General features: G+C 33.4%; 1 protein-coding gene across 2 annotated transcripts; it reads left to right on the forward strand.

Moving 5' to 3' along the window:
- The first annotated feature begins 10,886 nt into the window (after positions 1-10,886).
- On the forward strand, positions 10,887-41,643 carry LOC127848505 (uncharacterized). Of its 2 annotated transcripts, XM_052381006.1 has the most exons (19): positions 10,887-10,997; positions 11,207-11,257; positions 12,316-12,398; positions 12,558-12,629; positions 13,089-13,206; positions 13,709-13,756; positions 14,135-14,185; positions 18,370-18,449; positions 19,007-19,078; positions 19,505-19,619; positions 19,893-19,984; positions 20,423-20,497; positions 20,917-20,986; positions 22,003-22,110; positions 22,840-23,040; positions 23,219-23,355; positions 37,982-38,078; positions 40,360-40,521; positions 40,710-41,643. In XM_052381006.1, the coding sequence occupies exons 1-19, from the start codon at positions 10,955-10,957 to the stop codon at positions 40,961-40,963; spliced, it is 1,929 nt and encodes a 642-aa protein (XP_052236966.1). In that variant the 5' UTR covers positions 10,887-10,954; the 3' UTR covers positions 40,964-41,643. The 2 variants fall into 2 exon arrangements, with proteins under 2 accessions (XP_052236966.1, XP_052236967.1); XM_052381007.1 differs by lacking the exon at positions 22,840-23,040.
- The last annotated feature ends 30,446 nt before the right edge of the window (positions 41,644-72,089 follow it).

Here is a 72,089-nt window from a genome sequence, read left to right on the forward strand (position 1 = left end):
GGGTAAGTAATCTGGTTATAGAAGGTGTATTTCGTTTGGTGCATACAGCGGATTCACTGGACAATGAATAAATTGGTAATATCGCAGGTAATATTTGCGTAATAACACACTCGCAATAAACACTTGAGGTGTGATACATTGTAAGTTTAGCTTAATTTGCTGTCAATATTTATTTCTATAAGACAGGTAATGTAGGCAAACACAAGCTTTCACATTCAATTAACGGTCGTCGGTATTTCCCGGAAATTTAGATACAATAAGATTCTATAATGTAATCGAAAGTGCCAAACAGTGGCACATCAAAGTTCGTGTTGGTACTTTATTCAGAGAACGGCTATAGATGATCGGAATTGTTTACATATTGCGTTTAGTTTGTGCAATGTTTTGTAACGTGTTTAAGTCCTAGTGCATGCGTATATATTTACATCATATAAGTTTCATTCGTTCATAAAGATTTTCCTACTAGCGCCATGTGAATATATTTATTTCGGAAATATAAACCATCGATATTTAGCTTAACCGGATTACAGACTCACCAAATCGTTCATGTGTGAGAAGTAACCTATGTATGTGTATATAATCATATATAAATGGACACGCTTATAACAAAATGTGACGTAATGCCCTAAATGTCGTCACATAATGTCTACATTCATCAGGCGATTTTAATAATTGATAAATCAGGTTATTTTTGCAGAGTCGGCTTGTAACGTGTATGTATTGTTTATTAAGCACAGAGGTCAATGCCGCATATTTGGGGTCAGATATCAATTTTGAGCATACTAAAGCTTGTACGAGAGGTAACCTCTGCATTAATCGGACATTTTTTAAACTCACTCGCCAGAGTCATAGTGCTGAGGTGACAATGTTCGTGTAATCGTGTATCCATTTTTCACATGTTAACGTTATACTCATTTTTTTAAATGACAATATTGACAGCAAGCTCTGTATGTTGCAGATAGGTATATATTGGTAAGATGAAATTAAAGGTGAACGCATAAGCACTGACTTTTTATTATTATAATTCGGGAAACGATAATACCGATATTTGAACTATTTATGAAATACAGTTGTGTGTCACGGTACTGACCTTAAGCGGGATTGGTGATTTTATGTGTGAGCGGCCCGGTCAGCTCACTCGGTAAAGCATTCGCCTTGTTAGCGGGAGGTCCCGAGCTCAATCCGGCAAAAAGTAAAAAACGCATTAGAAAGTGTCATATATCATGGCGATACCTATATTCATGCACACAATTCGAATGTATGGTACATTGCATATATATGTTTTATTTAAATCCGTATACGTATAAGAACAACCAGTATCCCCTAGTGCGTGGGCAGTTTCAACCCCTAAAGAGAAATCAATACCATGCTACAAGTCAAATCATTACCCATGGGCTCTGAGCTTTAAGAGGAGTTTGTGTTAAATTTCAGTATATATATTCATTGATATATATATATATATATATATATATATATATATATATATATATATATATATATATATATATATATATATATATATATATATATATATACGGGTATGTTTTTAACAAACCCGGCATAGGAACAGCATTTGATATAACATGGTATACTTCAAATCTTAGTGTACAGCGGTTTCGGAAGAGAATTTTTTGTTTTTTACCTTTTCAATATGTATATAAGTAATACAATGTCCCTCAGGCTGTGCAAACTGTTTACCATTTGCCGTTATTTGAAATACGATGATAGAGTACCATCCTATGATGCTACGCGACACATACTGAATCAATCTTTCCATTATTTAAACATTAATTGCTGAGTCCATTTAAATCTTTACTTCTCCTTTAAAGTTTAAAAACCGGTCGCACCTATATGGCCATTTTTAAACGAGGTTGATGAATGAGATAAATAAATTGAAGCTTTTCCAATTGATTTCACGTAACTATGTCCTATGATGACTCAACATGTAGGTAGTTTTCTGATACGTGTTTGAATCGAGGCTATCGAGTTTCAACTACAAATGCATTTATGTGTTGTTTTAAGGTGTCGAAACATCCGAACGGGAAGTTAAACCGTTAAATAGTTGTGGATTATAGCTTAAATGTAGTATGTGTGCACAAATGTTATTCTATTAAAGCCAGACATTCGTGTACGGCGCTTAAAACGTAACGATCCATATCTGCGCGCTGCTAAATAGACACAGACTGACTTCCACATTCTTTTGATTATTATGCTGTAGAGCTCGTTAGACGTTTAAACCATTTGTTAAATAAATAAACTTATAAATACATATATATACACTTGGAACAATTGTCACAAGCCGGGAAGCCAGAAAGCCCCAAATTGTATGCGGAGTCTGTAGTGTGGTTAATTTCTTTCTAAATCTGTACCTACGTGAATCGTGCAACCGCTTCAGCCACAAACTTATTTTCTTAACCAAATGGACACTGTTGTTTCGTTTATGTTCTTCATACACACGTATTTTTGCTGTTTTGTTTGAAATGTGGGATATTGTTGAACTAGTTTAACAATTAATTACAAAACATTGTGTATTGAGTTAATTTTAGTGTAAAACATTAAAACAGAATGAAAAAAGAAACACACCATAATTTTGAGCAATACGACTCGAGCGCTATATAAGCGGACCAACCAAAAATATATAACTGACACAAACAATGACATAGTGTAGTTCCTATAATGTGTAACGTATATTCTTTAACGCAAACAACATAAGGCATACATTTACACAGTTATTAAAATAAATAGTACACTACATTTTTATTTAGAAATGATATGTTATAAACACAAGCGTTATCAAATTACTTTCATTTTATAGAGTTCTAGTACGAGCGGTATGACATATTTTACGTATACTTATATTTTTTCTACTAAATGTTTTTCGGTTAACCGGTTAGTAACCGGTTACGGAAAAATGTTAAACTGTTTTGTGTTAACCTCTGGCATCCCTAGTATGAACCAGTGTATTATTAACGCTTTTTACGAAAGCCACAATGACAAAATTCATATAATATATGATCATATAATTCCCAAATAAGGTGTTAATTCAAAACGACTGGACCGACGAAAGTATGCAACGATCAAGTGAATGTGGATGCTTCTTTAGTCGTTCGTATAATTACTGTAAAACCATTAAATTTCGTGTGGTACGAATTTTCGTGGATTTCGTTGGTCCGCTGAACCACGAATTCAAGTACCAACGATTACTTATACATTTTTAATCCGAAATCGGTCATTTGCAAATGTCATTTCCGACATTTTCTTTTGTTGTCGGTTATCCGAGACATTGCTTTTTGCAATAGTATAAGTCTTTGGTAAACGTTACTTCACTTTAGTAGGTCACATTACACTATATCTATGAGTTTTTCTTTTTTTATTCATCATCGTTAATGTACGTTTTATTCATCATGGTTAATACATATAATACATTGCAGTTAACAGTTTATCAAATATGTCTATTAGTGCCAATTAAAGTTACAAACGATATAACGGTTTTCAAACGTGTATTTTGGGGGACTTATTACTCAATTGTTACTACTAGGGGACCGATTGCGCTGAGAATTGCAAATAATGTCAAAACAACATTGATGGCAATTAGCGAGCGGGGACCCACACGTGCGCCGCTTTATCGCTCCTATCGACAACTATCGGCAACACTTTCATGCTTCAGTGCACATTTACCTCAAGTCTTGCTGTCAACACAGATTAGCAGATTATGCTTTGTTTTAATAAAAGTTAAATTATTATGATGGTCAGTATTCCCCTAAAATTTGAAATCCACGAATTTACGTGTCAACGAATTAGTTATTTTTCATTAAACCACGACATTTCATACCGACGAATTTCTATACGTTTACAGTATGTCGTTTAATATTCGTGTTTAATATTGTATACTGACTTTCTACAATGTTTGTTCAAATAAAGCTTTTGGAGTAACAACTAGCCACTTCCTATGACCCACACGTTTTATATAGACCTTTAAAGTGAAGTATATGTACATAAAAATCTCTGGAATATCAATGACACGAACTGTAATATGACATTATGTTCACACTTTACCGATAATGGGTGTGTTGTATAATATGTTACATGTGGACTGAATTATATTGAATTAATAACAGGAAAACAGAACAATTTTTTTTTTTAAACCATCAAAAACAACATTGTTTATGTTGTATAGGGCATTACATATTGGTCCACATAAGTGGTTGTTCCAATTATGGTCTTTGGTGAGAAACTTACCAATCCCATTTACAGAGGTGAGCGATCATCTGGTTCCTATTGTTTTTTTAATTTATTTATTCTGTGAAAGTTGTTAGGGTGTCATAGCAAAACAAACATTTTTTTCAGGTGAAACAGGTGATAGAGGAGGTCTTTCATACCACAGTGGATCTCGATTTGTCACGTATGACAGAGATGACACCCAAAGCAAATGTACCAGTCTGGATCGTGGTGGTTGGTGGTATAATGACTGTGCATTCGCTAACCTAAATGGAGAATATAGTACGCCTGGAACAAGAAGTGTCTATAATTGGGGGGAAGGGGGTGTGACGTATAGAGTCTTTAAAGATGTGGACAGTTTGAAGGAAACGAAAATGATGCTTAGAAGAATTTAAAACTTAGCGGTAACATGTGGGTCTTTAACATCTGTACATAAGACGTAACAGAATACATAATTTTGCATATAATTCCTTATGCGAAGTAAACACATATTTTCAATGTTTATTGTATATTTGTTCCAACAACTGTGGTTTCCAATGTAATTTTGTGTTTTTAAAATGAAAAGTCATATGAATATGAACCATGTGATAACTGGATTAAATTTATATAAGTCTCTGGAGAAGAACATTTGTTAAATTATTTAAGTATTGTGTTTTTATATCGTACCTGGTCCTACATTGTCACAGACCTCGTTTACCTTTTCATGCATCCATGATGTGACATGTATAATTGTTGAAACGGATATTTGTATTACGTTGAACACGTTTCAATACATGTCCTTTGAGAATCAATAACCATTTTCATCTTTAAAACGTTTACACGCCTGATAATTCCCATTCATCTATCATAACATGTCATTTCTATCAATAAAATTTGACAAATTAAATTAATGTGAACAATGGCTGTTTGATCGCCTAAGGTACCGCTGTACATTCATTGTCATCCACCTAAAATGTACTGTACATGATATTTTCTCGAAGATCTGTTGCGAAAATCTCCTTATCAAATGGTATGGGAAGGTTGACCGGGTCTCGATCAGACCGCTCTGTGTTAAGAATCCATGTTTGATAATTTGGGAGGGACGCTCATGTATCTTCATTGCTATGTTACATCTAAAGCTTAATACTCTTTTGAAGTTTCGATAGGAAAACCTGTGTTTCATATCGTTCTATGGTGTACAAGCGGTCTTCGAATATGGTGATGGCGTTCCCGGAATTCCTGAAGTTGGTTAGGGTATATTGAGAACTTGTTGCTGGGGCTTATACTAAAATTTGATTGGTCAAACATGATGCAATTTTCATGGTTTTATTTAGAATTATTTTACGTCCGATTGGAACGAAACCGAAGCCATCATAACACATTAAGACTCTGAAACAAGTGGGCCGTGGTCACAAATTAACGAAAAATAATTTTGGGGGATATAAGAAGGCACTGTAAAGTAAGTTAATATTGTTATTCTATGATTATTTTTTGTATTAATATGTTTTGAAGTTTTCTAAAAGTGTAAATTAATTGATACATTGCGTTTCAGTGAATATAAAAGTCTGATCAATCCACTCTGTAATAAGAGTAAAGGAAAACCACACTGTCATTTGTGAATGGAATATAGTTTTCATTTAAATTATGTTTTATTGTATCAGTTGAGAGCAATTTTGCACAATTATAACAATAGCATATGTTATTATTACGCACATGTATTTAGATCCTGCAGGAATGATTGTCATTTGCTTATACTACTTTTCATTCGCATTGTTTATTACAGATAATCGTCACAATCGTCACTTGATTAACATCACGAAAGTCGTACATCATATCGATACTTCAATGTAATCGACATATTCGTCATAGTCTTCGCATCTGTCATCGTTGCCAAGTGAAGTGGAAACGTGACGTGTGTATTGCAGTATTTTCCCTCAAAACGTTTATATTGTCGGACCTAGAAAAAGTCGGGTCCGACTGGCTCGCCACACCAAAAAAATCGCTAAACTTGCTTATGTAAAAGCAATTTGACTAGTTTGACCCAGCAGGACTGGTAACTGTATTGTTGATAATGTCAAGTGAACGTGACCTGTCATACGATGTCTCCCGATCGTAACGTCGTTACGTTTTGATTTAAGTCATGAGTTTGTTACTCGCTTGGGTTTTTATTTTTCTGACATTGTGCTTTTTTCAATCAAATTGCTCATATTTTAATATTTCAGTTTATCAATGTAATTGATGTTTTAGTAAAGTACATTTATGTAAAAAATATAATTTAGATCGCAGTAATGGAATCCTTTAATTCACAAAATATCCTGTGACTAAGATTTGAACATTAAAAATTGCCCAATAGGTCACGTCGCACGGGTAGCGCGTGCGGTTAGATGTTTTCTCAATTCTTAACATAACAGTATCACCTTTCATCCGTAAAAAAGTATCTACGCACTATTAATTGATGCACATTTCTTCAAAAATTTAAGTCGTTACGCTTCCATTCTAATGTTTAACAAAGTGTTGCATAAGTGAGCGTGTTTAGATGTACTAAACACAATCAGAAGGCTGCTTAGAGTTTCGCCGATCTTGGTACCTAATATTTACGAGGTTACAAAGGAGTCATGCAAGTGAATACGCTAACCAAGAGTCAGTGGCTTCAGATGAGGCACTTCGATATCTACCATACTCTTGTTTTCAATGGACGATGTAATATTTAAATAAATACACCATTGTCAGCAGTGAATTCCAGCAATGGACATTAAGAAACATGACAACAGAGATGTAGAAATTTGAGCTATTCAGTGTCCACATTCCAAGTTCATTGGCAAGTGATAGTTAAGGACTATTAGCATTTTTAAAAAGATTTTATTTCGTATAACAATAAATCACAGAGTGAATCACATACCTAAACATAAACTAAATAACTATTTTATCCATTTAAAGTTTAGTACAAACTTAAACCAACTTAATATTAATGTTTTTTTTACTTGAACAATCACACCAAAATGAATGAATAATATTTTTTAAGATTTTCTGTGAACACTCACATTAAAGGAAGCCTTAATTGTATTAGAGTAAATAACCAATACTTTATCAATTCAATGAGTTTTGGCAAATCCACCAGTCATTAAAAAAGGACTTACTTCCACACACAAAATCTTGATATATATTCAATACAAAAGGGCCATAATTCCTAAAAAAATATTTCAGCTACGATTCCTTCCTTAATGATCACCGACATAAAGGCCATTCATTTGTGAAAGTTTTATCATATTGCGCCAAGAAGTTAAACAGGAGTTAAGTACTTATATTTGGGCTATATATTCTAAACATGACACATTTTCAAAGCGTCATATAATTCAACCAAAACTGGTCAGAGCTTGAATTCCTTTCTGAGCAATAATCTTTATATTCAGGTAATTTAGCTGTGAAAGTCTAAGCTTAATCGGCCAAGTAGTTAGAGGAGATAAAAAAACAAAATTGTGGAACTATATATTCATTATTGGAAAACAGACATAATTATGCCCTTAATTGTCACAGCCGGAAATTCTTTCATTACGATTATCTGCACGTTAAGGTCATTCAGCTGTTAAGAGCGAGATCCACCCAGTAGTTAAAGAGGAGTTGAAAACACAAGCTTTGAGACTGACAAACAGACGCACGGACAAGTGTAATGCTTAATGCCATCTGCAACGTCTCAACCAAAATATTGAGGTGCGTAAGTTCACATGCTGGTACACGTGCTTTTAAAGTTTCAGCCCTTTAGCAGCAATACTTTAAAAGTTACGTGCGTTAAGAAAATCGCACGTGCGGAAAGAAAGACAGTCAGACAAGGGCATATCTATATGCCTCCACCCCAAACTTTTGAAAGTGGGGGCATAAAATGCATAATTTATGATGCAGTTAAAACATACTTTAAGCACAGCTAAAAGCATATAATTGTCTCACTTTGTTTAGCGAGATTCTTAAACATACATACATTTAGTTTAAACCTTTTTATTTAAACATACATACATTTAGATGTGTGCATTCAAACATGTAAAAAAAAGAAGCAGTGTGTGTTTTTCGTCGTTTATATAAAAGTCTCACTCGTTTAGAGAAATACTGATAAATGCAATGCCAATGCACGCAAAACATGCTAAAACATGCACTTTTTGAGAAGGGTATATACAAATATAATTATATATGAATCAATTTTCTAATAGAGGTAATTTTAATATTTTCAAAGGTTATTTTTTGCTATATGTTGTATAGGAGAATTTTATCGAAAGGAAAAATAAGGAGACCCGTTTCTGAATTCTGCATATCATTGTTTTAAGAAAAGTAAATGTTAGTTACTATGTATACAAATCAGTTTTATTTTATTAACATAATATTTCAATTATAATTACACAATGCAGCTATTAGTGTTCTTCTGTTAGTTAGAACTACCAAACTATTCCTTGTGCAATATTTTTGTTCATGTTCAATAAAGAACATAATTTATGTTAGTGTGATTGTTAATAATGTGTAGCCCAGAACCCATTCAGTTGTAAACATGTGACATAATTCTTACAATAATCATGTTTGTGTGGCATGTTTCTGTTTTCGATTTTCATCGCAATTTTCATATCTTAAAAAATTTCTTAGACTCATTCACACTCTGTCATAGGAGGGCAGATAAGGTCTCTGGTAGGTGTCCTCTTGGCAGCCACAAGTCCAGGGAACATGTCGATACATAAGGAAAACGGGTCACTGCGTCTTCTTGCGTGAATAAATGTATGTCAATTGGCTTTTGGAAGCCACAGCGGAAATTTGCTTGCTCCGAAGGACAGCAAATCAGACATGGCTATGGGAACTGTTCCATCTGAATAATAAATTGTTATGTGTCAAGTATTTATCAAGGCAAGCAATATGCATCATAACATTATATAACTAGTTCTAAAGAGCCGTATGTTTTACATACTGAAAGTGTTCACATTCACTGTCTCTCACAGCCGGATAATCCGTTATGACTCTTGATAATGAATGCAAACGCTTTTATTTGTATACTTTTTCTGTTTAAAAACAACACCAAAACATTAACCATCACATCAGAAGATATACTCAGATTAACTTTAAATATAGCTCGGGCATCCTTTTTGTGCACTTAAAATAACAATGCCTTTAGGGGATTTTCAAGAAAATGTGTAATTAATTTGAATATATCAGTGTCTGTTTTAACTTTATATTATTTTAAAAAATCAAAACCTTTCAAACCAACATGAACTTCATTTTTTCAATCTGTTTTTAATTTCATTTCGCAACATATTTTAAATATTATTGGACTTACATGTCATAACATGAAATATTTTTACTGACTTGTTCCACAACATTGCTTAGAAAAAACCCTGACAAAACACCTCAATATTACAATTGCACAATCGCACGCGCTACCTATTCTGATCTGATACCTGTTTTGATTTGTCAGCTATTACGAGCGCACGTCATATCTATGGGAAAATGCGTCGAACCGCTTGCCATAATGCTGTCATGCAAGCACTGAACTGAAGCTTTCGTTTGTTGTTTACTGTACAACGATGGTCAGTTAGTGTATTTGGGAACCAATTAATCAGCTTGATTTTTGGGTCGACACTTGATGGCAACTTGATCCAATGCTGTATACACAGCCTTTATTCCTATCTAAACGCAAGTGCAGATAATTCTAAAATTATTCCACATAATAAGTTGATAACATTTTACAGTTTGATTTAGTTATGTAGCTATTATTGTTTATGATCGTGAATAAAGCTTAAGGTTAAAAGTGGACTTTTAAAAAAGATTAAGATGTATAGCATTTGCGATTAATGTATTTGTGTCTAAACATAGAGGTTTGATAGTTTCACATGACATAAAACACTTCTAACATATTCACTAAAAAATAAAAACGTACTTGTCGTGTACTTTTGTTTGCTTTTTCCCGGTTTCCGGAAAAATAAAATTAAAACAATATTAATATCTTTTCTTATCCAATTTAGAACTTTAAAAACGAATACGTGTTTTACATAATCTGTTCAATATAAAGTGAAACAGTTTAAAACAAACTATCTTGCATATGAATATCGGTATCATTTTGCTTAAATAATGGTATTTCAGAATATCTACGACCATCCCGTTTAATTATCGTATGCAATAAAATCAAACATGACATAATGTGAACACATCGCATATATATTTTAATCCCGTTTTTACCCCCTTTTTATATTTTATTTTGAAGAGTAGAATCCCGACGACAATGACTAAGATAAGCATCACAACCCCTCATTAGATGACCTTAATCATTGACAAAGGGATCGATACTGCGATGTATTTATCCTGGTTTGCGTTATCATGCGGACCTTAAGTGAGTTCACCCTTACATCATGTCGTTTTATGTATATGTTCGCGATATGTATACTGTACCATACAATATATGAATGAACATTAATTATATAAACAAGGTGAACACAGAAGCCGCTAGAAACGGCAAAGTTAAGTATATTAATCTTATATATGTGTTTGCTCAACTTGTATATGCGCCAAATCGGATCATAACGAATGCTCAAATACGATGTTACGCTTGAGTGTCGAGTGAAATAAAAAAGCACTGAATAAACTAGCTGATACTGATTGTTGTGTGTTGAGACAAGTTCACTGAGTCTTTGGCCTTTTTACAGTGCAGAACTACACACTTTGCCGTTCCTGTAATTTGTTCACAAGTTAAAGATAAGCAATGACATACATTTAACGCAAACGCTCCCTATAAATGCCAATTGAGTTAAAGTCAAGTAGCTGCAGGATACTTGAAGGTACGTCCAATCTCTATTCATTCTCTTATCTATTTAATGCATTATAGTTTCCTAAACTCGTGTATGTCATATACATGATATATAAGTTCATGTGACTTCATATTTTCACTTTTTAACCTGGCATCTTCATATATATGTTTCGATAGCATTTATTAAATATATAAAAAGCAAAACTCTTCAATTTCGTGATAAGTAAATATCTATTTCAGAAATGGACCTTGTAATCCTCGTTGTGTGGTTGTTTCTTTGCTTCGATTCAGGTATTTGACTCGTTGCAAAACCTAAGCTTATTCCGCTGTTATAAATGTACATTAATTAAACTTAGATTGATTAAAACAACGACGATCTTTCTTTAGAATGACGTAGTAACAGTCCATATGGCAACCCAATCCTTGATTGTAAAGACGCAATCGCTCTTCCTTTCGCTTTTTTTGCGATACGAAAGTGTTATAGAGTATTAACAGTGTGCATTATAGTGTGATTATTTGGTGGTTAGTGTGCGATTAAAATCCTCAAGGCTTTCCATCGACCGTATCAAGGCGATGGCGCAAGCTTTAATGACGTTTATTTACATTTAATTACGCTTGTGTGTATTTTGCTGTATCATAGTGTTACTTGTGTGTGTAAAAAAACCTACACAAATTTATATCATGTAAAAATGTATGTCTTTCTAGAGTTTAATTATTAATAAAACTTTAAAATATAAAGCATATACACTATATTTTATCTTATCTTTGTTTCAAATAGTTAAAATAATAAAATCATGTTATTGTAAGGTCACGATTTTTGTAGTATGGATGTTTGAATGCGTTTATTTTAAACCTATTTATTTTAGTTCGATTGAATAGAAAGCCAAAGGCTTATTTGAAACGCTCTCAAGTCCGTTTCCTGGGACTAGAACCAGTACTTGAATGAGTTTAGTGAGTTATTTAAAGTTCTGACAACGTATTGCTTGATATTTAATATTTAAGGTAATCTTTGAGGGCAATCAGAACAATTGCATGATAGATCATGGCATTTTAAATGAGTATGATTTATTAAGAACAAACGCAAGCATGACTTCTCTTTTGCATCTCCTTCTGAATATATCATTATATACAAATTACACAAATACATGATACAACGGGGAAGCATTATTTGCGTGTAAATCTTTATTTGATTAGATAAAGCGTCTCAGTCATTAATACAATTTATAGTTTTAAAAAGATGGTGTTTTAAAAAGCTCTTAAAAACAAACATCAACGACCTAAAAAAAGCTATTGGTATTATGATTATGTTATAAACTATCACCGACATATTTTGAATTATTTGTTCCAAGCAACTGGGACACACTGCCTAAGCTGTACATCTATGCCTAGTAGTTTCCCATGTGTAACATCTACAACATGTTCAACTGGGCAAGTAAGTATTGTAATCCGATTTACACTCCTTAATTCAATAAAAACACATAAACAATATCATTTGAATGTGCATTACTCTGCTTAAACGTGAAATTGTGTCTTAGGGTGTACCATAATTACAAAACTTACGTGATGCGATCCATTTTTGTTTTGCTTCCAGGAATGCTATGCTAAGTACTTGTTGAAACCGAACGGAACGATTAATTACGAGTTCGGTTGTCAGGACAGTAAGGTTTGTATTAAATTCGATTTCAAAATGCAATAAACACCCGGAGTGTGTGTGTGTGTACATATTTTAATAATTGATATATATCTAAAAGGTGCACACAATTCTTACATGAGCAGGTAATGGTACAATGGCCATTGACAAATGATAACTATATCGATGTTTTTTGCCTTAGCCTTTCAACACTTAATTATTCAACAAAGCATATTGGTGTTTTAGTAAGTGTTAATCTTTCTGCTATGAAATTTCTTTCTATGTAAAGTCCATTGAACTAAGACCAATAGTTTTCTGGAGAGGTCCATTGCTGTCACTCCAGTTGTAATAACGATTATTATCGTTTTAAATTTATTGTATTACGTTGTGTATGATATTGGGAATGTGCCTTACTAAAAGTCAGGTCGACTTTTCTCCTAAAAAGGTTAATGCAATTTATGAAGCTCTCTACACTTTTATACTATGTTACAGACTTGCCCCGGTCATTCAGGTACCCATGCGTTAATTGGCAAGCGTGCGACTGGCGATGTCGAAATATGTTACAAATGTTGCCAAGGAAATATGTGTAATCAAGGACCAATTTGTACAGGTTTGTGTCAATATTTACTGCTAATCGCTAGCAGGCATTCAGATGTCAAAACATATATATGTTACATATACATGTATAGTTATGTAACTTAACTTAAATGGGGGACGTTCGTCGATTGTAGTGAATAAATCGATACCCTTCCTCATGTTTTTGTATAAATATTGTGGGGCTTAGTAGCCGTAACAAATCAAACAATTTAAACCGTATTTGACGCGGTACTACTAAACAGAATTACAATTATGCGAGAGTGTCATAAACGTCATATCGTGTGTACTAGGAGATATATAAATGCGGTAATCAATGTGCAGGATTCACACACTATTAATTTTGAAAAATCTATCGTAATCCGTTCAATAATGTTTAACGATAGTGATGCAAAATATCATGGATTGTATCATGATCGCAATAACGTTTGCCAAGTTCATACAATGGAGGAGTTTCGTAAATAAGAGTTTACATTGCTCTGACTATTATATAATATGGTTAAATGTTTAATTTTCAGGTTCTTCAACATCTGTCCGGCCAATGGTGGTTCCGACAACTGTGACTGGTAAAAAAAATTGATCTTTGAATAGTGAGACGTTTCTGTTCCGCGATGTCAATGTGAAATGAAATCGAATTGCGACAAAGTTCACATATATAATCAAACACAGGTCGCATCTTTGCTTTGTCGAACACATATAACCACAAACGCATTTTAAAAACAATATAGGCGATACTCGCATTCGATGCTAACTATTCAACCCCATTGCAGGAAAACTTGCACTGTAAAATCTATACGACGATGAATTTGTAGTTTGGATGCTGATTACCAAGTAAGCAAGTACCGTTTATTGTTTTCTCGGAAGTACGGAATAGTTCACTTCCGATTGCGTATTTTTACATTTCTATGTAAGGCGGCTTTGAGGGCGTATCATTTATGTTTCAGTTAGTGTGACCACTTTGTCAACACCAGATCAAACAACCCTAACGACCTCAGGTTTGTCGACCTACTTTGTTTTTACATTTGATAATCTTTAAAGTAAGCTTAAAGGAACTAAAGATGCCTTGCGTAGGTAAAAAGGTCTAACAAGGGCAATGACGTCACACATCTGGAAATAGAATGTCTTTGATCAGATAAAGTATCGTGGCATAAATGGTATCAAAATGTCCCCTCATTGAACTCACGGCAGCGGATTTTGAATCCTCTTGTAATGCAAAACGGGTAACAATTAAATGCATTATGGTAGATATATTTTCTTGTGTTGAGCTTAAGTAGCTATAAGATTGCTCTTATAAATCAAAGCGCTGAAGGCACTGAATTTGTTCGCTGTTGTATAATCTTAGACGCAACTCAGTTTTCAAAATTATGTTATAGCTTTATATATCGCTAGTTTGAACTGATCACAACCCATTCACATTTATAAAGAGTGTGTCTTAAAACACAGGTCGAAATGTGTGTTTTTTTTTTTTTCAAATCATTGATACAGCTAATCAGTGTGCACAGGCTAATTTTATTTGACATGCATTAAACACCAGAGAAGCAGTATAAAAGGGCCACAAACTCACAAAATGTCTACTTTTCAGTTGTACACTGGTGTGTAAACAGCAGAAAAATGATTATTTTCATAATATTTAAGTTTGTATTTAATATTTTCCAAAGAAATTTGGCATACATATACTTTAGTATACAAACAATATGTATGTGTAATTTGGTGGTTGAAAGTTATATAGTTATTGACTGACAGAATTTATTTTTTTGTTGTCAGCTTGAAATTCAAATTTCCCTGTTAATGCTAAGCACCGCCAACTTGAAAGATTATGAAATTCTCTCAGCCAGTAGCTAGCAAATGCCTCAAATCAAGTTTACATCTAAATACAGATTCAACAGTATACCAAATGCTGTCTGCCCAAACACGTGTTTCTATCTATAAACACTCTAATCTTAGCAGCAAATCACTGGCAGATAAACCCAGCCTACTAGTTAATGTTTGTTAATATTTTACCACCGCAAAATCAAGCAAGTGAGATCCGGCTTTTAAGCCCCGTTTTCCCTGAAAGCAGCCAATATGTACAGATTTCAATGATAAACACTAGACTGGCCAACGTTGTCAAACTACAAGTTGTAAAATACACTCTATGTACTGTACCAGTGAGAACAGGTTGATGCGGTGATTAAAGCAGACGTTTTAGCATTATCGTCTGCTTTACTGGAGTTATCCACACAGGCAGTCACGGGTTACGGTTCCTGCCGTACCTAAGCCCATACTGATCCATACTGATTTGCAAAATAGTGTCTGCATTATTTGTGAGCTTTGCTCACAAATAAAAATAACTTTTATTAACATGCACGTTTTTAGATAACTCTTTGTTGTTACAATGCTCCAAGGTAATGTAGCTGGATGCAATGTTATTAATGTCATGAATTATATTTCATGTGTTGCGGAAATCATTGTACTCGGAATACATAAACCTTTTACAGAAATGCATACAAAGTGCTCAAAGTGAGCTAGCGTAGTCCATGTATGTTCAGCGTCCGTCATCGTACATATTAACCGTGTTCCATGCGATGTGAATTGGTGTAATAGAATTCAACACTTGCAGATCGTATTCAATAACATTTCGTAAGAATGTTTATATCAACAATATCTATTTGCAATTACATTTGTTATAGGTGTGATACAAATAACTAGCTCTACAGTCTACTATTGGTATATTTTTACTTATTATTTTTTAGTATAAATCAGATACCCGCCATGTCAGATATAAATTAATACCTTGTTGACATTATGGAATCCATATTTTGTCGGATAAAATCGTGATACAATTTGGTAAATAATTAAGTGCGGTCGTAAACAAGTGCACCGGTTTACGTCTTATAAATTTACGAAGCCACAGTTAGGATGGTAACATTTACCATATGTCGGCTAAGTTCAATAAAGGCTCAGGTGCAGTTGACTTCAAGGTCACGTTATCTAATATGGGACTATTGTCGTACCATATACGCGCTTTTTATCATACACGGTTTTCTTTTCCCACATTTGGCAAACGAGTGATTTAAGGTTTAATATAACGAAAATACATTTTGCTCTAGTGATATCAGTTCTCCGACCGATTTAACCATATTAATCCCGCCCACATTTAAGATTAGCATGTCTCTATGCATTTTTCAACACGTGTTTAATTACGTCAAATAAGTTAAACTTACATTTGATAAATGTAACCAAACTGTAAAATCAAGTGAATCTTGGCAAGAAAATTTAAACGCGCTGTTAAAGGAAGTCGAAAATATTGGCGCCATCAGAAAATACAAGAACAGACTATTAACACAACGTGTTTTATTAATTAAACATCAGTTTTCAACACACATTGTACTGAATCGAATTCGCTTATATTCATATTAAGTTTCCACAAAATCTGCATGTTTTAGTAATAGAACATAGTGAGTGACGGGTTATGGTCAATAACCCATTTATGCCTAGCGTCTAGAAAAAAAGGCCTTGGCAAACAGCGTGACCCAGATGAGACGCCGCATGATGATCAGGGTCTGCGCTGTTTGCTTAAAGGAATTATAAAGAAATAAGAAATATTCTAAATAAAGAAATAAATATATCAGACATCCCTAATTTTGGAAATACATTGATCCAATTTAGAAGGATGGGAGAGTCCACTAGGCATAAATGGGTTAACGGTCGGCGCATATGCGTCGGTACGAATACAAAGACGCGAACCGCTTCTGCCTTAGTCATAATTTACTAAATATGAGTCACGTTCTGAGAAAACTGGGCTTAATGAATGTGCGTAAAGTCCGCACAGGCTTATCAGGGACGATACTTTCCGCTTTAATGGTATTTTTAGTTTCAAGGTATTACCCCCTTACCGAAAATCAAGTTTAGGCGGAAAGTGTCGTCCCTGATTAGTCTCTGCGGACTGCACCGGCTAATCAGGGATGACACTTTACGCACATGCATTAAGCCCTGTTTTCTAAGAACAAGGCTAAAAAATATTCGTACTTGCGTGTAATATAAACTATATTTTGATAAGACGGGCACATGTGTCATTGTGGAACGTGTGTTTATAGCAAATTAAAAAAATGGTTATGATAACTTCAGCTTCGAAGAGAAGATTCTTTAAAACAAACAGTTAACAATCTACATCAAGTTCATGCTCTATATGGCCACTGCAAATGAGCAGTGATTCCATCGGATCAAAATTTAGGTTATAAATCAATAAAACGTTTTATTAAAAAAACACATTCTAAAATGATAATATATTATGACAACTAATACGTCAATTATGTCGGACTTATAACTTACAGAGTATATGCCACAAAGTACACTGTTGAAATCAGAATTGCGTACAATGCACATTGTGTTAACCACGATCCTTGGAGCCCTAACCCTAACCTTATCCTTGAAGCCAATTGAAGAGTAAAACATTTATAAAATATAACTACGTCATTGGCAGTGAAAACGTTTTCTACATAGTATCTAAAACAAATATATAAAACTTATCGATTACGTTTTTTATATCAACAATAACGAGTGGATTAACCATTTACTTTAAAAAAATTGACATCGTTCCTTAAATGGAGTTCACGGACGTCATACGAATATGTAGTCTAATTTCAACTTTAACGTTAGTGATTTAAGTGAGTTTCGTTTCTGTGTTAACCCATTTATGACTATTAGACTCACTCATCCTTCTAAATTGGATCACTGTATTTCCTAAATTAGGGATGTTATATTATTTATTTCTATATTTAGAATATTTCTTACATAAATTCCTTTAAGCAAACAGCGGAGACCCTGATGAGACGCCGCATCATGCGGCGTCTCATCTGGGTCTACGCTGTTTGCCAAGTCTTTTTTTCTAGACGCTTGGCATAAATGGGTTAAGTAACACATAATGTGTATGTCAGTATTTCAGACGGGCGGGTGTTGCAGGGGTTACAGTATTAAATAATATATAGGTCGTTGTCTTTCTGCTGTCTCAGAGCTTTTGCGAATGTCTTCAAATATTCCTTAAAGTTAAGCTATATATGCCGATTGACATATAGATATTTGACGTATGTGTAGATAACATAAATGTTAGTATAATAAGAATGCTTAAGATATGTGTAATACTGTTGCTTGTTCTGTAAATATAGATCTGAGCTACATATATTACAAGTGTTATTTTCAGGTGGCGATATCTGTCTATCTTGTACAGATTCCCCTTTCACACGAGAATGTCTCTATACTGTGAACTGCGAATCACATGAGGTAATGTTTTTTAAAGACGGCTATCGTTTTGTTACCCCACTAATATTGACTGATAATTAATGTCCAATCACCATGTTTTATTAGTACTATTAAAAATTTATAATACAGTACAACATGTTACATGGACTGCATATGTTTGTCATGCGTTTAGAAAAATTAAGGTCGATTATGATGCCCTATGTGTAAGAGCATAGTTTTTGTTTTAAAATAATAACACATTCTTTCTTTACAGTTCTTAATTGTTGCTTTACGTAAGTCAATTAATAACCATCCAACCATACACTTTATTTGAAATTGAAAACTGATTTGAATTGCTTATATTAAGCCTTATATAATAGAATATTATGATGCCCTGTGTGTAAGAGCCCAGTTTTTGTTTTAAAATAACAACACATTCTTTCTTTACAGTTCTTTCTTGTTGCTTTACGTAAGTCAATTAAAAACCATCAAACCATACACTTGAATTTGAAATTGAAAACTAATTTAAATAGCTTACATTAAACCTTATATAATAGAATATTAATTGCGTATTGCATTAATGTGTTTTAAAACTTCAGAGTTGTTATGCTGACAAATTCGATAATCCAAATGGGGACATCGTTTTCAATATGGGGTGTCGGGATAGACAAGTAAGTAAAGAGTAAATCAATTATTATTTTAAATCTGTGTTACATAGATTAACGTTTTTTTAATGATAATTGGTGTATGAATACATTTTTGATTGCATACTTGCGGCTGTTAATATAAAGTATGTCCTGGGAACGTCAGCGGATTTTCAGTTCCTTTATATTTAATTATTACTTATAGTATGCAGCTCAAGTATCATATCGTCCAATTGGTGCAAACATGTACTTTGTGCCTTCTAATTTAAATGTCGCATGGTACATTGTTGCACCCAGGGGGTGCTAAATTCTATATTCTTTGTAAAATAGAACATGTACTTAAACGTGGTTAATAATAGGTTGTATAATGTTAAAACACAAATATTATGCATTAAATATAAGCACGTTTGATGAAATATTATAGTAGATATATTCTATTCACGTTTTTATAAGCTATGTGGCTCTTTCGGCAAACGTGAGGTTGTGAACCGATCCAACGGTAACACGTTGCTATGCGCCCAGTGTTGTCAAGGAAACCTTTGTAACGCTGCCCTCTGTGGACAAACTGGTATTCATATCAACTCAATTTATTGTGTCAATGACATTTTGTATTAACTGCTTATTATTAAATTTATGAAGTGCACTCAATTTTCTTTGTTGTTACTATTGAATGACTGAATACCAGCTGCATCGTTTAACGTTGTTTTGATTACCAGAATAATACACACAGCTATCATTGTTAATTTGACTTTATATGTTTTATAAATAACGCATGTACCGGAATTTGCAATTTGCTCTTTATCCTGATATCAAACTACATATTATACCACCTCCATCAAAGGACTGCCCTCTGTTGGACCCGTGTGTTTCAAGTGTGATCAGGCCAGCACGCCGAGCTCGTGTAACACGATAGCGCTCTGTGGACGGGATGATGTATGAATCATTTAATATTGCTTCGTTCTTATCATTGGTGTTTGTCACAAACAAGTTTGTTTCAAAATAAATGTTCGCATTAATTAACGCATATGTATAGAACACCAAATGATGTTATGGTCATAATGGGTTATCGTATTTTATCAAGGATTAAACTCGTTATTCGCCTTATATATCAGCATTCTTTGCCCATTTAACACTGGGCCAGATTCCGACATTGGCTTTCAACAAGAAGACATATGTATGCAATATGTTTTAGTGGACTTCGCAAATAAAAATATCTTTAGTTATTGTTTGTGATCTTTAATCATTCACTTCATGTGCAATTGATTATATTTTTCTATATTAACATAATAATATATCGACATGGATACTATATTAATATTTCCATTATATATTTAAACACAATAATTGTGCATTACTTTGTACTATATTCAGGTATGTCAACTTGAGAAAACCCTTAGTTCGCTAACTCACGCTACGCTATACAAATCAGGATGTTTGCACAAAACAGTGAGTATTAAAATAAATATGTATATGCGGCATATATATGGTATAATAGTTTATATGATGTTTCTGTTCGATTTAATGCATATAAATTAGTGTTATGTTTTATCTAAACTTTGTTCTATTTAACAAATAGATACAATATTTATACAACGTCCACATACATGCAGCTTTTCATATAATATTAAACTACGAACACATTGAGCAAATTATGAAAAATATGTTATGACATCGTTATTAAGAAAGTTCCCATGGGTTTCATTGATCAAATAACTTAAAAGAAGCTTTGTTACCAAAACTGAATTTTAAATTAAATAATCATTTTGTGATTAAAGTGGGAGTTTATTTGTTTCGTTATGTTTTAATCCGAGGTATTTGCAGTTTACACTATATTAATAACTTGATCTCGTTTCGATTCCTTCAAGCATTGTGATAGACATGCTCAAAGTCTAACCTTAATTGGAAGGAAGAGATATGACAACACAGTTATTACAGGTAAGATTTGCAACTCCAACATTATTAAAACATACAGCACATCTTTGGACTATTCAAACTACAATTTGTTACTGAGCAATTTGTTTTTTGAAACACCAATTTTAAGTTTCACAACTGAGCTTTGACATACAGGTTAAGTTTTAAAAAGAAAAATGAACATACTCAGGAAAGCGTGTACATTCCGAATCCTTTTTTCAAATCATTCAGGTCGCGGAAAACGTTAAAAATACAACCCTTAAGTAGTTTACATTTTTATATTTATCACTTACCATTATTACTCTAAGTTTTCGGACACTTGCTAATAATATATGTCGTTCGTTTCTGAAAAATAAGATACAACAAATATTCAACCAACACAGGTGCATAAACATAAGAGACAAAACATATAGAATACGTTAACATTAATGAACGGATAACGCTATGCATTCTGGATAGCACCCATTGCTTAAAAGAATTATATAACTTCCTTGTTTAATATCCCGCTGTATAGTATACATTTCTTTTATAAATGCTTTACTCTAAGCTGTTGGGTAAAACAATTGTATTTTTCCGGTATGTGCAGTAAGCTACACAATTACGCAAAGGTAATGACAAACTGGTTTAAAGCATTCGTCTGCCAGGTGTTATGACCTTAACCCGGTTGTACAAACGCATGATTGAATTGACACTAGATAAACGGAACAAGGAAGAATTATGGTAAAGTAGCGTTTTGAATGCATTATCCAAACATTTAGAGTCACGAAACATTACTATTTGGGGTAAAAAAGGTTCACACTTGTATACGTTAAAAATCTTAAAGTAACTACGGTGAATGCACAATTATTGAATGATTTCATTTGTTTGTTTGGTAACAAAACAGTACTAGTGAATACTACTTTATCTATTGTAATACAAGTTACTTAGTTTTGTTTGTCAGAAAAGGATCTGTTGCGATGCATCAATTTATTTAATAGATGCATTAAAGTGAAACCAATTAAATAGACAACAAAACTTGTATGTTTCACATATTGTGCTAGGAAACGACTTGCAGATACAGTGTTGTGACTCTAACGTGTGTAATCATGGAAAAGTCAGCAGCGCTTCCAGTACCGCAGTGACGCCAACACATAGCTCAACCTTATCAAGTAAAATTTAAATCAAAACTTATATTTAACGCTATTGAATACAGATGCATACTGCAAGTGTTGTTAGGTCGAACGCATATATGTCTCAGACAATACAACACGGTTACACAATTCCGTTTCTTAAAAATTAAGTTATATGACATGGTTATGTTATCATTTATATAAGATAAGGAGATCTTCCCAAGTGCATGTACATTTGGGTTTCTTTATATTCAAAGAAAACAGATTAGGCTGTATACATATTATATAATATTAAAACTATATGACAATATAATTCGAGGTAAGCGTCTAATGTTTTGCGATATGTATCCTTGCCAAGGATTAAATACCGGATAGTATAATAAGAGTTCTTTGTCGTGCTGTTGCAGCTGAAGATACTCTTGTATGCACTTACGACACTGTTATCGACCCTGATCCCACGAATCGTTTATGTTCTCTCGCTATGCAGGATTATCTTACTTATTGAAAATAGTACATTTGGGTTTGAACCTAGTGCTTTATTTTCAAATAGCGAAACGAGCTAACGTCAAGACTGAACAAATATGATGTCAATTGACTGTGATTATTTGCTCATCATCACATAGCTCGACGCACTCGAAGTTTTTTTCAATGCGGAATATTTGTTTCGTTTAAAATATGTTTATTATACAATTTTCTTTATATAATTGATTGAGCTTCCGCATGTTAATAGTGTAACTTTATTACAACTTCAGTTTATGCGTTTTTCAGATCAATACGCATGCGACAGAGGCCCATGTGTTCATGGCAAATGTTTCGAAAGAGGCATCCACTACGTGTGTCAGTGTGAGAATGGATGGACCGGGAAGAATTGTGATAATTCTACTTCCACTACTAGTGCCCATACTAGTACTACTTCTACTACAACTACTTCTACAACTTCAACTACTACTACTACTGCTACTACTACCAGTACTATTACTACTGCTTATTATTATTATTATTATTATTATTATTATTAATTATTATTATTATAATTATTATTATTATTATTATTATTATTATTATTATTATTTAATGTATTTATAGTATTATCAATAATAATAATTTGTTCAATGAAAACATAATTTTAGTGCAGTGTATTATTTAGAATTGACTGTACCTGGAGATTGCTTGGAGTTAAGGGCCATAACACGTGTCAGTGGCGTGTACAGCGTTCGACCGGCAGGCATGGTTCAGACCATTGAAGTGTACTGTGATATGGCAACGGACGGTGGGGGATGGACGGTACGAATAACACAAACTATTTTATCTGCAGCGTGTTTTATGAACACATCCTTGAGTAATTTTATAAGAGTAAATATTACATGTCTGAAACAATCTCCGAACTCGATTAAATCGCTTTTAGACTTACAAAAGATGGTCATTCTCTTATTAAGACGACAACGATTTGATATTATTGAAAAGAATGAGTTGAAAACAAATGTCGACTGTTTCCCAATTTTTGTATTATTCGCACAATTAACATCTTAGCTGCAACTGACGCTTAAAACCGCCTCCATAAATTAAATACAATCGTTTATATACAAGAAATGATAAAATCTGCTTAACGAGAAGACCAGATGAGTTGATAGAACTGCTTCCTAAATATATGGAAACGTATATGGTACACCCTGATACTGTTATGATGTCAACATTCTATGACGGCGTGATATGAAAAAGTAGTCATGTCGTCAAAAATAACTCATCATGTCGACTAAAACAACGATGGCAAGTCATTTTCAAAAGAGCATGACGCCTAAAATTATGTTGATTTGTCGACATAAGATATGTTGTCAAGACGTAAACAATCCGCATGTTGGAATAAGAGCCTAAATTTCTGACAATATTTTATCCTTAAGCCGTTTTGTAAATTTAACTATTTCTGTGTTGTTTACTGTATGACGGCATATATCTTGATGACTTGCAAGTAACAAAATGTTGACATGGCGATATAACTGAAGGAGTCGATATATTTTATGTGGACAAATGGTGTTGTTTAAAAATTATGGAATCGTATATGGTACCCAAATAATATGGTTATGCCGGATTAGATTATATCGACTTACTGTGAAATAACATGGTATGTCTTCATAGTTTTGGGTTTTAAAATCTGTGTTAGGGTTTCAAAAAATGCTCATCACTTCTTTGTCGCTTCAGATGTAACCTTCATATTTGGTAAGCATGTGTATATGGACAAGACCTTACTATACGCAAACAATGTTCGACCCCTTTTACATTGACCTTGAACTTAGGGTCCGCGTTTAGGTTTCAAAATCAGCTTTGAGATTTCGAAAAATGCTCATAACTTCTATCAAAGCATTTTTTCGCGGTCATATGTCATCCTATAGAGACAGCTCTTCTTTATTCAACTTTAACCATTTCTATAACTCTCAAAACATTTAAATGAAACTACAAAACACTGTTATTCGTGTCAATGTAATCATTTGATTCGATGAGTTATTGCCCATAATGTTTGTATGTCTGCACTCAGCAGTCACTAATTGAATTTGTATAAAAAATATAGAAGTACCAAGATGCGCGTACGGTCACATATGTATATATGTAAATGCATACGTACGTACGTACGTACTTATTGAATATATATTAAAAAATATAGAAGTATACATACATACGCACGCACGCCCGCCCGCCCGCCCGCCCCGCCCGCCCGCCGCCCGCCCGCCCGCCCGCCCGCCCGCCCGCCCGCACGCACGCACGCACGCACGCACGCACGCACGCACGCACGACAACACACACACACACACACACACACACACACACACACACACACACACACACACACACACACACACACACACACACACACACACACACACACACACACACACACACACACACACACACACACACACACACACACACACACACACACACACACACACACACACACACACACACACACACACACACACACACACACACACACACACACACACACACACACACACACACACACACACACACACACACACACACACACACACACACACACACACACACACATACATACATACATACATACATACAAACATACTATTGGTCCTTTCAATGCCTATGTCAACAAATTGGCTGCCCAGTGTTTAGCTCACATAAGCACTTAAGTGCTCATGGTAATATTTGATCGACCTGTGTCCGTCGTGAAACTTTGCCTTGTGAACACTAGAGACCGCATTTCTTGTCCGATCTTCATGAATCTTTGTCAGGGCATTTATTCAAATCATACCTCAACCGAGTTCTAAACTGGTCATGTGGGGTCGGAAACAAGGTCACTTGGTAAACAAAATAAAGACCTTGTGAATACTCTAGAAGTCACTTTTACTTTGCTAAAATGTTTGTGTAAATGATATGTCGCTTCTTGAGTTCGAAAATGGTTCTGGTCGGTTGAAAAACATGGCCGCCAGGGGGGCGGGGCAGTTTTCCGGACATGGCTAAAAAGTTACATTGTAAGTCACATTTTTCCCTATCATGAAATTTAGTTAGAATATTTGTTTTATTGATTTCATGGACGAGTTCGAAAATGGTAAAGATCGGTGGGAAAAATGGCTTTTAGGGGGAAGGGCAGTTTTCTCTATATGTATAGTTTGTTTGAAACTGGTTCTGGCTGTCAAAAAACATGGCCACCGTGGGGTCATGTTCCATATATTTTATGTAGTAAAAGAAGCTTGTGAACACCCTTAAAGACACTTTTTTGCAAATCATTATGAAACTTTTTTTTCCAGTGTATATATATATACGACCAATGATGTTTAAATTGTACTAGCAAGTGTAAAGGCATAGAGAGAAACATTAATAAGAAGAGCATTTAAAGTGGCCTTTTCACAGATGTTGGCATATTTTGAAGTTTGTCATTAAATGCTTTATATTGATAAATGTTAACATTGGATCTTAAAAGCTCCAGTAAAAAATCAAGAATAAAATTTAAAAAAGGAAAAAAAAAGTAGCCGGTACCAGGGCTCGAACCAGTGACCCCCGGAGTCCTGGAGTTAGTCTGAAGTAAAAATCGCATTAGCCCTCTCGGCTAATCCGCCGGGCGTACGCAGAGTACATATTTTATACATTATATAAGCAATCTTCGTAGTTTCGTAAATTTAAACGACAACAGAACTCTCCAAATTATTCAATCGTTTCGCGTCGCAACGCTTTATAATTTTTAGGTTTTCAAATCGTCAAAAGATACATATACTGGCTATATTGGACTATGGTAAATGTTCAGTAGTACTGTTACCTAACTAATATCATAACTCAAACGAAAATTTGCGAATCTGAAACAACTTTTTCAATTTTATCAATTTACCAAACCGTGAAAAGATCCCTTTAATGATGCAGATATTTTTTAGTGTGTATAGATAATCAATGCTGTATAAATGATGTAAACATTGTAATAACAGATGAAAATTCAATAATCCTCGCGTTTAAAATCTATGTCTGTGATAAAATGGTATTAAAAAGTTCCCATTCTCTATCAAAGGATTCTTAATTGTTTTTTGTTATTGAAATTTTTCTCAAGTTATCATATTCATATTTGAGGTATTTCTTGGCTCCTGCTATGCTTGGAATGATTTTTTTTGTTTTACACTTGTATTAGTATAGCTTTAAAAATAAAATAACATTATTTATGGTACTAGCAGACTTCGTTAAATATTCAAGAAGAAATGTTGTCTTATCAATAAATGGAAAAGATTATCAGGGTAACATTTCGTCAATAATTGTTTTAGATATCTGACATTCCCAGAATAAATGTTCTAAAGTTTCATCACTTTGTTTGCATAAAGAACATAATGGATCATTAGTAATTTTCATTTTATTTAAGAGACTATTTGTTCCAAGTATTCTGTGAGTTATTCTATATTGGAACCACTGCACTTTTACGTCATTGGTTATTAAAATGGTAGCTAAAATATGCAATTCCATTCTTTTTCATTACCTCTGGCATTAAGTTAAGTACACCATTTTGCTTTTTTTGATGGTTGTTCATTATTTTTATTTGTAATGATGTATAGTCTTTTTGCTCCAGATTCTTTTTTCAGTAAAAGTTGTAATAAAGGGGGCAAAAAGGGTTTTATAATTTGTTGGGTGGGACAAGATACTTTTTTTTCAAAAACTCATCTATTGCTTTTTTACCCCTGTATAATGAATGGAATTTATGTTCAAATTATAAATTCTATTTATTTCATCTAAAGGAATCAAGGTTCCATTTTTAAATATATTCCCTATAAAATGAATTCCAGCATCAAACCATGACTTAAGGAAAATTCTTTTATTTCCTATTAATATGTTTGGATTGTAGAAAAGTGAATAATATAGAAACTCTTCTGTGTTTAAATCCAATTTATTACAATAAAGTGAGAAGCTTTTTAAAACACCTACCCAAAAAGGATTTCAAATTCTATTAGCTGTATTTAAAGCGTAATGATAACTGCAATTAAAAAGTTTATACTTATCAAAATACAGTTTTGTGATGTCTATCCAATTTCCACTAAAGGATTGAAGTTTTTGTAGCCAGCGAAGTTTCAATGCTGGAATAAATGCATCCAAAATGATCATTTTTAAACCTCCTTCATTATGTTCTTTAACTATTTTTGTGAACTTTATTTTACTATGCCCATTTTAAATAAAACTGAGAATAGAAGATTTTATTGAATTTAATTTGGTAATGGGTGGGTTGGGCAATGATATGAACAGGTGATTGAATAATGACACAATAAGTGTTTTTATAATCACACTTTTGCTAATGTGTTAAAAGTCTTCTTTACCAATTTTTCAGAATGTTTTCCATTTTAACATTTTTTTTCATCGTAATTTAATTGTTAACATTTTTGACAGGTCTACATGGAAATGTATTCCAAGCATTTTAAAGCTTTGTTGCATCCAATTTAGTTTCCATTTGGTTTTTATGGTATATGAACTATATTTGTTCTTGCCAATCCATACAACATTTGTTTTATGAAAAATTAACATCAAGGCCTGACATATATGCAAAATTATGTATAAAAGTAAGTGTCTCATATAGGGATTGTTCGGTACCGTCTTATAAAATAGTAGTATCATCAGCAAACAGGGACAATTTATGTTCAGTTCCCTGAATGGTTATACCTTTTATATTATTGTTATTTCTCAATACAAGTGACAAAACTTCGGCACAGAGGATGAAAATGTAACATGAGAGGGGATCTCCTTGCCTGCAGCCCCTTTCAATAGGGAAAAAGTTAGTTCCCACACTGAAAAACGGCTGATTTAGAATCTTTATATAAAACCTCAAACCAACGTTTTATGTCAGGACCGAAAATTAAGAAAGAAAGTGTACTTTGTACAAAGGACCAGGCCAATAATCGTACGCCTTTTCAAAATCAATTAGGAGAAGTAAGACTGGGATCTCGTTTTCTTCAGTATAGTGCATAATGTCATAAAATAACCTAGTATTTTCCCCTCTGTATCTCCCTTAAATAAAACCCGTCTGGTGGTTATGAATTAACTTGTCAATAAATAATTTAAATCTGTTAGCTATTACTCCAGAGGCAATTTTATAAACAGCATTTAAAAGAGTAATTCGACGCAATTTTTTATATAAAGCCAAGATTTTTCACCCGTTGGAATACAGGTTATGATACCTTGAGTTTGTGTTATAGATAAATGACAAAACTTATAAGCTTCATTTAATTATCTGACAATAAAAGTACCATTTTTTCAAAACATTTGATAAAACTCTGCACTGAAGCCAGAACTGCCTGGGCTTTTATTATTTGACATCTTTTTTAAAACAGTTGAAGCTTCCTCTAAAGTTATAATACCATCGATTAAAATGGACTCACTCTGGTTTAATTTTGGGCAATTTATGTCTTTTACATAGATATTAAAGTCTTCACTACTGCAATCATTATTTTGTTTATAAAGAGACTGATTATACGATGCTATTGAATTAAGAAAACCGGTTTGGTCAGTTATTTCACTATCATCTTCATTTTTAGTTAATATATTGATGTTGTTATTGCATTATTTTTTTCAAGGCTACAAACATATCTAGATGGCTTTTCACCTTGTTAAGTCCACTGAAATTTGGATCTTAGCATGTATCCTTTTAAATGTGTGCTCTGAATATTAATTATTTCAGTTTTCAAATTTTCAAGTTCTTGAGAGTTTTCATCTCGGAAGTTTTCTTTCAACTCTTTAATTCTTGTTAATAATTTGCTTTCTATAAGTTTTGTTTCTCTTTTTTATAAGACCCATATGAAATAGATTTGCCCCTTAATTCCATCAGCAGGGTTTTTAGTAAAAGTTGATCACTTATCGTAAACTGTAATTCACTGTCGGGAATATCGTTTATATTTTGATAATTATAGATGGGTAGTGCGTATTGAAGTTTAATATCATTTTTTGTTGATTTCCTGTACATACATAATGTCTGACAGTAAAGAATTATTATGTTTCCAAAGACCTGGTTTATGAGGAAAGTTACTAAAGGTTAAGTTTAAAGTAATTATCGAGTGTTGCAAGAACTCTGAAGTGATTAAAAATAGATCCAGCCTAGCCTGTTGTATCGGATTTTATATTTACCAGGTAACAATATTTGAATAAATAAAGTTTAAAAAATATATTATACATTTAGATGGGATAATAATATGAATATTTTTTTATAAATTGTCAGTAGCAAAGAGTTTCCTCTACATGGTCAAAAACGAAAAATTGAGAACGCTTCCCGCGAAATCAAAAAAGGAAGCATTATCAAAAATGTACAATAAGAGAAATAAAACGTTCATATAATTGAACAAGCATTTAAAAAAAGTAAATATGTTATAAGGTAGATCATACCCTTTAATTCCTACTTAAGTACTCTTCTTCAATGAAGAAGAATATCTTGGGGAGAAAAAGTGTTATTTTAATCTTTGTACCTTGGTTTCAGTTTTATTAAACTTGAAAGTGTACATGTAAGGAAAAACTCACTAAGAATAATATATTGTAATTATTGATAAGTAATCATCAGGTGAAAAATGTTCTCAAAATTATTGAAAAACAGAAACTAAACTAAAGAAGCTAGCGACAAGGCGATTCAGTCCAAACAAAGACCCGGAAAAACTGCAATAGAGTAAACGTATATGCTCTAAATGTGGAAAAAGTAATATATTCTACTTCTTGCATGTGTGTGTGTGTGTGTGTGTGAGTGTGTGTGTGTGTGTGTGTGTGTGTGTGTGTGTGTGTGTGTGTGTGTGTGTGTGTGTGGTGTGTGTGTGTGTGTGTGTGTGTGTGTGTGTGTGGTGTGTGTGTGTGTGTGTGTGTGTGTGTGTGTGTGTGTGTGTGTGTGTGTGTGTGTGTGTGTGTGTGTGTGTGTGTGTGTGTGTGTGTGGGTGGGTGGGTGTGTGTTTGTGTGTGGGTGTGTGTATGTGTGTGGGTGTGTGTGGGGTGTGTGTGTGTGTGTGTGTGTGTGTGTGTGTGTGTGTGTGTGTGTGTGTGTGTGTGTGCGCGTGTGTGTGTGTGTGTGTGTGTGTGTGTGTGTGTGTGTATGTGTGTGGGTGTTTGTGTGTGTGTGTGTGTGTGTGTGTGTGTGTGTGTGTGTGTGTGTGTGTGTGTGTGTGTGTGTGTGTGTGTGTGTGTGTGTGTGTGTGTGTGTGTGTGTGTGCGCGCGCGCGCGCGTGCGTATGTGTGCGCACGCGTGCGTGCATCTGTGCACGTGCGTTGGTGTGTGAGTTAGCGTGCGTATGTGTAAAGTGTGTGTTTGTAAAATGATTACAGCTTATGTGTTTCGGGTCGTTAGTACTCGATTTACACTGTAACCAAAAAAAGGGGACTGTGTCATATAACAATAACAACAACAAGAAAAACAACATCATGGCACCTGTCGCCTTAACGAAGCTACAATACTACTCGGTCCATACTAATATGCATACATAAACAAACGACTAATGTTTTACAAATATAATATTGTACAATGGCATATTATGGGTAATTGTTTTATCACGCTATATTCCCCATTAGTATATCTAGGCCTCTAAATGAGCAAATATAAAAGTATATATTACTACTACTTGCATGTGTGCGTGTGGATGGGTGTGTTAGTGTGTGTGTGCGCGCGCGCGCAAGCGTGTGTGTGTGTGTTTGTACATGCGTGCGTACGTTGCGTGTGTGAACTTACACCGTATGAGATTGTGTCTAATAACAATATCTTTATCGAATTAGAGAGAGAGAAAAAGTACTTAAATTAGGAAATTACAAACAATAAAAAACCAAGAGAACAACAGGATCAAAAAACACACAACACAGATATTAGGGTGGTCTAGTTACAATGTCATGATTAAACTGGTTTGCATACGTATTACAAATACGTGAATATAGACTGTTAATGATATGATATAGCAAAAAAAAACACCGTCAGTTCTAACACGGTGAGCCCTATGTTACCGGCGTCGATTTGTGCTAGCTGAAGCCCTGCTGGCGTACGATAGTGAAGCTACCGCCTTCGGCCATGGTTTGTTGAGCCACGTCTGAAAATGTTCGTAATCGATTATCTCAGTGCTCTTTACCTCTGAAGCGTGCATACAGCTTTCCATCGAACGACCACGCTCGCTCCACCGTCTCGGGGTCCTTCAGCCTAACGGACGCTAGAACTTCAGCGTTCAATTTTGTCAGGTCTTCATTCAAGAAAATACCGGAACCTTTGAGTAGCTTTGCATTTCACATTACATCCGATTTTGTTTGGCGCTGTATGAACCTGACGATGACCGGTCGGATCTTCCCTCGGTGATGTTTCCCTATCCTATGCGCTATGTCTATATCCTCCTTTTCAACGCGCAGACCAAGCTTGGAACTTAAAAGGGACGACACCTGTTAAGTCAACGCTATTGAGGACTGAAATTCTTCGTCTCCTTGTAGACCCGTAATTCGCAAATGGTTTCTACGGCTATACTGCTCGTGCTCATTTAAAATTTCTGCAGTACGCTTTTCTGAGTCATTCAGCTTTGTTTTCAGGTCTTGTAGCCCTTTGTCTTTGCTGGTTATTTGACAATGTTACGATTCAATTTCCTTTGTCTGGTCAAATATGTTGCATTCAATGATTTCCAAGTCTTTCTTGGACTTCTGCCCCTTTAAACTTTCGAATATAGACGAGTCTAATGAGCTATTGTCTGTTAACTCGCTCGCAGTAGATGAATGCTGGCGTTTGTTCATGATTTCACAACTAACACGGGATTAACGGGACAGTTTTCACAATAAACCCTTAAACACTCGTGTTCACTTTAGCTACTGTTACGGTAAACTATTAACATGTTTATTTATGCGTCACGGAGGCGCCAGACAATGACAATGACAATCACAATGACCTTATGTGTGTATACACATATTATGTCAATATCCAGAGTCTTTCCCACACCCCACCCGTCAATAGAAAAATACAAAAGCTTGAGAAAAAGCCTTCTAAAAGTCACAAACCTCGTTTTATTTTTTACATGCCACATCCTGTTCAATAAACTTCACATCACTCACAAATGTTATTTGTATGCCTCACACGCGTTTTTTTTTAGTTTTTAGAATTACATTTTAAATTGATGCTCACTCCAAACCGGAAGCGGATTGTCTTCATTATGAAACTTAGTCAGAAAATTGGTATTATTGATTTTTTCAGACAAGTTCGAAATTGGTACTGATAGGTGGGGCAAAAATGGCCGCCATGGGGTGGAGCCGTTTTCTCTTTTTGTTTATAATGTAAACGTGTAAAAACTCTAGAAGTTGCATTTTTATCCCAATCTTCATGAACTTTGGTCAAAGCGTATGTTTCCTTGATACTTTCGTATTGTAAAATGGTTCTTGTCAATCAGTATCAAAAACCAGGTTGGGTAATTTTCTATATATGCTTATATTAAAAACTTTGGAAGATCTTAACCTCGACTTGAAGTCAGCCTTTGTTATATAAATGTTCTGAATTATTTGCACACGAGTTTAACTCGTCTTTAATTTCATATCATTCCCTCAGGTGTGCGATCCAGTGCCTCTTAGCCCTCTTATTTGTGTTACTTGTTTTTGTTGTTTAAGGACATATCACTTTCTGAAATAGTCAGAAGTGGTTCGAGTAATGTCAAATAATAATTCCTCATATAAGCATTCTATATTAAGTTTGGAACAATATGCAGAACTAAAATATCATATACGTCAGTGATACATCAACCAGTTCTAATGAAATCTTTCAAAAAGAGTAAATAATCACATGATTTCACCTTATAAACCACTTTCTTCTTGTGCGTTGTAAGTCCTTATTTATTTATTTTTTGTTCATAAATCCATTGACACCAGCTGGAACCTACACTACTGTAGAAGATAATGTTAGAGTATGATTAAATATAACAGACTAAAAACACTGAAAAACAAGATCATTTTTTGTAAGAAAAAAATGTAAACAACTTGAGTCTAAAAATAGTTGGAAAAAGTATGGATGACCAGGAGGACAAATACAAATTTGATTGAAACTTTTGGAAACAGTGTAAAATATCACTTTAACAAACACATTGATATATCAATATCTTTATAGTATTAACATACGCTATAAAATTAAAGGGTTTGTATTAACATGCTTTCAATATTTATGTATCTTTCATTTTCAAGGTCAAAGGTCAAATATATAGCTTCAAAGCGGCGCAGAAGGGGACATAGTGTTTCTGACAAACACATTTTTGCTCAAGTGTACTATTTTTTTACTCTAGTTGTTTAAATTTTTTCTTGCACAATGGTATCCCTTTTTCAGTGTTTCTAGTGTGTAATATTTAATAATACTCTAACATTATCTACTACAGTAGTGTAGGTTCCAGCTGGCGACAACGGATTTATGATCAAAACAAGAAAATAAGGACTTCCAAAGCCCAAGAAAAAAGTGGTTTATAAGGTGAAAACATGTTATTATATACTCTTTTAAAAAGATTTCATTAGAACTGGTTCATGTTTCACTGAAGCAATTATTATTTTAATTCTGCACATTGTTCCAAACTTCATAATACAATGTTAATATAAGGAATTATTGTTTTACATTACCCCACTCACTTCTGACCATTTCAGAAAGTGATATGTCCTTAAATTTGTTTTCATTTGTCTTACTTTTTCTAAATAAATAATGAAGAACAGTTTGAAACTCGTTACCTGTTATGTTGTTTTATAAATCATCTTTTTAAATTTGATATTTAGAATTAAAGATTTATAATTTAAATTATCAGCTTCTATGCGAAGATTTAAAGGTCAACTTTTGTTAAATTTGAATTAAGTTTTTATTGAATCGTATATTAATGCTCACCATTATGTATCTGCTTGATACTTCACTGCAGCTATTAAAGTGTTATCTTGAACGCGCTTTCCGGTCTTATAAATGTAAGATGTTTAGTTATCTCTAGTTGAAAGTGTGCATGTTTTGTGTGAGGAACTAATTTGCATATAGCCGAATTAAATACCAAAACTAACCTACTTACATCGATGAGGCAAAGAAAAGAGCGTTTCAATTCTTATACATCCAATTACGATTATCATTCTGCATATGTTTTCAATGGTTTGGCTAAAAGAAATATAATTTGGGATATATATTCGTGCATGAATTTAGTAGGCGCCCCTTTTACAATACGCAGTTTTGACTGTGTGCATGTCGCACATGGCATAATTAAACCAAGTTGTCCCACGCTCGATTTCCTCGTGCGCTTCGTGGAGGCAACTCACTTCATTGAATATTAAAGCCCAGTCAAATGATCTACTATAGCCAATCAGAATAATGTTCACTGGTGAAACATAGGGCAATTGTAATTATGTAATAAACTGCAAGAAAAATAAAATGTTATTAAAGTCAATCGTTACTTAAATATTCGCCGTGCATTTTTGTCGTTTTACAATGATGACTGCATATAAAATTGGCGATCAAATGCATAATTCGCTTTCAATAATCCAGTTGAGTATATATATATTTGGTCAGACCATAGACCGATCTAGTCAAAGGGTACGTGTATCATAACTCATATAAAACTATACCGGCTCGTAAACAAATATTTCAATTTTTTGAAAATATTTTGATAAGTAATGTGCGATGTGGAATATGGAAATAAAAGCAAACTACAACCTTACTAGTTTTGAAGACTGTTCATGTTTTGGTATTATTGACACAGCTGAGTAGGTGATTTCGCTTTAGTGCTAATTTTGACGGACAATGAAGAAAGACCGATCACATTAACAAGCCCTAAAATTGATCTACAAATAACCCAATTTTGTGTAACATTTGAGTAATTTTCCATTTCCTAAAAAACGAATAATTTGACCATTAAAAAAAATAAAAATCTAACTGCAGTATGAACATTTATTTCAAACATGTACTATATACACTGGAGTTTCAGGAACAGAAAATCAAGTAAGAAAATACAAAATAAACATATCATATATTTGCGACAGTGTTAATATTAAATATAAGATTTACAAAAGTCGTTTTGTTTAATATATTGAAGTTTGAAATAAAATGTTAATAAATCTTTTAAAAGAACCATATTTTAAAAGGAACATTCCACAATTTACGAGGATTTCATAACTAAATGACCGCCATGTTGTCAAACAATTAGTAACGTTTCATTCATTCTTTTGCAATCTAACAATGAAATAAAGAACATTGTGAATCTGTTTTTTGCCAAGTTTGCAATGTCTGTAAATGTGTACAACAATATGAGTGAATTTATTTTAGCAAACAAAATAACAACGTTTAACTACTTCAAGAGCAATTCCAATAACAAGAATATCAATTTGTGTTGCTTATCGAAACATTATAAATAAAACTCGAAACAAAACTTACTTGAACTAAACTAACTAAACAATAAAATTTGCAAAATATAACCAATTTTTAAGAATATATTTGTGCATATGTAATTAGTAACCATCCAATATTTCAGTGAAGGCCAAGAACAAAGAAGTCGCACTTTTAATCGAATCAGGAACTGGCAGTTGCTCCCGCTGCATTTCACACACATGTTCTAGGACGGGTATGAAGTCATCTTTACACTCAACTGCGGTTTCTTTACAAAGTATCTCTCTTGAATACGAATAATGGTTTTCAATTCGCAAGGAAGCCGAAATGAAAAACCTCAGTGTCACCAAGACACAAATCTGCAATATGAAAAAAAGTTGTGAGTCGTTAAACACACGTTTTGCATGTATTAGTTAAAGAGAAATATCTAAACGAATCAATCGAGATTTAAGCTCTCTAAATGCCCATAAAATCCAACGAACACATTAATATTTATTGTTTGCAAATGTTATTTTTACCTTTATACCAAGCATTCCTGATGTAAAAATGGACTGTCTGAGGCCTTGCGTGTTTCAAAAGAATATACCAGAAACTAAACATCTGTTCGACGCCGGAAGTCATGAACCAATGTTGCAATGATGTGATGATGTCAAAATTCTATGACGACATGATATGGAAAAGGTGTCATGGCTTAAAAAATAAACTCATCGTGTCGACTAAAACTATGATGGCAAGTCATTTTCACAAGAGCATGACGTCAAAAATTATGTAGATTTGTCGACTTAGATCATGTCGACCAAATATATTTTCGGGAAAAGCCGGAAAAATTTACGTCGAGACTTCAACTTAATGTCGTTATGACGAGTAAAATTAAGGTGGGAAAAGCTACAAAACTATGTCGACATACCATGTTATTTCACAGTAAGTCGGTATAAATTATTCCGGCATGACCACATCATTGGGGTGTACCATATACGTTTCCGTATAAATAAGATTAGTTATAGAGCTTCAAACATTATAACATAAAGAAGTGAAACTCCAGCTGCTGGAGCAGTATTGAATTTTCATTAAAAACAATTAGTTGGTCCTTTATTTAAGGCAAGTGACCGATTGCCCAAACAGTACAAAACAGCACAATACAGCACAATATATTATAAGTCGTAAACCATAATTTAGTAACTATAATGATACAAATGAGGATAATCATTATATTGATAATAGTAATAATAATAATAATAATAATAATAATAATAATAATCTTTTTATAATTTTATCGATTGGAGATAGTGGTATTGCATGAATATGTGTTAACTATTAAATCCCTGAAATATGATAAACTTAGATACTATAGTAAATTATTGCACTGAAAAAGGTTGCATTCCAATAGAAAATGGCCTGAATAAAAGTTGCAAAAACAGTCGATTTTAACTGTTGTCAAGTTATTTCTTGGTTCGTACATGACATATCTTTGTTATTGCGCAAATAAATTCGGCTTATAATGACCTTTAAGAAAAGGTATGGTTATGGGGGTATCTATGTAACAAATGTTGCATTTATTTTTGCTTACATATGTCGCTTTTATTGAATTATACAGGGAAACTATTTAGTATATTATGGTCAAAATGATAATGATGATAATAATAATAATAATAATAATAATACTTAAAATACGCAAAAGTATTATAATAATTATACTTATAAAATAGTGAAAATAATAATAAAATAAATAAATACATTTAAAAAAAAACTATAATAATAATACTAATACTACTACTCAAAAGTATTATAATAATTATACTTATAAAAATAGTGAAAATAATAATAAAAAAATAAAAAAATAAAAAATAAATAATAATACAAATACTACTACTACTAATAATAATAATAGAAAATTATTATTATTATTATTATTATTATTGTAATTATTATTATTATTATTATTATTATTAAAAACTAATATATATATTTATGATAATACTAATGATGTAAAGATATACAATTTAAGAAAGATACATATTTTAATAAAAAAGGTTAAATCCCATTTAGTAAAAATTGCTTAACAAATTCAGAACGATACTTGTATTGATAGTAAACGTAATTATCTATTAACAGGTGTTTCAACGTCGTGTGAATGGATCTGTTGATTTCTACCAAAACTTCTTCTCATATGAGAATGGCTTCGGCGACGTTCACGGAGAACACTGGCTTGGTAAGAAGTTCTGGCGTCCAGATGACTTGTTGGAATCTGTTAAAAGCAGTTATATTATATAGTTATCCGGATTTGATAATACCGTCATAATACGTGTATACCATGAGGTCAGAACAACGTAGATACGTTATGTTCAACTTACGAGGAGAAATCTTGAGTGATTGGATAACATGCATATACACTTTAGGTTATGGGTTATTCGACAACACATACTACATTTCAAGTATTGTTCGATCATATCTTTGAACTTACTTTTAATTATATCGATTTTTTTGTTAACCCATTTATGCCTAGCGTCTAGAAAAAAGGCCTTGGCAAACAGCTTAGACCCAGATGAGACGCCACATGATGCGGCCTCTCATCAGGGTGTGCGCTGTTTGCTTAACGAAATTGCTGTAAGAAATATTCTAAATATAGAAATATGTTTGCTCAAAGGAATTTCTGCAAGAAATATTCTAAATATAGAAATAAATATACTATACTAGAATAATGTAGGTATGAGCTGATCGATCACTGTGTTTGATTGCATTATAGTTTTGAGCCTGTCTGTTCTGATAAAATAGAGAATAATAGGTTAGTGTTGATAATAGATCAGGTTTGCGACCTTGGCGAGTGCTTTTTCGTTTTCGTGCCGAGCATGATAAACCTTATCTATAATCAACACTTATATATTATTCTTTATATCCCACTTTTTATTCAGTAAACCTTTTTATGTAAACAAAATTAGTTTAACTGGATAATTTCGCTAGATTTATGACGTCATTTTGTTGAAAAAAAAATAACATCATTTCGTTCCGTGGTTTATAGCAGAAATTTTATCAACGGGGCTTTAATCAAACTAATTCGCTGTAAGAGTGGCATTAAACCATTTTCACAATGGATGTTTGTAAATCGACACTCGTAATTGTCTTTTAGTGCTTGCTAAGAATATGTTTTCTCTGCCTATAAGTACTGACGAAATATATTTGACTGATTTTATCTGCAAGTTTTGCGCGCCGTGGTAAAATGATAAATACATGTTGTGGTTGTAGGTTATTGTTTAGCCCATGAACTAATATGTATTTCTACTATTAGGCATGTGGCATTTTCATAATATATCGACTATCATAAGTTCCGCTGTGAAATAAGATAACACTATTTACCTATGCAATACCTTAAACCATTTAGAGTTGCTATTTTAACAATCTGGTAAAATGGAATTTTCAGAATAAACATACAAATGAAGATATGCATTGCTTTAATATAAATGAACTAAACTTGTGATTACCCAAGAAAATAATATCGGTTCTTTTATGAATAATCGTCAACTGAAATTGATAAAGAAATAAGTTTGTAACGAAATGTATCACTCAGCATGTATGCCTTTCGCTAATATAGCCTTTCAAAACATTTTTTTATTTACGCCTGAATGATGCTGCGGTATCTTGTCGGATATTCTTTACGAGATCTGGGTTCGCATTGCGCTGTATACAATACCAGTATTATTATTCAATGTGCGTCTCTTTCTTATCTTAGTCTTGTATACATGTGTTTGAATTTGCGACTTTCCGTTAATTTAAAGTTCAATTTCAGTTTGACTTTCTTATACAATGACAAAAAGTGTATTTGTGTTCACTTGTCAATATGCATAATTAACGCATGACGGTTAGGATATACGTGGTCTAAGGTAGCAACGCCAAAAACATCATTTTCGACTCAATAATAGCTGAATGCCCAATTCACAGAGTTTTAAACTAATAATTAAATTGATATTATTTTGTGTATATCTACTTACATGTTTTTGTTACTTTGATTTGCGAAACTATGAGATCACTTTGTGAAACAAATTATGTGCATAGTATTCTGTCTGAATACAATACTTTGTTCATATGTGTTGCTATATTATTAGTTCAAAGTTCACAATAATGTATTTACTGCATTCATATTTTATATATTTTGTTCACATATTATTTAAGACCTATAATATAGGAAGTTTCTCACGAACAATTTCATAAATCGAAGTTGTTATTCTACATTATGCAAGTATGCATTGTGTGGACTCATAGTACTGCTCCACAATACAGTTTACACTAATGGTATGACAAATATGTGTAATGTATATATTACGCTTACAATCTATGTCGATCGCGATAATAAAAGCATATGTCCAATTGTTAAATTAGTAATGACCCGATACTTCGCAGTATTTCCATTAAGAAAAAAACTGGCTTTAAACCTCACAAGTATTCAGAATAAGTATTCTTACACTATGCAATTGAAAGGAATATATAAATTTGATCAGGTTTGAAGTACATACATACCATGACCTCCAAAGCACAGACCGAGCTTCGGGTCGAATTGATGGCGGCAGACGGATCCACTGTGTATGAAGTGTTTCCTAACTTCCGACTGTTGACAGCACCAGACTATATGCTGCATGTAGACGAGGGAAATGGAACTGCTGGTTAGTCGAATACCTTCCATTGATTTACATAAATTTCGGATATCAAGTAGATGCTATGATGAACTTGTACATTAATTTAACGTGTATACATTTCAAGCAATTAACTGATAAATAAAATACACTTTATGTACACAATTGTTTATTTATATGTGTTATTAGTTTTTTAACAACCTCAACTCTTTTTATAGGGGATGGTCGTTATGGTTTATTCTATCACAATGGTAATAGCTTCTCCACATACGACCACGACGACGATCACGACTGTGCCATTAAATGCCATGGTGGATGGTGGTATCATGATTGTGCATTTGTGAATTTGAATGGTCGATATGTAACGCCTGGAACAGTAGACACCTCCTGTGCATACGCTGGGATCATTTATCACAATTTCAAACAACGTGCTTCAATGACCGAGACAAAAATGATGTTTAGAAGATTTTAGAATCGAATCTTATGAATATTTGCATACATCTATAATTGCAGACTAAATGAGCTGTAGATTTTTACCCCTGTTATGATGCAGCTTTTAAACGTAATCAAATAATATCTGTTTTCGTTTTTAGCTGTCGAAATCTTGATTGTATTAATATTGTCAGACTTTTTCACTTGTTTTATTTGAAAATACACACGCTAAATTTAATTATTCACATTTTCACTTATGACTGAAACCCAGCTTAAAGTGCATGTGCACTGTAAGGGCTTGTGCATATCGAATTATATATGCGTCTCGATTGACGATCTTACACACAGTTTTTAGTTAACATGTAATAGTTGTAAGTGAACTGTATTGAGAAAAAGACTACACTGCGTACATTTAAATATTTAAACTCTCAATAAATAGTCACTTCATTGTTTTGCATTTTTTATGAATGTGATAACAATTTTATATGCATTTAGAAAATATAACAAGAACAAGTACAATCATTATATCAATTTGCTTCTTATACTTACTAACGGATGAAAAAGAAACACCATGGAGACAAACATGAAATCAACTCGCTTGTTTGTGTACTAAAAGATTTTAAATAAATTTATTGTGTGACTATGTTGAACGTTCTGTACACAAAGTGTATTAATTTTGATTCATTATATCTTTAATTGAGAATAAACTTGTGTCTGTAATTCAAGTTTGTTACAACTTGTTTTTGTCTTAATCATGCACTTTTACATCAATCCTACAGTCAATTTGTATCTTCTTTGGTAATCTCTAAAACAAACCGATCTGAACAAAATGTAGCGAATCGAAATAATATATGTAATTAGTTATTACAGAAAACACAACCCCTGCTGAAAGTACGGTGTTTTCATCGCATAAAGTTGGCAACGATCGAGTTTTTACATGTATCAAAACGAACTAATGAATCAAGCAATAACTGAGTGATTTGATTAAAGCAAGAATTTAGTTTATAAAGAAGTATATTTTAAGCGATCTTTTTCTAGATCAAGATATGTCTAAGATCGAATGAAGCTCGCAAACAAACGCTCTAAAAATGAAACTAAATTACGTTTTAGGTATGCATGAACATGTATTGTATCACAACATACAAAGTGGTCACTACTTTTTCTTGAACATATCGGATCAGTTTGTAATCATATGATAGGACGTTCTTTATTAGGTCACCGTGGTGTTCTCTGTTCAATATAACCGGAATTCTTCAAAACTTATTTTAAAGCATTAGGCTTCTGTCATATTCGTTGCATACAAGCCCACAATTAAATTTCTGGTCTTGTAAACTTAGGTGAACATGTATGGTAACTAATGCAAATGTACGCCAATTAAAATAAACCATGACATGTTGATAAACTTTATCATGACACATGTGCTGCATATATCTGTTGTTGGTCGTGTGCTAGATCGCGGATTAAAACACGTTAATTTGACTTAACTATATATTGGACTTTCCGGAACTACAATACGGTCTCGCGCATGTTTTTGTTGCAAAATATCCCAAACTTATTCGCAATCTTGACACAAGTCAATGGTTAAACCATTTTATGTTTTGAATGACCTTCTGCGCAAAGAAGTCGAGCATTCTTGTTAAAGTAAATCGAGTATGGTTAAGCTGACCAGTGCAAGACAAATTCTGATCTGAAACGATAAGTATATTATAATTTAATGTTTCCGACTAATATATGCGAACATATTCGATTGCTTGTGCTTAATAAATTTATTATGTTCTAGAAAATAGGATGCGTTGTGTGGTCATTTGTTATGCTAACTTATCATTCAATTAGCAGCGTTCCGTTTATTGTTCCGTTTATTGTACATAACTTAACATTTTGCACGATTCCTATGCCGCAGTTGAGAGCGCTTTATTTATAAACTAGACACACGTTTCACACACGATTCAGTATGCAAACGTCATGTAATGTCCTTTAGCTTCACATTTGCTTGGGCATATAATGTATTTGCGATGTGATGAGTAATTATTAATGTGTTCGGCGTCTTAGACATTTGGGATATGATTGGTAAATATTAATAGGTTCGTCATCTAGACATTTAAGATTTCATTTTTACATTAACAATTTGTTCGCCATCTTAGACATTTACGGTTTGATGGGACAATAATAATTGATTCGGCACCTTATACAATTACTAGGTGGTAGGTACATTTAAATTGGTTCTGTATAATAGAACGGTGCGATGTGATTGGTTAATATTAATTAAACGATTGCTGCACCCTTTGACCATAATCGGTTGATCTCGCCTAGCAGAGTGGTTAACTGACTAGCACATTAAGGTAGAAGGGCCGGCAGGCTAAGTTGGTTAAATGCAAGAATACAACTTTAAGAATCACGGGTTCGATTACCGGTCCGGTCATATAACCGATCACGTCTTAGACCATTCCCATCCGTATCTCTGATTAATGTAGGGCAGTTGTCAGTTACTATTATAAGTCTTACTACTTAGTACTGGTAAAACAGATTATGCAAGAAACTTATCGCTGCTCGCCGTGATATGACTAAAATACATTAGAAAACATCGAATGTATCCACATATTAAACAAAAACAGTAGTCGCGTCATTCATTGATTACGTCAGTGACATGAACAATATTGTAAATATACCATATTCAGTTATACCAATGCGGTAAGTTATAAAGTATCAAACGTTTCGCGTGCACGCTTGAAAGATCTATGAGTCTGACCAGTAGAATCAAGTGAACCATTCCCCACACAAGTTGTGCGGTCGGTCTGGGATTAGAACCCGCGACCCGCGTAGTGGAAGTCCAGACAAATAGTTGCTATGCTAATAATATGTTGTTTTTAGAATTGTATAATAAATTACGAATAGCCGAAGAACAACGATGGATTGAGAATCATGAACTATTAATTTGCTAATGATGGATAGTATCGGTTTTGAAAAAGAACATTAGCAAGGTGTTTATTTTTTATTTTTGAAAGATTGCACGAGTAATGCAAGCGATATTGAAAAATACATGCTTTAGATTGAGCTTAAACATCTTCGTGACAAAACTCGGGTGGTTGTTTATCTCTTTCTTACGTTAGCGATCGGAACCGAACTGTTAATGCAACTATTCAAACATAAAGTCAAATATTAACGATTCACATTTTTGGGCCTTTATATAAATGCTACTTTAAAGCTAGTTTTATCGTAACAGTCACTTTGTGTCACCGTAACGGATGTTTAATAGCCCCAAAACAATGCAAACCATACCTTTCGCAATTTGCACACAATGGGAACTATTTTTTGAAGCAGATCAGATGCTTATTAATCATAATGTTCAAATTCTTCGCATCGTACACTTAGCCCATTTATGCCTAGCGTCTAGAAAAAAGGCATCGGCAAACAGCGTATACCCAGATGTGACGCCGCATCATGTGGCGTCTCATCATGGTCTTCGATGTTTGCTTAAAGGAATTAAAGGAATTTCTGTAGGGCCACTAGGCATAAATGGGTTTCCGTTGGAAATACTCGAACAATCGGTCGCACTGAAATTTGATGATTTTTCTACGACCCTAGTTACAGTCTTAATATTGATAATGCGTGCTCAGAAGATAATGAATTCTCAGAACATAAGGGAAACTCACAAAATAATGCAGACTTCAAATTAGAAGCATCAAGAGGGGTATTTAGTGTATGTATAAATATATGTTTACCTTTACCCAGAGCATTTTTAGATGGATATTAATTACAAGACGATAAACCTAAAATCTACATGTACCAACACACAGTTATTCGGGACACGCTCAATCAAACAGTGAAACACGGAGTATTTTACTTATTAAAACATAAATGTAGTCATATAATCAAGTTTATATGAGAAACAAATGATGTAAACAAAGCTTGATTATCAACGCTGGCAATTCAATGTTACAAAATCCAGTAACGATCGTGCGTTTATTTAACAATGATAGTTTTAAGCGATATGTACTCAAATAAATAATGACCTGCTAAACGACAAAAACAAGACGACCATGGGGCTTTATCATTAAAATAATGAACAATGTGGAATTTATATCTGTAATAAAAGTTTAAAAGAATCGATCTTTCGTTATATTTGTCCGAGTCTCCCATGTCTAATGCCCATGTGTATGTCTTGCTTTGGTAACGCAGTCTATGTGCTTACTATGTGTTTTCCACTGTTGTCTCTCCGTAATTATGTGAATATGCGTTAGTTTCTTACCAACTGTATGATATTTTGACATTTGCAAATAACAATTATGTAAATTATACCGTCACTGTCATGGAATAATTTGAACGCATGAACACGAATCTGATCGACTTGGTATTTGTATTGGCTAAAAATAAATCATCATATAATAATAAAGGATTATCGAGTATCGGAGATAATAAAATAGATAAATACTAATGTATTTGCATACAACACAAACATCGATTTGGAAGAAAGAAGCTTACAGCAAACTAAGTTACTCATATACTAAACATACACGACTTTCAAGCCAGGTCAATGATCTACGCAATACAAGTATACGTGCTCAGTTCAGTGCAACGTACATTTCCCTATTAAAGACAGACGGATATTATTCAAAGTTGTAGAACATTATGTATTCCAAATAGGTCTATCACGGCCTAATTGATCACCAAGAAACACCTTAAGAATGGGGTAAATTACGAAATGTCGGACACAATTTTCTGAAACAAAATATAGTTTCTTGTTTGATTTATCTTTTAAGCAGTTACATAAACAGACCATCATTTATAGTATTAAAACTTGGAACATAAACCTCATGTGTTATAAACACAAACCCCGGCTACATAAACAACCAGGCTATGTAATATAGTTATTTTACACTCAATATTGCCGCTTCTTCCGTTATATTTGCACGATGATGATCTGAAATATTAACTATATGATGCTATATTCTTACAATATAGAAGTGAAACTCTAGACGCTGGAGCAGTATTGCATTCTCATTATATACAATTTGTTGGTCCTTTATTTAAGGCAAGTGACCAATTGCCAAACAGTGCGAAACAGCACAATACGAATCAACATACGCACAAAGAAGAATAAAGCTGGGGTCACCGTTTTCTTCATTCAGCTTTTTCATTGTTCTCGCTGGCATCAGCGTTACCAGCGGTATGTCGTGTCTCTATGTGATTTTTCTGATAAAACATGTTGATTTATTGATTGCGCCAAGTTTAGGATGCTAACGTTTGTGCTCTGACATGTTTTATTGTAATTGCAAAACTGGTAGATATAAAATTGTCATTTTTGGTTCATTGATTTATCAATAGTTGTTGAAAAATAATCTGTGTTTTTGGTGTGTTATTATTAGTCACAAATTGGATTTTTATTTAGTTACAATTGAATGTTCATTATTTTATATATTAGTTTACCTGATATTTTACAAATTTTAGTGAACACAATCTCAAAGAATTAATCATGTGTAGAATAGAAACATACAGCAATATATTAGATTTATCTCGGATACCGAGGAGTTATTCTTTGCCTAACAATGAAATTATCGCCTCTTTGAAAAAGTGTAATCTCTTGAACTAAAGAGGTTCCCGGGGGCGTAGTAATCAGGAGATTAGCTCATGGGATATAAACTCTGGTGTTCACTTGGACAATTTGAAACCCTGACCTGAAATAATCTCTACAATAACATCGTGTTATAGAAAAAATACCGTTACATCAATAGAATCTGACAAAACCAATGTTACCAATACCCTTGTTATAATAAAACCTTTATCTACCTTACCAGTGCAACCAAAGAAAAAGATAAATGTCTATTTTTTAAATCCCAGATCTGGAAAAGATACAACATTCTCAATATGTGACCTTATAATATCAAACGATTTTGATAGAGTTGCTCTCACGGAAACAAATCTTGGAACTTCTATTGATAAAGTATGTTTGAGTGAACTTGTTCCAGATGGTTACAACATTAAAAGTGTTCCCCGTAATGATGGAAAGCCATGGGGTGGTGTCGCTATAGTACACAAACAAGGCATTGATATTCGTATATAATCATCAAAAAAGACCACTAATTCTTAGACGTTTACAGACCACCGCCATCAAAAAAGAACGGGTTGAAACCTAGCAATTTTCTTGAAGAAGATTTCCCCAAATATCTGTCCAAATATGTCATGCAGGACTCTCATATCGTAATAGTAGGAGACATCAACTTTCACTTAAATGACCCACATTATAACAATGTCAACAAATTGAAAAGCTGCCTTGAATAATTTGGTTTGGAACAACACGTAAACGTCCCAACACATGTTGTCATTACCAGAGCCAATGTATATACAGCATCCAATATCAATGTTTACGACCTTTGACTATTAAATTCAAACGGTAACATTTCCAAAGATCACTTTGTTGTAACATTCAATGCTCGAGCGTCAATGTAACTGCCAACTAGGAAAACTGTTACTTACATAAAGCTACGTCCCATTGACATCGATCAATTTTAAACAGATATGAAAAAATGTGAGATCTTAAACAATGATTCTGAATTACGAGTATAGATGAATACGTGGATACAATCAATCGAAGTCTTTTGTCAATAGTTGTAAAACGCGCACATTTGAAATCAACAACAATAAGTGAACGACCAACATGCCCTTAGTACAATGACGAATTGCAAAACGAAAAACATTTTAAACGGAAATGTGAGAAAAAAATTCGTCAATCTAAGCTAAAAATATATCGCGAAATATACAGAAACCAATGTGAAAGGTAAATACAAATTTGAAACAGGCACGCGTTGGGTTTTATTAAGATAATATAGAAGAATGTAAAAAGATCAGAAAAATATGTTCAAAAAAACAAAACTGCTTCTCGGAAATACCGACGACGTTGTGCTGCCAAAATGTTCTTATTCTAAAGAATTGACTCAAAATTTTAGTGACTTCTTCATCTATAAAATTAATGTAATCAGAACTGACATCAAAAGCTAAAACCAAACACAACCATCTCTGATGAGTGAATAAAATTATAGAATACAAAGTGAACCACTTGTCGAACTCTATCACCGGCTTCGGAGACATCATTTCAAAATCAGCCACAAAGTCGTGTGAATTAGACCCTGTTCCAACCTGGCTTTTGAAAGAATGCATTAATGAATTGTTACCGTCAATCACGAAAGTAGTGAATGCCTCTATAGAAAAAGGGTATGTCCCAAAATCTTTTAAACAATCTCTTATTCGGCCTCTATTGAAAAAGTCTGACCTCGATGCAAATACATTACAAAGTATAGACCTGTCTTGAATCTCCCCTTCCTATCTAAAGTATTGGAAAAAGGTAATCGACTGTCGCATAGAATCCTATTTGACATTGAATAACCTTCATGAACCAAACCAAACAGCATACCGAAAATATCACTCTATAGAAACCGCTTTGATGAAGGTTCAAAATGACATTCAAAGATCTTTGGATCAGCACGATGTCACAATTATTGTCATGCTTTACTAATCCGCAGCGTTCGACACCATCGATCATGATACGTTACTTACCCGACTTAAAACACAGTTCAACATAAGTGGAAAACCATTAGAATGGATAACATCATACCTTAGTGATAAATACCAAACAGTTACAATTGATGGACATTTGTCAAACCATTGCTAATGGAATTCCGTGTCCCTCAGGGGTCTGTGTTGGGTCTCAAATTCTTCACAATGTATACCAAACCAGTAGGTCAGATTTGCAAGAAACATGTTTTGAAATATCATTTCTATGCCGATGATAAATAATTATATCTGTCGTTTGAACCAAGTGATCCTATGTCAAAAGCGGAAATCTTAAATCGTGTTGAACTTTGTCTGACGGATATTGTTTGCTCGATGAACCAACATATGCTGAAGATAAATGCAGATGAAACATAAGTCATTATATTCTCCTCCAAACTAAATAAAACACACATTCAAGATATAACTGTACACATTTGAATCGCAGAAAATAAACCATCTGGCTGTGTTAGAAACCTGTGTGCGTTAATGGACTCTGAATTAAATATGGAAAAACATGTCAACTCAATTTTTTCAAGATCATGTTTCTTACAAATACGACAGATCAGCCACATCAGACAATATATGTCAAACGACGCAACAAAGCCCCTTGTCAACTGCCTTGTCACATCACGTTTGTACTGCTGTAACACGCTCCTATAGGGGTACCAACGAAAACACTAAACAAACATAAGAAGGTGCAAAACACAGCAGCACATATTATATCATGAACTCGGCAGAATTAACACATCACACCAGTGTTAAAAGAACTACACTAGTTACCGGTGAACCACCGCATTGAATTTATAATCCTAATGACGACATACAAAGCTCTCCACAATCGAGCGCCATCATATATCAAAAACATGTTAAAAGTCAAAATATCATCACGTTCTTTGAGATCTGAAAAATCATAACGACTTTAACCACCACTAAAATAAGATCGCCATGTGAAATATGGAGGAAGAAGTTTCACAAGTGTTGCGCCTGATTTGTGGAATGCTCTACCTCTGGAACAATTAAAACTTTCAAGACAAGACTAAAAACACATATGCTTGTAAACGTCTACAACGGGTAATGTTTAATAATTATTTTGAATGAAGCAGTGAATAAACAAGGGTTTCTGGTTTCAGGTAGATAGTCTTCATTGCCTGTCTGCCCTAAGCAGCAGTGCCGGGCTACGAACGAGAGCACCTACTTAACAATAATCCTAATGAAGTGAAACTGACAGTTTTATGTGTGAAAGCGGGGGCATGACCCAATCACTGTATCGGCTGCAGTCATAATTCATTTTTAGGTACGGATACTGGATACGGTTAACATTGTTGTCTAACACATATTATTTTTAACATCAAACAATTTCACCACTTTTGTAAAATAAACGCTTATTGCATATAGGATAGTAAATGCCAGTTTTGCTTACTTCTTAGAATCCATTGTTCGTGTTTTGCTTATTTCGGTTATCGAGCAAAGCAAGAATCTAAGTGGATCACATACATTTGCATATTTGTTTTGAATATTGATGCTGGATGCGGTTGGCATACTGCCCTGTACAACAACCACATGGTAATATACTGCCCTGTACGAACATACACATGGTAGTATACTGCACTGTACAACAGACACATGTTAATACATTGCCCTGTACAACAGCCGCATGGTTATATACTGCCCTATACAACAGATACATGGGAGTGTACTGCCCTGTGCAAGAGCCACATGCTATAGTGCTATGTTATTTTTGGGTGATTCGAATAATTGAGTCAACCGACCGATGTACACATTCATATATATCAAATAGGGCTTTATTACAGGCATTTTAAAGAACATATACATGTCTTTTTACTTTACATATTATGCGAGAATGTCAAAGACAAAATAATGTTTACATTTAATTAGTCTGTCATATAGTCAAATAATCACACATGCACATCATAATAAAATAATGTTGAAAGGTTATATTATTTCAAATTTATACGTTCAAATTGATGGTTATTTTCGAAGGGTATAAACTTCTATACTTGAAATTATCGAGAGATGTACATATATGTTTTAAACTATACCCAGTTGACAGAAGCTAAATACAGTTAACACGATTCGTGGCAAATTTCGGACACGTCGTTTGTATTGTATTGAAGGTATGCATGATCAAATAACAAAGCGAGTTTGGCGATAGAGTGTACACATCGCAGTGCGTCGGCTTAACGGTATGTTTAATAAGTTTTTTTTCGTTAACTTATAGTTAATCATTTCAGAACCGTCACTTTATCTGAGTATACTATGTCTAATTATATCCGTGTGTCTCTGAAACCTATCCCTACCAAAATATTATGTAGGGCAATTTATATACAAAACACGTCCATAGCGAATAATTTGTTAACGTGCATACCAAAAGCAAGGACAAATACGAGCAGCTGTAATAAATGAACCGTACATTATGATGTGATAGAAATAAAACATTTAAGCACTGTGAACGGCACACCATGGACATCTCACAAATAATTGGAAGATCAATCTCGGATGACACAAGATCTGTGGCTGAAACCGTTTGTCACAAGTGTTGCCATGAAGATCTTTGCAACGCAAACTACGGTATGAATAATGTGAACTTCTTGTTGGTAGTCTCTGTTTTTATACCGTGAAACTGTTTATTTTTTATTTATTTAGAAAGTATGTATTGTTTGAATGATCGACTGTTTTGTTAATTGACTTAATGATAATTTGAATTTATTGAGTTTTATTAATTCATTTATATAGTTTACCTCAATCCCTCCATCCATTCCCTCCCGAAATTACTCCCTCACTTACTCACTCATCTACTCACTTACACACTCATTCATTAACTAACTCACGTACGCAGGTACACACTCATTTAATTACTCACACACGCAGCTACACACTCACTCAATCACTCACTCAATCACTCAATCGATCTCTATATATCATTCACTAACTCACTCACTAACGCACTCACTCATTCACTCAATCACTCAATCATTATCTCTGACTCACTCGCTTTCTCACTCACTCGCTCTCTCGCTTACTCACAAACTCACTCATAGAAACATCCGCACACACCCAGCGACACCCATCAATCCATCCACCCACCCGCCGACTCACTCACTCACTCACTCACTCACTCACGCATTCAACCCTTCTCATTTACTCACTCACCTACTCAACCACTCATATACTCACTCAATCAGTCAATAACTTGCACTTTCGCTCACTCACCAGCTCAATCACTCACTTATTTACCAATTAGTTTTATTAGTGTATTTCTTCTTTAAAAAACCTACAACAAAATTGAAAGTTTCAGATAAGAAAAAAAAATTTTTTGCACATGTTTTACTTTAGAGTTGGAGTTAATGTCTTACCTCTATATACTCAGGTAGCAAACATTCAAATGTATGCGCGTCTAATCCCTGAGTTTTGGGACATGTTTGAACCGAGGTACAGGTCACGCATGCGTGTGTGAGTCATCATAAACTGGTCACAATTGCTCTCGTAAATCGTTGTTAAAAAACAGCGTGTTTTTTGCATTGCTCATGATTATTTTCACACTGTATATTTTATGTCGCAATAACGTCCATTTGTTGTGTTGCCCTTTAACATTTTCATGAAATGTTTTATTTATTTAAAGCCAGTTAGCATAGTAGTTCTATAGATAGCTACAATAGCGTCAGACAGGATCTATCACGCAAAAACACCTTATTGGAAACACGTCATAAACATTTGAAATAAAGCTAAAACGTTAACTTACATCAACTTGTTTTATTTATTTTATTTTAAACGTGGCAAACACAATAAGTACAATGGAATATTATTTTTGTTTCGGTAGATACCGATTTTAACACCCAAATTATTAGATTATAAAATACTTTCACGTGTGGCTGTTCGGTTGTTATGATAAAATATTAATTAAAATCGAAAATTTATAGAATCAATTACATTTCTTTTTTTACTTTTCTTTCATTTAATACTTTTTTTTAGTTGGTTACATTTAAAAAAAGTGACATTGAACAATTCCGGAATCACAATAAAGGCACGATGTCAAAATACGCCATATTAACATAAACCAGCGCACAGATCAAATAATTAAGAATATTGCCGTTACAAAATGACAACTCTTTGTTTAGCTTTCTTTATATTAACTCTATGGCTTTATAAGTGTCTTTCTATAACCTTAATTGCTTTACTCATTACCAACCCGTATGGCAGTTAGCATCTAAACGCTTTGTGCTGACACTTTTTCATGTCGAGTAATCAATCCTTTCAAATGTGTACATACTTTTTTCTTATTTACCGTTTTACAATATAATGATGAATATAAAGTGCTTTCATTGCCAAGGACTTGCTTTTTTAAAGCGCATTTCTGCAACGCGTATACATAATCAAAAGGTTCATAAAATTTACGTACTTTGACTTAAAACTGTAAATTTGCTCAGTACAATCACATCTGAAATATTGCTCCAGACCTTGGGAACACTGCGGATCATGTATTGCTGTACTACAGTTAATTGGCACGTCAAAGTTTCGTAAACAAGTATCATTATAATTAAAAAATTATGTTCGAATATGGCCTCTTAGGTCTGGTTTGCAGCACTAAGGTATATTTAATTGTTTAATAACCGGCACACATGTTTCACATACTAACACATATAGCTGCGTCCATCAATAGTCAATCATCTAAAAAAAGATAAAAAATAGCTGTTTGAAATAGACATGAAATAAAATAAATACATGTTTAGATATACGATTATTTTGCATAATTTTATCATGATTGGTACATGATTTCACGAGTAGTCAAGGAAATCAGATAAAATATTTACAAAAAGGTCGACCTTTTTACCTGTTGAGCAAGGATAATGAATTCAGAACTTATATATTTATGTTAGTTAAATGGTAGCTTGTAAATGCATTGTTTTCAGTGTTTGATTCTTAAATAATTACAGAGTTGTCATTGAGAGCGATAAAGTGTAAAGTGACAATGTATATTGGTCACAGGAGAATGGTGTGTGATTATTGATTGTTTAATAAATATTACATGATTTAAAAAGCAGCTATGGTAATCAGAGGATTTATTTTAAATTATGTTGACATTTGAACCTTGTCAGAACGGACACTGAAATAAAAAAAGCTTTATATCTGAATTTAATTGTTCGATTCAGATGCATTTTACACTATGTGATTCTTAAATGTTAAAAGAGATTAATAATGGTGCACATAACCCTTGTGAACACGTAACATGTTCAAACCCAGTAAGAATTGCTCGTGTGTGTTTGTGTTAAACGTTTGTACACGTGATAATCCTGAGCTATGTTTGTAACTATCATCTCTTAACATGAACGGCGTTATTGAGGGTGATATGGTGTTAAGTTGCATGTGAAAATTATAGGTTAAACTCAAAGTAACATACGAGCGTATTTTGTGATTTCTCTTGGTAAATCTAACATTATGTTGATACGAAGTCATGGTAATAAGTAATTGTATTTAATATAATGTCAACATTTGGACTTTGTCAGTACGGATACTAAATTTTACAATTATACTTTTTATACAAATCGCGCCATATGTATGCATTACTCATGGGGTGATTCTTTAATATTTACAGAGGTTAATTAGTTCGCCCCAATTGTTAACATGGGACCTGTGTAATTATATTGACGAACTATAAGTCAAAAAAGTACATCGAACACACGAGCACCTTTTGTCATTTATGATTGAATACTTAATGACATGATTTGAGAATCGAACATGGAAATCAATATATGTATTTAAAAAAGGACGACCTTTGCACCTTGTCATCACGGATATACAGTTCAGGAGTATCATTTTAGTCCAAACTTAATTGTTCAATGAATATGCATTTTTCAATGTTTGATTTTTAAATAATTGCAGATGTTAATTATTGCATCGCAAATCCATGTGATCATGGTACATGTGTCAATGGAAGGACGAATTCTATGTTTTTGTGTGTTAATAAAGGTCGATACGCTATAAAGTGATAAATATTATATTGATCAAATTAAAAAAAACACACATAAGCGTATGTTTATTTAAAATTCAAGCATACGATTTTGATGTTGATTTTTTTACCATTTATTTACTTTTTCCGGTTTGGAATTCTTACATATTTACAAAGGTATATTATTGCTCACCAAACCGTTGTTATTATGGGACATGTGTCAATGGAAGGACAAATTATACGTGTTTGTGTGACACGTCTAACATTGGACGCCATTGCACTGGTAAATCCTAAATTATTTGAGCCAGCATGTCTATACAACAGGATCGGTGTTATTGAGGTCAAAACTCTTTAAAGTACTATATAGACTATGGATCAAGGTACAAACAAGCAGCGTATTTTGTATCTAACATTCATGAATACGATTTTGATGTTAATTTAATTTACCATTTATTTGCATTTTCCTGTGTGTGATTCTTACATATTTACAGGGGTTTTAGAGAATGCAAGGTTAGCGTTGAATAGAGAGAAGTTTATGTTGCGAGGCCTAGAACACCGGGAGCGCTACTATTGTAAGTTCATAAATGCTTTGAGCACTCTGAAAATTATTGATACAGATCGAACATGTGTTTGCAATTAACAATATTTCATTATCTATGTACACTTGATATATCAAGAAGTACACTCGCTAAAATTTAAAGCAAGACGCATGCTGCGTACAAAGTTTTTACATTTACTAAAACGCCAACAGAAAATGAGCAATTTAACATATGTATAGATATAATGAAACGAAAGAAATGAATCACAAACATATAGATTAGCTACTTTAAGAAAAAAAAACACAAAAGAACCATAAAGATTAATGTCCCTTGAATACCATGCCTAATGTATACGATTATATTGACGAACTCCCTAAATCTAAGAACATATTTTCTTTGGAAATACATCATACAAGAGTCGGCCATAAATTTGTGTTGGTTTCTAGTTGTCGTCCATCAAATTACTGATGATTGTAGTTGTCAGTACAAGTGTAAGACACACTTCGACTTCAGCCAGTGTGCTTCAGACATCACTCAGTTCGGTGGTCATCCACTTTTATAATGACAACAACGATTGTACAATACTGTTTAACAGCCAATCGCGCGAAATCTGAAAGCGTATGGCGACTAATTTGCGTTATTTCACATCGTTCGTAGAACTCGAATCTTAGTTGAGATTAACCACGTAATATAGGCTCAATAAATAAGATTCAACAGTTAGTTGACAGTATAGAATCATTTCCGAAAAATATATTTGATCAAATGGAATCCATTATTAGTAGTATAAGTAGTAGTAGTAGTAGTAGTATACTAGAAGTAGTAGTAGTAGTAGAAGAAGTAGTAGTAATAGTAGTAGTAGTAGTAGAAGTAGTATATGTAGTAGTAGTAGTAGCAGTAGAAGTAGTAGTAGTAGTAGTAATAGTGCAGGTAGTAGTAGTAGTAGTAGTAGTAGTAATAGTAGTAGTAGTAGTAGTAGTAGTAGTAGTAGTAGTAGTAGTAGTAGTAGTAGAAGTAGTAGTAGTAGTAGTAGTAGTAGTAGTAGTAGTAGTAGTAGTAGTAGTAGTAGTAGTAGTAGTAGTAGTAGTAGTAGTAGTAGTAGTAGTAGTAGTAGGGGAGGGGTAGAATAAGTAGTAGGAGTAGTAGAGGTAGTTGTTATTGTTGTAGAAGATGCACACTGCAAACACGTACTGAAACCAGATCATGCTCTCGTTCGCGTAAAGCATACCACTCACCCACGTGCAGCCCATCAGCGGAAGAAGCACGCAGTGTAAGCGAACACCTGCTCTGAAATATTTAATTAATTCTAAATGAAGCCACGTGTATTGAATTATTAAGATATGAATGCGGTCACAAAGATAATTTTTCAGTTTTACATTTTAGAATACACGCACATTGTTACGACCAAATACATGTTGTCATACATCAGCCTAGACGACGACTAATATATTATATCTTAAAATTGTCAGACGTTTGTACTTTTACTTTACATTGTAATACAATATATGGACTCACAACGATGACGCTACAATTGACATTGGGTGAAAGCGAGATAACTCAAAATTTTGAACATTGCGATTGTTACATAAAGATTGAAATGCTTTGATATTAATACGTTATATAATTTCTATAAACAAAATGCTATACATGTATTAAATATGTGTCTAACAATAAATGATATCTTGAAAACAGGACACATTCAATACAAGTTAATATGATTAAAAAATACATTATTAATATATATATATATATATATATATATATATATATATATATATATATATATATATATATATATATATATATATACCTGTATGATTTGAAAAAGGAAGGATTATATTGAGATGCGTTACGATAATCTGTATTACGTTATATATATATATGATGCTTCGTTCTGTAATCTTGTTAAAAGGGCATGTCGATGGTATTTGCTACTCTATATAGATATGTAGTTAACAATATATTGTCACCTTTGCAAGCATATATATCTATTATCAATGGCACATTGATGATATCGTTATGGGAAACATATATACACTGGCAAACTTTTTTATAGTTGTTAGATTCGAACTTACGCCTACAACAATCACGCTCAAATATAAGCAGAGTACAAACACTAGTACCTTTATCTGTTAACAAGAAGGTATTAAGTTGATAATTTTACTTATTTAATTTCATCGCGCAAATCATTACGATTTTGTTGCTCTGGTGTATCTTATTAAATTCATGATTGATTTACAATGATACCCTTTCGTTATTGAAAATCATTCAAACCAGATATACCCGTTGCAGATTACTCATATGGGTCGGTGAGAGTAAAATTTGTGTCGTACTGCATGTATTAACATATAAAGGCAATGCATTATATGCTTTAAACATTCAAGAAGGCAATAATTTAACTTCTGGTAATTTTTCTTGAGTTTATTTTTTTCTATATATCTTGTTACTGCAAACGTCTTTTTTTCTACAAAATATTTGACTGCCAAACTCCATTGACATCATTTGCAGACACACCTTTGTTAATATTCGCTGGTTCTTTATTACCTGTACCCGCCATTCCCACCGGGCTATATGCAAATGATTTATATTGCTTCGTAACGACATTTGCAAAACGTGCAAGATTTTATATGTAAGTTTTACAATTTACGGTTAATACTATTAAAACATACTCAGTCTTTTTCTTCGTAGATCTTTCAGATAATGATTTAGCGCAAAACATGACAAGCCTCAGGAGTATCAAATATACCTGAAATAATAAAGTAAGGTCCATCATAACAAACATATACTATAATTTACTATTTCTTTATCTAATTTCAAATTTATTGTGTTTACATAATTCTATACCATCTGTTTTAAAATTATAAAACTAAACATTAAACTAGATAAAAAGAAACATAACCACACTAGTCAGATTAAAAGGAATTAAAGAAAATATGAAACTGTCGATATAAAACCTTGTACAGACTTTGTAATTACAAGGAGAGTAGTTTGTAATGCTTTTATAACAAAACTAGCTCTAATTTGCTTATCAAGCTTGTGTTGGTAGCCAGTATCTGCAAACAATATATGAACACAAGTATTCGATACGTTTTTTGTTTCCACTTTTCAGTAACAGTTATTTGTCTAGTTATTGTTAAGTTTAAGCTCAAACAACATAGCGATCGTAGAAACGTTTATTTTAGCTGCCTTTTTGTTTGTCTGATGTTGTTTATGCAAGACAAATTATTAAAATGGCTTGAATTTTGTTGCAACCTGAAACTATTAAAAACGTAGAGATTAACTCACTATTAATTAACTAAAATCACGTTTAAAGCTGAACAAGTGATCAGTGTATTTTTTTTCTTTTTTTATATCTTATATTGGACATATTTCTACAAAATAATGTGTATTTATATTAAGAATTAGGTAAAAGTCTTGGTAGAAATTGATATTGTGAAGTTGGCTTTCATGGAAGCTTAAAATTATGTTTTGTCATAGCCCTCCATCTTTGTGATTCACATGGAGATTCCAACAATACCAGCATGCAAACCTGATAGAAATACAACATGGGCATTGATATCGGTTTGCTATACCTGAACATAGATAATACTACATATATCAAATACATTAGGTTCATATTCATTATACTAGTAAACGGTTGTTGAGCACGAACTGTTTAACATCTCTCTTGGTCATTTTATATGCAATTTCTTGTGCTTGGCTCCTGTTGTGTATGACCATCGTGAACTGGATAAGATAGCCCGCTTGCGGAAATACAGATTTATCAGTAATAAACTGATAATGGTCGAGTGTTTGAGCGTGCGTGTGGTTCGACGTCCGAGATTGTTCATTGTGTATAATTGTCATTCATAATACAATGTACCAAGAGCTTATGGTTACAAATGATAACCTTAAGGTCGCTGCGTATAGCGTTTAACACGCGCGAGGAAGGGAACCTCAAAGGTCAATGTCACATAGGAGGTAATATCGCATATTATTTCATAAGACAGCATGTTTGCACTATAACTTCCTGAGCAGTATGAAATTGTAATTTTTTAATCGAATATGTTCATCCCATCGTGAAAAGTGTGTGCGTGCGTCGCTTTTGAGACCTATGTCACTAGCTAAAAATCAGGTTAATATTGTTAAGAGTTAAGGTAAAATAAGCAGCATTATACAGCAACTGCGTCATCCAGACTGTAATTTTACAAAAAAATGGTTCACTATGAGCAGATGGCTTGTCGGTTAAGGTCGTAAACGGTTGCAAACATACCTGTTGCAAAGAAAAGAGTTGCGATTATATATATGCGCAATAAATATTTATCATGAAAAATTTCATATTTGTCCACACAAACAACTCAATTTATAACTCCATATTAAATTGTACTCAATACACCAAAACTAAACTAAATTTTATCGACCAATCAAGTAGTATCATTACAAAAATAACTGTGTCACGTAGTCGGTTTAATTTGTAAACTAACACGGTGATATGTTGTCATCATTGATAAATAGATCACCAAATTGTTTTACCCACTTTGCCGCAACGAACTTTAGTTATAAACATTTAACATTAAAAAATATCATCACTATGGTAACGTGTGCATTTACTTGTCCAAAATCAAACTTTTTCTTCGCAATGTATTTCACACCATTGCCAACGGCTGCATTCACCTGTTTCAAGTCCCTCTTTTTTTCTCGACGATGAAATGCCATGAAATTTTTGTATCATTGTGCGGTTTGGTCAAACACAGTCTGAGTACAAGGTATAACCACCAATATTTTTTACCAAGTGTTTCATACATTTTCGTTTTTTAACTTTTATAATAGTCAAAAATAGTTTGGAATCTTGACCGATATTTTAATTGCATAGTACATGCGTCTGCTCGGAAGTTAATTTTGTTATTCAATGCAATATTTTAATTGAACTTTTTATGTAAAACGTCCAACCGTTTTGTATGTGGTATCCACTTGTACTAGGATGTTTTCTTGTAATTAATTTTGATTTATTTAAAAATGATAAATTGCTAGATGCTACTTTTACTTTAACAACATCAAGGGTTTAAAATTAAAAAAAGTATTTAATTTTATGCATTTGAACGTTACAGAATACAAACGATATCTATCACAACTGCGTAACATTTGCAATCATAAGTATTGCAGTTTAAATAAAACTGACTGAACGATATGTTGAAATGTTGCCAGTGGTCGCTTATTAACCATTATAATGAAAGATTACCGAAATTAACTGCATATAATTGTCTGTAACGTAAATGTTGTCGGGCGTTATATATTACACGATATTCAGATGGTTTATTTTGCATTTAACTGTATCCAATAGTGTGTTCATTATGTTAATAATATGATATTGTTTAAACAATATTATCTGTTTAAACAAGGCATAAAAGCTGTAGCAAGATAAAAATCGCTTTGAACCGTAAAGACGCTAGATAGCGGTGATAACTGTACATCTTGGCAGGTTGTTGAACAGTGACACCGTGCGCACTGTTAAATTTGAAAATAATTGCACTCAAAGGTTCACAAGGTAGTCCTCGGTCAAACTTAAATATGTAAGCTTTCGCTCTAGTGCACTAAATGGACGCGTGTGCTTAAATAGAATGCGCGTTCACGTTTTGTATTTTTGACAGAGTTTGATGTCAATCTTCGTGAAATATAGACGAATGTTCATCAAAAGCATGAACGAAAAAGTAAACAAGAGTACTGCATTTTAACTAATACATTTTGCATTTTATCCAATTCATAATTTTTAAGAAGATTCCGCACAAACAAACATAAAACAACGGTAACGTTATTAATAATGTGGTTAGATGCATACATAGTTTTCTTGCGGAACTCCATTATATTCCCATATGTGTTAGCATCATACGGATTTTTTAAGTATCAGTATAAGTATTATCATAAAACATGTTGACTTGTACCGGAAAATATCCCGGTGTTAATGATATAGTTAAGCCTGTATATTTTCGCGAGTTATTCAATGTGACTGCCACAACTTCCGACGATATTGGTGCTTGACTGCCACAAAAACACTCACGTGTATGTTGTTAACGAATGTAATAGCTTAAACAAAAATGACAAGTGTGTGTTTACTTTTTAAACTTAGCATTCTCATGCAGAAGGAACATAAATAATGACAAAAACAATTAAATTAAAATCTCATTGTAGTATATGTTATGTATTAAACGTTTCACCTGGGTAAAACAATGAATGTTTATAACCTTGCGTTTGAATTAAATCATCTTAACCTGTCCATTGTATTAGAAAAAAGAATGCCGGATATTTTCCTGTAGACAAATGCTGCAAATGACGACGATTTGGTAACTGTTACTCAGACTGTAACGGAACTGCTGCTACCGACAACACGAAGTATGGATCGATCGCTGTTCTGAAGTGGTATGAAGTAATTATTCTTTCTGGCAACACGTATTCAATATGTACTAGAGATGGTGTTTGGAATACTACTGATCTGTTGTGCAACATACATTTGTGAATGGTAAGATGGTGAGAAAAAAGTGTATGGTTCAACATTCAAAAACAGATATATGGCGACCGATTAATAATACGTCCAGATTCATGTCTCCATGCCCGTTTCAACCATAATGTATATTGAGAAAACGAACATTCGACTATAATTGATTTATTATATATAACGGTATTTCATACATAAATAATAGGTCGTTTGTCTTTTCAATTTAAATTAGTTTGTATCTGATTGGTATTTATGTGTACCACTGAAGCATACGGTTGTCGTTTGTATTAATATTCTGGATCAATAACATGAGAGTTTGGACCATTTTCAGACTGCATAAATAGAACAGATTCGACCAGCAACACGATGTGTTTAATACATCGCAATTATGACGTGTGATAAAGGAATCTGTCTTTCTAGCAATGCGTGTTCAACATGCACTAGATGTTTTGTTTTGAATGCTACTGTTCAGACATGTATCAGTAGGTATCAAAATCTGAACATGGGTTGGTGACCAAATGCATTTATATCACCGTATACATATGCGAAAGACATGTTTGAGTTACATGGTTCAAACTGGTCATAAGTTGCATGTCACTCCGGTTGGATTTGGAATTATTTTTATCTCCCCAAACTGCTATTTTCATAATAAAATTGTGGTCTATTTTAAGTGGCTAGCAACGGGTCAGTGTTAACAGAAATACCAACATTTGTCTCGGTAGCATGTGTGACATGTACAGATGGATTGATTCTCTCTGATGACAGTCTTTCAACTAGTAACAACGGTGTTATTAGGAACACTACTGGTCATACGTGAATGCCCAAAGGTGCGTTCTTTATGTAAAGACTCGCCATAAAAACCTTCGTTTGGTCAAGCAAACAATCATTGTCAACAGCGTAAAACTGCTAATTTGGCTGATGGACAGATATCAAAAAATATGTTAGCTTTTCTTTAACTTTATGATTGAAGAGGTTGATTTATTAGCACAACACAAACGTGGTCATTTCAGCTGATGTAGAAATATAAAGCGTATACTGTATTATCGAAGTTGGCGAAAAAATAAGATCGTACCTTCCGTCATTGGTATGGTCACGGTAGTTGTTTAATCAAACTATAAGTAGCAATTTTCGACCTTTGAACACAATTATTATTTCAATGCATAGATGCTCCTTTGAAAAGTAAAACCAAATTAATATAAATAACATGCTCGTTTCAACAGTTCCAAGAAAAGTACTCACAATTTTATGTTCGCCTTAAAAATAATTATTCTAAAACAATGTACTATTACAGACTGTGGATCACTTGCTTCTCCAGACAACGCTTTTTGTGTATGTCCAGAAACAATATGTTTAATGGTGTTTCGTTACACATTTTTTGTATTTAGAAATATAGTATTAGTATCCTTTTTTTGTCTGAAATGCAGCATGGTAAATGGTATGTCCGCGTGGGCATTGTTTACAGTATTTCCGTGGTTAATCGGTGACTTAGTATTGTTTTAAAGCAACTTTCTCATTCTAAAATATCTGTTGCTTCTTAGATTATCAGCACACTTCTTAAGGGTATAGTGTGTCTTATAGAATCTCATCATCATTTGCATGTTTTTCAGATCTGTTTAAAATGATTACAGTCAAAGTTGGAATTCATTGTTGTCTCTTTCTCGCAATTTAACGAAGTACTTTATTGTATGAAAAGTATTGAGTATACTTTTATAATGACACGATATTTTATGGCAGACCGTAAAGTGAGTTAAATTAATAATTGCAATTTATTTAAATATGTTCATACCGACACAACATTCGAATTACACTAACATATTGGTATGTTAGTAGCGGGCGTTTGTTAACATTTTTCTGAACACAAAATGTAACGGATACGAAATTAATATAATTGATTGTAAAAAAATGTCTGTCTGTAAGTATGTGTAGTTAATATATGTTTGAAATGTGAGTGAATGATACAGTTTTAACAATGCTATCTGTTTACACAAGGTGTTGCAAGATAAAATACGCTTTGAATAACTTTGAAAGATGAAGACAATAGATATATGTAGATAGGCGAAGATAAGTGTTGATATCAACGGGTCGTTTAGAGAGATCGTGCGTAAACAATACAAACAAATAAGCACTGAATAACACTAAACTAAGCTGTAAAAAATTCATTGTTATGTGATGATCAAATAGATAACTGTTTGTTTATTGTCACCTGAAATAATTTAACAATTAAACAGAAGTTTTTGTAAGTTAACATACGCGTGCGATTAAAATTGCGGTGTACTTAAACGGCTCACTAATAAGGCATTTTTAAATTGTAAAGCATTTTAATACTGTAAGTTTAGAATCATCCAAAAATAATAATGTTGTATTTGTTTTGCTTTCTCCGCACTGTTCAAGCATTGAATGCACTCATGGGATGTTATCTAACACCGGTGGCAATTTAAACTATATTAGCCTAAATGTTGATAAGTTCTTCGGTAGCTTTATTGTCAATGTGAATTATATAAATAATTATATATTATATAATAACCTTTGCTGTGATCCCAGTTGACCCCGTGCTGTTGTCTAGAGGTCACAACTTTGGATTTGGAAGACGCTAATAAGACTGGCGTTTGTGTGTTTGTTGGCATATTTACCAAAATTAAGTAATATTAGACGAACAATTAAAACAATGCCTATATGTTTACGACGATTTTTACTATATTATCGGTATGTATTTATTTGTAATACATACTATACAACACTGTACTTGTCATGAGCATGTTCATATTGCTATGAGTTTATATCAACTAAGGAGCGTTGTTATTAAAGTCATGTGTGTAGACATAAAACATAATATTTCATGAACACCAATGTCGTACCCAAATACATAACAAAATGTAAAGATGGCTCGTTCATAATTGTATTTATTAACATGGTCATTAGCTTGTAAAATGCTATAATATATAAACTGCCAAACATTTAATGAAGATGAAATTACATTGTCATGCCAGTTACAACACCTTTAATGGAATAAATGAACATAATAACGTTATGTATGTAATTTATTGAACTTACCAACGTGCGTTTCTCTAAACAAGGTGGTGTCCTGTATGACTTGTCCCTTTCCGGGGGTTTGGTTAAAACATACTGTTCACTCGTTATGACCTGAAATGACAAATAAGCAATAACATATTTAAAATCCTGACACGATATTCATGGTGTAAAATGAACAATGTATACGGTGGCAACATAATGAGATAACACGCGTACTATCACCGACTTACATGGAATCGCTCGTTTAACCGTTAAAAATTCGTCACGGTTCGACATGTCAAATTTCGTATTTACGATCGTGCATTGGCCGATCACTTACCAGATGAGAACCTGTGTCGCACTGCATGCTGTTGCAGATTAACTCTTGGCTGGAATCAATTAATATGTGTCAATAAAGAACGTCATAAGTGACTAATTAAGATGTTGCATTATATATATTTTGTTAGGGTTACTTTACTCGGAAGTGCTTAAATCTTTTACGGTTAGTTTAGCTTAGGTCATGCTGTCTTTGAACATCAATACACAAATGCTTTTAAATCGTTGACCATGTTTAAGCATTGCTTTGATTGACTTTTGGATTTTCATAATCGCAAAGTTCGTAAGGTAAACTATATGTTAAAACTTAAAGCAATACACAGACATACAAATGACAAATTTGATTGATGACTGGAGATTTTCATCAGCAGGTGTTATTTTTTCTCATCGAAAATGGCATGCCGTTAGAAATAGAGCCATGTGTTATTAACTATATGTAAATGTCATTCAAAATATGTTACAGGCTTTTTAATGGGTGTGTATTATTGAACACAGCTAGCGAACCAACACAAACTGTTAAATCAGAAAAACCACGATGGAAATAGCGCTTGTAACAAGAATGACGAAGAATTGCCCCCTTGACGCCAGACGTCGATAAATGTAATAAATTAATACTAACATGAAATTATATACCCTGAGCGTGGCCAGTTTAATACACATGGGCATGGTTTTGAACAATTGTGTATATGGCAACTATACACATTAAACTACTGTGTATTCATTGGTTGAAGAGAAAACAGATTGTTTAAGTTATTTTGATATATAAGTCTTTATAAATAATTATAAACCGGGTTGTGAAAAGGTTTGATATTACGTGTAATGTGCTGTTTCATACCCAATATTAAACATTGAGGTATAGTGGTTTCACATACAAAAATGGTTAAGTCATTGTGCTATACAACCCGGTATATCGTTTTACTGCTACCAATGCGTATTGAGCATTCAAATAAGAAACACCGTATTCGCAATTAGCGCTTTCGGTTTCCTTTCATCCTTGTGGCCAGTCTACTTACTGGTGTTAAAACAAGCACTCTGCCGGTTTCGGTCAGTTTACTATACTACATGCAATCTTATCTCAACATGATACATTTCGTGATTTGTTTCTTTGAAAAATATGTTCAAAAAGTATAAACTAAATGGAAAAGTACAATGGTATAGTGTAACGCGATCCGTATATCAGTCTCGTTAATCGTGGCTGCATCTCTCATGCGATACGACTTAACACAACACACTCGACTGATCTCTCAGAAACAGTACTACCAGAATGAGAAATCTACATTATCATTGTGAGCCCAGCATCATAGTTAAATCAAAGTGCTGAAGGCACTGAAGTTGTTCGCTATTGCATAATTTAAGACGCAACTCAATTTTCAAAATTAATCACATGTTTTAAATCAACACAATCCATTCTTTACGCACGGGTCGAGATGTGTGTGCACTTTTTATCATCCTATTTATTTTATAGAGATAACTTAGACACCATAACAACAACATGGCCCTTTTTTTGACGTTCAGAAAGCATAGAAAGTATTATGAAAATGGTAACGAGGACTGAATATAAAGACAATTTGCAATCACCATCATATTAAATGAATATTGTTGTAATATCGAATGCGTATCTTACTAAGAATATAATTTCATTATGAAAATTCTCTGTACAAAACTTTTGATTTTTGACACCATATACACATTCTAATTATGCAATAAGATAATTGATGAAAATAAATAAAAAATAAATCTGCAAACAATACTTTTTACTCACGAATTAGGTAGTCATAAAGACAGCCCTGTTGACCCATACTTTGTTGTTTATGCATTACTTGTTACCCTAGCAGTTCACACGGTGTCAACAACTCTGATCTAAACATGGGTATAGAACACTAATGAGCTGTTTTACTCAGCTTTTCACCTGAAATGACTTTTACATACCGCCAGCAGACACGCATAAATATATTCGAATATTTCATAGGCTGATTCGAGATAAAACCTATGAACTTTGGCAACAACACCGTGTCTGTGCTCAGCGCAAATGATGGTTCACTATTCAGTGTAAGGAATTCCGGACTACTCTATGTATGCTCAAACGACACAAAGTGTGGCCCAGTTACAATTACGCGTTAAATCCATTTCGCAGAATTTCAGGGTCAGTACTCGTTCACTAAATCGTCTGGGGAATATATAATTAACTATCGATAAACACAGTTATTCTTTCAAGATGAGAAAACACACAAATAGTATAGTGTCACGATAAGAGGAAAATCGTTTAATTATCCAACCACAAATGTTTGCCGTACTCGGTCAGCACGTCTGGAAATCGTTCCTAAACGCCTGGATAGGCTGCCCTTATTGACAAGTTTGCTATTTTGATTTCAAGTTTGTATCGAAATTCATTGTGCTAAAATGTGCCATTTACAATTCGCAATGAGATTTTTAATGATCCATGTCATGCGAAAATGGGTCTTATTCCATATGCGTCCATTATATGTATAGCCCACGAAGTCTGATCAGGAGATACATAATGAGTCCATAACACATTGGGTTATTTTATAGCGAACAGCATTGCCTCTGACCAGACTGCGCAAATGCACAATTTGGGCTTAAGATAAGCTGGCCAAAACGCATAAGACCCATTTTCGCATGGTGCGGCTATTAAAGTGTGATTTAAATGTAAGTAGTTAAGTATGCGTTTTAAATGTAAGTAATTTAAGTATGGTTTAGAAGTTGACAAAGGAGCATATGTTTTGTAATTGTTAACATAGGCTGATACATGCACAACTAAATATCAAACGGAGCAATGCCTGCAAGTTTAAATGTTGTGGCTGGCAAGTGCAGATGAACGTCTTCGGACAAATTAATTTCTATGGACAGACTGATAGAAAGGCAGACGGATAGACATTACTTCGGGGTATTACACACAATAAGAGTAGACCTAACCTCACATTTCGCTCGGATTTTATCAAAGTAAATAAAATTTATTTAACATAAAAACATACCAGAGCAAGCGAGTCTTCAGTTAAGCCCGTTGACACAAGGGTCTTGTCCGTAGACATAAACGACTGACTGTGTTTCTTGCGTTTTTGTGTTTGCAAAGCATTGCGTATCTGCAGACAAAATAAGTACTTATGTCAAATTTAAGTATCGAATAAGCCACGGTATGTCCTCTTCTAAGGTACAATACAGTGCATCGAATGTGCTACAAATCGGCTTTGTGCAGACCGTTTGCGTATAGTATGAATGCGCTGCAAATAATTTAGAATATACCTTAAGCGGATACCATTTAAACAAAATTATTCTATACCTGAACGTTCAGGACACAGTGGAAAATAAATATCACTAGTCTCTGAAAGCAAATCATAAATGTTCATCGAATGCCACAGTTATTGTTTTTCGTAATTTTATTGAAGAAGTAAATACACACACGAGAAGTATCCGTTATTAAATTGTTCTTAATAAAGCAATTGGAATAACTCACGTCCATGTGCGTCAAAAGGAAATAAACACATACAAACATTAATAAGCACTTATTATTAAAAGCACGCGACACATTGCCTTTAATATTCATATACAGGTGATTACAATTCCTGTTTACAACTAATCGTATGTAATGTCTTATATGTCCGCCAACACAATACGTAATACGCATTTCTGTGCGTTTGAGTCCATACCTGTAAGCTGTTGCACACTGCAAACACGTACTGTACCCAAGCCATGCTTTCGTTTACGTAGAAGAGACTAATTATTCACGTGCAGCCCATCAGCGGCAGTAGTACGCACAGACAGCGAACGCCAGATCTACAGCAACATAAACAAAATATTCTTTGAAACAACATGTTTACGATTACTTGTACAGATGGAGAAGATTTATTAACGAATCTTGTTAGGAAAATCACACAAGAACTCATAATGAACGTTTTGGAATGTTCCGATTAACATGTAATCTAACGCACATGAGCTATATGCTATAATAGAGAAAAGGAGTTCAACTTCGTTTGCCGTAAAACTAGACCATCTTTATTGTAAATTATGTAACTCGAATACGTTTTAACGAATCAACTACACACCGGTTGTTTTCGAAAGCTAATACAATAATTTATCAGGAAAAAGTAACATCAGTACAATTGATCGAACAGTATTTGGATACCAGCCCTCAGAAGTTGACACTCACGGTACAATTTTTGGTCGGACACAAGTGTGTCCAATTTAGCTTCAATTTCCGATCGTTTCAAACAGCAAAAACAAAAAATTTTTACATGACTGTTCGTCATTTAAACGGTTATTTCCCGTTCAATAAACATTAATAAATCGATAACAATACATTTTATAGTTATTCACACATCACAAGTGTTTTTCACTCCGATTTGTAAATAAACAACCAAGAAGTTTAATTTTTGAAGGAAGAATGGAAATCCTGATACGTCATTCAATAAAGTAATGTGTTCTCATGCGTTTGCTACGGTTCTGTGTATTGGTTGGGCGGAATGTCCGAGGATTTCCGTAAAAAGGTGAGTGAGAAATTTATTAAAAAAAACGACTGTGTTTACAAAATCTCTGACGTCATAAAAGGGTTTCCCAGAGTCAAAATATATTTTTTTCTGTTTAGATTTTGTAGTCGCGGATCGAAAGACGCGATAAAATGGTGTTTACAATACATTTTCTATAACAATAAGTATTTTAACTGATTGTAAAATGTTTAATGTTGATACAGGTGTTGTTTATCTACCGTTTGATGACTTGGTCATTGAGTTTTAGCTCTTTTAAGTGATCGACATGGACAATCTCTATGTGGACACACTTGTGTCCGACCAAACACGATTTTGGAAATGGATCAACTTCTGAAGGCTGGTATCGAAATACTGCCGGATCAAGTATACTGATGTTAATTTTTCCTGATAAATTATTTTTTTGGCTTTCGAATACAACCGGTGTGTAGTTGATTCGTTAAAAATTCTTCGAGTTACATGATTTACAGTAAAGATGGTCTAGTTTTACGGCAAACGAAGTCGAGCTCCTTGTCTCTATTATAGCAGATATATGTATATATATATATATATATATATATATATATATATATATACACACAATAATTACCAAATATTGAGGTACAAAAGCGACTATACAATAAATAAAGTCAAGCGCACTTTGATCTCTCCGATCTTGACTTTTCGGATACTGACTTCGCACGAAGTCTTGCGTTGATCACCAAAATGAGTACAACAAAGTTCACCTGAAATACAAATGTATCAATAAACTTTATTATTCAAATACTAGTGTGTTTTGTTTTCAAATAATAATTTATTATAAAAATATGCTTGAACAATAATTTTAATCAGAACTTTGCAATCATGTGTTAGCTGTTCATATAAAATATAAATTTAATTTAATGCCATATATTAAAAGCAATATTTACACAATTCAGGACTAAGTATGTTGAATGCGACTAGTTTTAGCAGTAAAAATATATATGCAACAAGTTTTAGCAGTACAAATATGTATGCCACATGTTTTAGCAGTAACAATAATTATGCCACTAGTTTTAGCAGAAGTATGGTCCGTTCTCTCTTAGTCATCTGTAAAATGTATAATGGATTTGTCTGTGTAGAGCATTGTAGTGTGGTTATTAGTGTCCTTGGTACATTTGTTTGTTATTTAAGCTTTAACGATCGTTTTTACAAGTAGGTGGCCATTCTTTAGTTTATACATACACTCAAAGACTAGACTATATCATGACATTCAAAATGATAATTTACGGTTAAATGTAAATCTAAAATCTATTTGGCGTGTTACAAGAGCAAGTAAATAAGGACAATAAAAGCAGGCATTTAGAAATCTATGACCAAAGTTTTTTTTTTTTTTTTTTTTTAATGTAAATATCAAAGTTGGCAATATTTTCATCTCATCATTACGATACAATCAACGACGTTTCACGCCGGCAAACTAACAAAAAACAAATACAGCCGTGTCAGCATACATACTTATTGTCAGACATATTGGCGTATCGGCATTCCATTTCCACATTGCCGTCGTCGCAATGAAATTCTGCAGTTGAAGTTCTGTACAACACTTTCCCGTGGATTAAGTTTAACGCATAACGTTCTTAAAATAGAAATTTAGACGATATGTTTTCTATTTCTCTGCTTCAAGATACATCTGAATAGTCATTACCACAGCCATTCGAACAAATAAGTGTGTGTTTGTATATTTTTTTTTATATAAGATGAGTGCGAAAAGATTTAAATAAATGTGCAATTACATTCTGTGTAAACATGCATTGTTCTGAAATGTGAATACGTTAATAATATATAAAGTATATGCAGTAACGATCTCAATTTTACAAACCTCTACACACTTGAATATTGTCCAGTCCAACGAAACCGTTATCATCTTCGTATGCACTAAATACAACCTAAACGAAAAAATAAGCTGTAATGTATCTGTCTGGGAGTGTGTTTTATATGTGTCCACGCGGTTATTATCTATTATATTGCTTCGTGGAATTCTCGTTTATGTACCCTCTATTATATCGACAGTGATCATTCATTCGTTTAAGAGGCTTCGTATATATTTTTTTAATATTTATATTCCATATCGATTATTGGTAATATATGCGATAAAGGGCGAGATTTGAATTTTACATGTTATCTTTTTAATAATAAACCGTATGTGAAAACTATTTTAAAGGGACCGTCAACCACGACGACGAAGAAAAAAAAAGTTGTAAAATACCGTATTTTTTACAATTATTAGTTTATATTGATTAAAGTATCACGACTGGCATATTACATTACTTGAACAAAGTTGTTAAATTTTCATATTTTCAGTACATTCGGAAATAAATTTTACTGGGTATGTCTACCAGGTAACTTCCAGTTAACTATAAATAACGACAGTAGATTGATCATTGTCGTCACGTGGTAAACCCAGGAATGCAATTGCATATAGTTTATATATACAATGATCAATGTACTTGCGTTATTTATAGTGTGTATATCGTTATGTCACCTATTTTCGCGATGTACTTTCAATTTCACATAGCAAAATTTTAATAACGAATATGAAATATGATCTTTTTTCAAGTAACGTAATATACCAGTCGTGATATTTTAATCAATATAAACTAATAATTGTAAAAAAAAAAATACGGCATTTTAAAACTTTTCTTTTTTAGTCATTTGTGTTGACCGTCCCTTTAAACAAACACTTACGCATTCCTATATATTTTAGTACATATGGTTTAATTATATATTTACCGTAAACGTATCGTTTTCAGCAAAGCTTATCATTTGGTGCGTTCAGTTCATGTTTATAC

The sequence above is a fragment of the Dreissena polymorpha genome, chromosome 10, assembly GCF_020536995.1.
Source record: "Dreissena polymorpha isolate Duluth1 chromosome 10, UMN_Dpol_1.0, whole genome shotgun sequence".
Taxonomy (NCBI): Eukaryota; Metazoa; Mollusca; class Bivalvia; order Myida; family Dreissenidae; genus Dreissena; species Dreissena polymorpha.

Coding starts and splice junctions, on each gene's coding strand:
- LOC127848505 (XM_052381006.1), top strand. CDS start 10,955: ATGCCAATTGAGTTAAAGTCAAGTAGCTGCAGGATACTTGAAG. Junction 12,399..12,557: donor CAACATGTTCAACTGGGCAA/GTAAGTATTGTA, acceptor TTTTGCTTCCAG/GAATGCTATGCTAAGTACTT. Junction 22,111..22,839: donor ACATAGCTCAACCTTATCAA/GTAAAATTTAAA, acceptor TGCGTTTTTCAG/ATCAATACGCATGCGACAGA.